General features: G+C 30.6%; 5 protein-coding genes, 1 non-coding gene and 1 pseudogene across 6 annotated transcripts; 2 read left to right on the forward strand and 5 right to left on the reverse strand.

Annotated features, from left to right (window-relative positions):
- Positions 1-15573: 15573 nt before the first annotated feature.
- Positions 15574-16433, reverse strand: LOC114384452. The gene has a single exon (XM_028344126.1). The coding sequence runs from the start codon at positions 16406-16408 to the stop codon at positions 15827-15829; it is 582 nt and encodes a 193-aa protein (XP_028199927.1). The 5' UTR covers positions 16409-16433; the 3' UTR covers positions 15574-15826.
- Positions 16434-23788: 7355 nt separating this feature from the next.
- On the reverse strand, positions 23789-25574 carry LOC114384330 (probable polyamine transporter At3g13620). The gene has a single exon (XM_028343992.1). It carries the CDS (start codon positions 25326-25328, stop codon positions 23883-23885), a length of 1446 nt encoding a protein of 481 aa, XP_028199793.1. The 5' UTR covers positions 25329-25574; the 3' UTR covers positions 23789-23882.
- A 4875-nt stretch (positions 25575-30449) lies between these two features.
- Positions 30450-31939, reverse strand: LOC114383477 (blue copper protein-like). The gene is made up of 2 exons (XM_028343159.1): positions 31700-31939; positions 30450-31069 (listed from the first exon to the last, which is right to left on the reverse strand). The coding sequence occupies exons 1-2, from the start codon at positions 31863-31865 to the stop codon at positions 30618-30620; spliced, it is 618 nt and encodes a 205-aa protein (XP_028198960.1). The 5' UTR covers positions 31866-31939; the 3' UTR covers positions 30450-30617.
- A 3649-nt stretch (positions 31940-35588) lies between these two features.
- Positions 35589-35660, forward strand: TRNAK-UUU. Its single transcript has one exon. It is a non-coding gene; the product is annotated as a tRNA-Lys (tRNA).
- A 1941-nt stretch (positions 35661-37601) lies between these two features.
- On the reverse strand, positions 37602-40574 carry LOC114383749 (annotated as a pseudogene).
- An 8540-nt stretch (positions 40575-49114) lies between these two features.
- On the reverse strand, positions 49115-50462 carry LOC114384140. Its single transcript, XM_028343803.1, has 2 exons — positions 50238-50462; positions 49115-49361 (listed from the first exon to the last, which is right to left on the reverse strand). Exons 1-2 carry the CDS (start codon positions 50460-50462, stop codon positions 49260-49262), a joined length of 327 nt encoding a protein of 108 aa, XP_028199604.1. The 3' UTR covers positions 49115-49259.
- A 5175-nt stretch (positions 50463-55637) lies between these two features.
- Positions 55638-57507, forward strand: LOC114383528 (RING-H2 finger protein ATL54-like). The gene is made up of 2 exons (XM_028343214.1): positions 55638-56811; positions 56924-57507. Exons 1-2 carry the CDS (start codon positions 55731-55733, stop codon positions 56929-56931), a joined length of 1089 nt encoding a protein of 362 aa, XP_028199015.1. The 5' UTR covers positions 55638-55730; the 3' UTR covers positions 56932-57507.
- Positions 57508-62467: the final 4960 nt, after the last annotated feature.

The raw sequence follows: 62467 nt of genomic DNA on the forward strand, positions 1-62467 counted from the left end.
AATAATAAAAAAGATTTGCCTATCTTGAAGTATGAAATTCTCGTCATAAAATTAAGTGATTATTTTTCAAAACTGGCATGGTCAAATAACCATTTATATAAATGATTATTTATCCATATCATATAATATTAAGTGGCCTACCGTAATTTTGAATAATAAACTTATTATATCATGTAATGATTTACAATTAGATATATAGCAGAACCTAACTCTGATACCATGTTAAAGTGCAACAAAGACATTCGAAAGGTCCCCTTAAAAACCGGTTCATAAGGGGGTGATCTACCCAGCTATATATAAGCACTTATCATGTTCGTTAACCACCTGATGTGGGACTCTTAACATCTAATGACCTACCAATGAAATTGACAATTGATTAACTTATCATATCATCAAGGATTCTAATGATCATATGTATGATTTTCTTTGGTAAAATATTTTTAAATCCTTCTAACAATTAACCTGACGCCATCAATTATTTTGAATAGGTGAAAATTTAAAAATATAGTTTATCAAAGAAAATACACATAATTGTCCTCTAAACTCTTATACAAATTAATGAGTTGTTGTAACATCATCATTCTTGAAAGTGTGAACTAAAACAAAAAAAAAAAGTAAAAGACTAAAATCAAAACAAAAATTAAAGTATTTAAGTAAAAAAATCTCACATAATAAATTCTTCAAGATTTTCCCCAGCGGGCCAGCAGAGAGTCCTCACTTGTAATAAGCCTCCAGCATTGCTTCTCTAATGTTTAAAGCTCAAGCAATCACACTAAATCCACCAAAACCCATTCAATCAAACTCATTTTTCATTGACCAAATTAGGCGTTCCTAGCACATCCAATGATTTCTGTAGTTATTGTCCTTCGATTCCCCGCCAGAATATGCCTTACACATACAGTTTCTATTTCACCTTAAGAGCCTTCTTGAGATTTTATAACAACTAACTATGTAGTTTGAAATGGCCTGTGCGAGAACCTCCTTTCTAGTACGTCAGAGGTACAATAATATGATTTTTTTATCATATATATATATATATATATAAAATACATTTTTCGATTATCGAAAAATGATCTTCGATGAAGTATTGAGAAATAGTCTTTGTAATGTGATAGAAGAAATGAAGATTTAAAAAGTATCAAGATACTAAAAGATATCAACAGTGAAGATTGAAGATACAAGTTATCAAGGGTGAAGGTCGAAGACCAAAGTCATTAACGATGAAAATTGAAGATAAAATCATCAATGATAGAGATCAAAGACCAAAGTCATCGATGATGAAGATTTAGTGGAAGTTTATAATGGTTACATGTAGTTATAATTTGTACTCTATACATATAGAACTTGTATGTTATTATAAATACACTACTAAAAAAAAGGTCTTCTACATCGGTTCTAATGATCTTTCTACATCGGTTATGACGCGTGGTGATAGATCCCTTGTCGTTGAATAACAACATCAGTTGAAGAACCGTCTTTGAAGAGCATTAGTATGAAGACATGCATGGTGTCATACCCGTCTTAGAATGGGGATTGTTCTACATCGGTTGTGATGGTACAATCGATGTAGAATGTGAGTGTTCTACATTGGTTCTAAGGGTGAAACCGATGTAGAATGGGGAGTGTTTCTATATCGGTTATCAATCAACCGATGTAGAATTGAGAGGGTTTCTACATCAGCTATCAGTCAACCGATGTAGAATGTGGCTTTTTTTATTATTATTTTTGCAAAATTTATAAACCCAGGTCAAATTTCAACTATCAAATTAGTTAATGAATAAGTGCAAGAAGCTACATTGCTATACTAATTACAATCTATACATTTTTCTATATTCCTACCATGCTATACTAATTACAATCTATACAATACAAATATAATGAATAAATACAAGAAGCTACGTGTGCAAAGTATAATGAACAAGAATATTTTCAACTGAATCTAATGACTTATTATTGGATGGTGCAAGCGTATAGTCAAATCAACTTGCTTGCAACATAAAAGTAGAAAAAAAGCTAAATTTACCCACTATCAATGATATACAGAAAAGAGTGCAGCCTTCATAGAAAACAAACCTCAATTTTCTATAGGCCAAAACAAACAAGGTGAAGAAGCTATCTAGTTCCAGTCCCTAAGATAGCTGATATTGGAAGTGGTTCAAATGTGATATAGTAACCATAACAAAAATTTGTTGTTTACAACATATGACTCTTAGAAAACATCAATATACAATATGATGCAACTATGCAAAAAATGCCACTATGCATGCTTAGCCACTAAAAAATTCATATTTCCTAGGTTGTCAGAGAAATTTTTGTCAATCTCTTATAATTTTAATTCTATATTAAAGATGTATCATGGTGTGATCCTGAACATCAATATATGGTACACATGGAACCGGCCTTGCCCACAAGAGCCCACCATAAGTTGTTTGACTTCAATGGGCACCCTTCAGAAGTTGCACAGGCCACCTAATTGAACAAAACCCAAAACTTTTTCAACCATACATTTCATAAGTGAGTCTCCAAATCCTAGTGAAGCCTGGAAACCATTTTCCAAAGGGATAAGCTATTTTCTCTGCTGAAACCAAGACAAGGTACAAGTGATAAGAGTTGAGGCTTGAAAACAAATCAAGCCCACAATTAGTATTGTTTCCTTCTGAATTTTCTACTATAAATGGTTAAAGTACAGCTTTGCCAAAAATGGGTATTCTTGTTCTTTTTATCAAAACTAGTAAATTATATCCTAAACACCTTGATTACTATGCTATTCTCCTAAGTGTAACCAAAGTGAACCTCACATGACCTAAATTACACTACCACACTGTACATCAACCTATCAATTATACCTAACTTATGTTGTCTTGCAACATAATTGAGAAAATTCCAAACAATCAGAAATTGTAAAAAAAAAAAATCAAAGTCTGCCACTAGGTATTCAGATATGAATAGAACAACAAATTTTAAGCTGGGACAAAAGAAATACTTTTAATTTCCACTCCTAAATAATAGATCCTCCAAAATTCCTTAATTTGCATTATCCTATACTCTTTATCAATTAAACAAAATTATATTAAGGATGACTAATTCTTGACATAAAATTTATTTCAATACAATAAAACGATACAGTTTCATTTAAATTAATACTATACATATACAGAAATTCATACATACCTCATGACCCACTAATTGCCATGCAGGATGAGCAACATCACCAAAATAACACAATCGTAATTTATCAACAGGTACAAGCCGCAACTCATTATCTTCCTACAATATGGGACAAGGTTGTTAACAAAAAAATAAAAATAAAAATAAAAGATTGAATACAAACTATGAAGAACATAAGACAACATTGTTTATCTTGCATCCATAGGGTCCAAAGTTCGTTTGTGAGCTATAAAGTTGAAACCATTAAAAGTTAGATAAAAATTTAAAAAAAATTAAAAAGAAATTAGAGAATAAAAAAGAATTACGGCTATTCTTTAATTCTGTGATAATTATATTACTCAAAAATTGAAAGAGGATGAATAAATTAAAATTAAATAGATTTAAATTAAGAAATTATAGAATTAAATGGTACCAGAATTTCTCTAACTACTATTTCCTGCATTAAATGCTCTCCCATTAAATTACATGCCACCAACTCTAATTATTACTTATGATAAAAAAAGATACATGCAGGAAAAAAAAACTTATGACATGTCAACACATAAAGTAATTTGTAATTAGATACTAAAAGATCTAATTTAATTAATTAAATAGTAAATTGTTCTAAACTTTTAGTATGGGATTAAAAATAATGGTGAAGGCGGGGTACCAAAAAAAGACCCCTGCTAATTATTAATAGTTGCCATATACACCCAATGCAAATATATATATATATATATATATATATATATATATATATATATATATATATATATATATATAAAATTTAGTCCCACAATTAGAAAAGATGTGCACAATGGTGCCGTTTAACAAAGTTGGGAGTATATATTAATCAGAAAACCACAAACTTAGTGTGTTTTCTACTCAATACTCATCATTGGTTCAGTTTAACAAAGCATGAAGTTTCTAACAGTTGACCAATATGAAGATATGCACCATATCTATAGCCATATATATGTCCCCAAATGTAATAGTTTCATAAACATTGATTATCAATAAACAAGAAGTATTAAACCGTAGTCATATTGGTCCATAAAAAATGTACTGCATTAACCATTAATAATTAATAAAAAAAATTTAAAATACAGTTTTAAAAAAATCATGTGATTATTTGTTAGACTTTTTGATAATTTCGTTATTAGTCACCAATTAAATGTTGTTATTTAAATATTTGAATACGTAAAAGTAATGTCATTTCTAATTAGTTTCAGTCAAAATTTAGATTAAAAAATTAAAAGCATGAATAAATAAAAAATAAGAACCAAAAAAAAGATAGTAACTTCTTTAAATTAAATAACTTTCTTAATAAAAAATATGAAACATGAACGTCTAAAAAGCTAATAACAAAAAATAAGCATTTAATACGATTAAGAAACACAAAGTTCTTGAGAGTACAAACTACAGAAATAAAAAAGATTAAAATAAATGAGATTAAAGGTAACAAGAGACCTATCCAACACTCCATTCTGGCACAAGGGGATATCTTTATTACATCTGGAGGATCGACACTAATGTTTAAACATAATACTAGAGCTACACATCCAGTCTTCATCTGCACCACAAAGTTAAGAGTTAAAAGAGAGCATACTTCTTACCAAAGATATAACATATAAGCATCTTAAAGAAACAATCATTAGAACATTTTAGAGGAAAAAACATACACTTATGAAAGAAAAAAAAGTGAAATGCCAGTATAAGCTCATGTTTGGAACTTTCATGCTACCAATAATTTTAGAACATTAATTGCCAATCAGCTGCTTATGTTGAAGAAGCCAAAACTACAAACACAAAATTTCCAGTTGATATAATCAGACTAGGTGGGAGTGGCTTGCTTATTTCACAATTTTAATGATGGTTAGAATTTAAACCAATGCTTCTAACACAAAGCATATATACTTATTTTTACGAGACCAAATCTACCTCTGTCAGGTGTCACAACCAATTTCCACCATGCTGCCAATGTGACAAGCTAGCAACCTCCAATTAATGTAAACAAGCCACTTCTTAATGCAAGCTACCAGGATTTACACAAGTCAAATTATCCTAAAGAAGCAAATGTAAGCAATCTTTTCCCCACCTCCATTCAGAAATCACTTATTCAATCAAGCCAATTCCAGGATAATTTATCCATTTATACATAAGGTTCTTTAGCCAAGTAAGAATTCCACAAACACGAAGGTTAAAATTAATGGAAGGAATTTCCCCAATGTTCGCTGCCATCTTATCATTATTTGAATTGGTCAAGACCCACTAAAACATAAAATTCACTCTAAATAAATAATAAATAGTAAAGTGAGAAGTTGCGTTAAAACACACGGATATAGGAATCTAGTGCTCCAACAAGAAAATACCAAACTTATTATTTAGATGGAAAACAAACTAGTAACTAAAAAATATGGTCCTACCAAAAAAAAGCTAGTAAATACAAATGATGTAGAATAATTAACACCTTGCACTGGTGAACTATGGATTCCAGTATATCCATGATATACAAGGAGTTATTATCCCTCAGTGCAAACAATGATGAGCATACCCTGAGGGCAATCTACATTTAACATTTATGATATATATCGTTACAATATTAATCTTCAAAATTTTCACTCTCTTTTAATCCTATTTATTTAGTTATTATCACTGAAAATATTTAGCATTGCATTTACAATAATCAAAATTAAGTTCCATTCTGCATAAATACCATTGCAGCACTTCATGAGCAAGTCGTTGTAGCCTATAAAAAAACTTTGTCATTTATATCGATAGCAATACAAACCATATGCAGCAAAGATCTTACCTCTGCTAGAATTATGTTGTACATCAATTCACAACAAATACAGGGGGGGAAATCCAGAACTAAGGTAAGAGATAAATAATGCTTTGAATATCAAAGCATGAGTGGCCTACCAACAAGTTTAACAAGATCAAATTCCTTATGCTTTATGTGGTGGGCATTGTAAATTAAACAGGTACTGATTTAAACATGCAAATCAATTTAAATGGCATATTCATATCAAACAGCGGAAATTAAATATTACTAGCGTACCTTCAGCCATATAGATGATGTATTTTCTGAATAGAGAAGTGGATTTGGTGATACAAAACTGAGAGCACCCCATCCTATTTATAGAGTTTGTCCATCACAGAGCTCACCCAACTTGTTATCAAAACGTGAGATAGAAGTTATCAGTACATGAGATAAATGATAGGTACGCGATTTGTTACTGCAGGTGGTTGCAAATATGTTGCAAAGATATGGGTTGAATGTGGATGGAAAATGGACCAGATTCAGAAATAACAAAATTTTCCAAAATAATGTAATGGGAATAAAAAATTGGAACGTGAAACGTGGGCTTCCAACATTCTACCACTTGGTCCATTTAACTCAACATCAACCGTAACAAGAAACATAATATATGAGTCATGGCGATAGGTCCTCTGATGATGAGTAGTATCTTCCATGTACCACAATATATCAAGTTTCTCAACACTAGCTCTCAACTTAATGAATAAACCATATCTTTATTCTATATCTAAACCGAATGATTTTTCTCGAAATAAATAAATATGTGCACAAAACCATATGAGAAAATATTTAACTGAATAAGAGTTTCATTGAAAATAACAAATGTACATACAATGAAATTACATAATGGAACCAAGTCCCATTCATACTACATGATCCTTAAAATTCTTTGGTGGCATACTTTTGGTTAAAGGATCAACAATCATCAACTCAGTGTTGACGTGTTCAATGACCACTTTCTTTTCTTTAACACGTTCTCTTATGGCTAAGTACTTGATGTCGATGTGCTTACTTCGACTTCCACTTTTGTTGTTTTTAGCTATAAACACCACAGCAAAGTTGTCACAATACAACTTTAATGGCCTAGAAATAGAGTCCACAACTCTAAGGCCAGACATGAAACTCTTCAACCATACACCATGCGAGGTAGCCTCAAAACATGAAACGAACTCAGCCTCCATAGTGGAAGTAGCAGTTAAGGTTTGCTTGACACTTCTCCAAGATACAACTCCATTGGCTAACATAAAAATATAACCAAATGTTGATCTTCGTGAATCAACGCAACCAGCAAAGTCTGAGTCAGAGTAGCCAATCACTTCCAGACAATCAATTTGTCTGTACATGAACATGTAATCCTTTGTTCCTTGAAGATATCTCATTACTTTCTTTGTAGCTTTCCAGTGGTCAATACCTGGATTACTTTGATATCTTTCCAAGACTCCAACAGCAAACGCAATATCAGGTCTAGTGCAAACCTGAGCATACATAAGGCTTTCAAATACTGAAGCATATGGAAAAATTTTCATGTGTTCCTGCTCAAAATCATTTTTGGGGCACTGACTCAAAGCAAGTTTGTCACCCTTCACAATGGGAGCTACACTTGGTGAACAATCTTTCATGTTAAATCTCTCTAAAACTTTGTTGATATAGGTTTCTTGAGACAAGCCTAAAATGCCTCGAGATCTTTCTCTACGGATCTTTATGCCTATGACATAAGATGCCTCTCCCATATCCTTTATATCAAAGTTCTTTAAGAGAAATTGTTTCACCTCATATAGCATACCCTTATCATTATTCGCAAGCAGAATATCTTCTACGTATAATACAAGGAAACAAATCTTACTCCCACTGACCTTCTGGTATACACAGTGATCCATGACATTCTCTTCAAAGCTGAATGAAGAAATGACCTCATGAAATTTTAAATACCACTGGCGGGAGGCTTGTTTCAATCCATAGATGGACTTATTAAGCTTGCAGACTAAGTGCTCACCAACACTAGATAAGAATCCCTCAGGTTGTTTCATGTAAACCTCTTCTTCTAGATCACCATTCAGGAACGTTGTTTTCACATCCATTTGATGCAGCTCAAGATCAAAATGAACTACTAATGCCAAAATTACTCGAAGAGAGTCTTTCTTAGATACAGGGGAAAATGTCTCTTTGTAATCAATTCCTTCTCTTTGAGTGAATCCTTTAGCAACAAGTCTTGCCTTATGTCTCTCAATGTTTCCTTCCGAGTCTTTCTTTGTTTTGAAGACCCATCTACATCCGATGGCTTTTACACCAACAGGCAACTCAACGAGATCCCAAACTTGGTTAGATGCCATAGAATCCATCTCATCCCTCATAGCATTATACCACAAATTTGATTCCTTAGAACTCATGGCTTGTGAAAACGTCTCAGGATCATTTTCGACTCCAATGTTGTAGTCTGATTCTTGTAGGTACACTACATAATCACTAGGAATTGCTGTCTTTTTTACTCTAGTAGATCTTCTTAATGTTGCTTGGTCATCCTGCTGAGGAACTTGTTCAACCGGTTCTTCACCAATTTGTTCAATATCATCATGTTGTTCCTCACAAACAACTTGATCTACATGATCACTTTCAATAGCTTGTGGAACTTCAATCACTGGTTGTCTAACACCCATTTTAACTTGAGGGGTGGGAATGACTACCAACCTATTACTTGTCCTAGAAGGTTCAACCTCATAGTGATCCCTTTCAGAAGAAATGTTCTAAAATTGACTACTCCCACTAATCAAGTCATTTTCAAGAAATTTTGCATTCCCTGATTCCACAATCCTAGTGTTGTGGGATGGACAATAGAACCTATACCCTTTATACCTTTCAACATATCCAATGAAATACCCAGTAATAGTCCTAGGGTCTAGTTTTTTCTCTTGTGGATTATAAATTCTTACTTCAGACGGGCATCCCCAAACGCATATATGTCGCAAACTTGGTTTCCAACCCTTGAATAACTCAAAAGGTGTCTTTAAGATAGCCTTGGTTGGAACTCAGTTTAATATATACGCAGCCGTCTTAAGAGCATCAATCCACAAAAATTGAGGAAGCTTTACATTACTCCTCATGCTTCTCACCATGTCTAATAAGGTTTGATTTCTTCGTTCTGTCACACCATTCTGATCCGGAGAACCAGACATAGTGTATTGGGCAACAATCCCATGTTCTTGAAGAAATTTCGCAAATGAACCTAGTGCTTGTCCATCCTCTGTGTATCTACCATAGTACTCCCCACCTCTATTTGATCTCACGATCTTAATTTGTTTTCCACATTTTTTCTCAACTTCAGCCTTAAAAACTTTAAAGGCATCTAAAACTTCATTCTTAGATTGAAGTATAGATACATATATCATGAATAATCATCTATAAAGATTATGAAGTATTTCAGACTATTTGCATCCATGTCTGGACAACATATGCCTGTATGTATGATTTCTAATAAATTAGAACTCCTTTTTGCACCCTTTTTAGACTTGTTAGTTTGCTTATCCTTAATGCAATCTACACAAGTCTCAAAATCAGCAAAATCCAAAGTACTAAGTACTCCTTCATTTACTAATCGCTTGATTCTCTTAAAAGAGATATGTCCTAATCTCCGGTGCCACAACATAGAGGATTCTTCATTCACAATACATCATTTTAACCCAACAGAAACGTGTATAGAATTATAAGTAACGTTGCTTTTCAATTCAATCGAATAAAGACCATCAACCAATTGACCACAACCAATAATTTCATATTTATTCAATAAATTAAAACCAAAGTCTGTAAAATTAAAATAGAATCCCAAAGGTGCAAATTTAGAAACAGAAATTAAGTTTTTATAAAAACTAGGAACAGAAAAAACTTTCTTCAAATGTAATTTAAAGCCACTACTTAAAACTAAGACGTACGTTCCAATGGCCTTTACATGCGAGCTCATCCTACTCCCTGAGTAGATGCACTGCTCACTTCCCACTGGCTTCCTTAGGTTTTTCATACCCTGCAAGGTATTAGAAACATGGATTGTAGAACCAGAGTCAATCCACCATGTATTATGATTCACACTATTCATATTAGATTCATAACAAACGAAAGTAAATGGTGTACCTTTCTTCTCAAACCAACTTTTAAATTTGGGGTAGTCCTTCTTTATGTGTCCTTTCTTTTTACAGGAGAAACACTTTGACTCCTTTTTAATTGTTGGTTAAGTCGAAATCCTTCCTTTATTGGTGCCTACAGACTTCTTCCTATCCTTTCCAAAAGTAGAAGTAGTCAAATTTACTTTCTCACCCTCTTCCATTATCAATCTCTCCTCTTCTTGAACACACATGGTCATCAGTTATTAATAGATCATTTATCCTTATGTGTGTTGTAGGAGATTTTAAAGGGTGTATACTGTTGAGATAGGGTGCACAAAATGAAATGTACCAGGAAGGATTCAAACATGATAACTTCCTGGGTTTTCAACTGAGCCACTATGTCCCTTAAGTGCATGATATGTTCACGCACACCTCTTGTTCCAATAAGCTTAATAGAAGAGAATTGCATAATGAGTGTGCTAGCAAGCGACTTCTCAGAGGTTGTAAACTGTTCATCAATGGCTTTCAACAGATCTCTGACCTTATCATGCTGGCCAACTGAACCCCGGAGAACATAATGGAGAGACGATTAGATCTCTCCCACTTTTCATAAAGGTCAACAACATCAGGTTCGCTAGTTTCAGTAATAGCCGGTGGCTCATCCTTCCTTATAGCATAGTCAATATCCATCTAGCCCAAATGAAGGAGAACTCTTTCCTTCCAAACCTTATAATTATCACCTTTCAATATGGGATGGTCACAAGAAATATTGATAGATTGTGAAATTGCAAACAAACACACATGCTCATTAAGAAAATTTGAGACTAAACAAAAGTCATGTTTTGCCAATGCAAATCATGTCTCAATATATGAATCTAGTGACACAAAACTTGCTTGTGAGCTAAAGTCTTACTCAATTAGATTCATCATGCAACTTTACGATAAAACTATTAAATCATGTTCTTTTCCTTAGTTCCTGTGGGTAAATTAATCATACAAATACAACAAAATCCCTGTGGGTAGATTTCATCACATTGCATATGATTAATCATAATAATATTTCTAATGTGATTATAAATTTAGCATATAATTTTATTCAATTAAAGATGTTGTGGCTACTCTCTAATTTAATAAAATTATATTAATCACTTAGCATTTAAAAATAATCTTTGCATAACATACTTAATAATGCAAACGTGCTCAATATTAAATCATAAAAATTATATGTATACAAATTCAAAATAACATTATACGTATATCCATTCAACATGTAATAAACTTTAAAGGATCAAATCCAATGCATACCAGTATTTAACATAATATTGCATGTTCAGCATAACTTAGAGCACACAATTTTAAACAGTTTGCGCATAAATGATTTATCCTTCAGAAGTTATAAATATACATGAACTGCACCTAATAAACAAATAAATCACAATAGCTTAGTGGCAAAGTGAGTTATTTGTGAAATACAAATGGACGCCAAATTTTTGAAATATGAACGGACGCGAAGTTTTTTAATAAATTATTCAAAGACAGTCATTAATACACACCCGTCGTTATTCCAGCCTGTGTGCTCATTAAAGGCGGTTATTTCAATAACCGTCGTTGTCAACTTTATAAAAATTACAACCATGCCACCACAACTATCGACGTGTTGTATTTAATCGTTGTAATTACGGTGTCGTAAAATGGCATTATTGTAGTAGTGATATGACAGATACACAATTACTTAATTCCTCAGAAATACCAACACATTTACCATCGAAATTGGTAAAGACTCAACCAATCATCGTGTATGTATTCAATCCCTCACTTTTATGAATTCATGTTTGTTTATTTTACTATATATTTTTAAACCTTTTACTCTTTTGAATCTTCATTTCTTAAAACTTGACTTTTACCATCTCTATTTCTTATTATTATCAAAATTACTTACAAACTAATTACTGAATTGAAAACACTTTTATCAAAAGTTATTCTATTATCTTATAAATTATAATCTTATTATAACTAAAATGAATATGTTTATTGAAATTATTACCATAATTTGCATTAAATATTAAATAATTCTTTATTAAGTTGAAAACTGTAAACTTACTTATTTGACTAAAAAGAACTTATAATCGAAAATGGATTCTATATCTCACTTTTAAACATTTATTTGATAATAAAATCATTTAGTGAAAATTCTTTTATTGTCTTAAAAATATTTTCCTTTCGAGGAATAAATACAATTTTCACGATTATCACATATACACACATATATTTTTAATTTTGTGTGTGTTGATTTTTATACTATAAAAAGATCGTATATTAAAAAAAATTATCATTAAACTTATATTTCATTAATATATTTTTATCTGATTAAACATTATTATTTTTTATATAAATATTAAGTTGTTGGATTTGTAAGTAAATTTTTTTAAGTGTAGAGATTTTATATCATATTCAAAAATCAGCTAATTCAATTTGCCATGAAAACATTATTTTCGATTGATGATTCAAAGATAAGTATATTATGATTGAATTGAAAATGACTTTTTGTAACTTGATGTTATGATTAAATATTGACTTTATAATCAAGTGTATATATGTTGTTTAGTAAGTTTTGGAAGTCATTCAATTGCACGAACGAATGAAGATTTAATTACCAATTCAAAAGAAAGCTTACTGGAGGTGTAATGTTCATCTTGATTTAACAATTGAAAAAAATTTTACTCAAGATGTAATAGAATGCTCATTTTGATAAATAATTTAAATGTAAAAGTTGATAACGAGATTTGTCTAATCAAACTTTTAAAAAGTTTTTAAGTGTTTGGAGATTTCAAATTATGAAAAGAATTTTTGAAAACAAATCATTCGAAGGCACAAATGAAAATTTATTGAAGTCATGTGATTTTCGATCATACATTCAAAGATAGTTATTAGCGGTTTTCCAACCGAAGAAACAAAGACATACATCAACGAATTTTTAACAGAAGAAACGAAGAAGGCAGTTATCAATGGTTTTTTCGACTCACAGAACAAAGACAATTGTCAACATCTTAGATAGTTTATTGAATAAGTTGTATGTGTGTATAAATTTTGTAATTCAACTCTTGAGTCGAAAAACTATAAATAGGCATCATGGTAGTCATTTCTCCCTGGGGAGAACATTTGCATAAGTTTTGTTTACATCATCATGTGGCACGGAAAAAGACTATTAATTTTAGGAACAACGTGTATGTTTGAACCCATATTTTAATGGAGTTTATCTTTTCTTTAATTTATTTTTTTTACCAATTTACTTTATTACAATCGCTTTTACATTTCTCTTCCAAACTTTAAACTCTTTCTAACTTCCATTTCTTCTTCAAACTCTTACTCTTTTTTTTTCATTTCATACTACATTTCAATTACATGAACAATTATACTTTTGCACAATTTTTTTATTGTGAACATAATAAAACAAATTTTGTTTCGATTTCATCAATGATATATCTTTATTATTTCTCAAGATATTTGTTTCACGTAGTTTTCTAGTTATGAGCATAATCGAAAAAAATTTATTTCGATATATCTTTATCTCTAAAGATATTTGTTTTACATAGTCTTCTAATTGTAAACATAATGAAAGATTTTCTTTTGGATTTCATAAATGACTATATATTTACTTCCATATATATTTTAACTTTGCATAGCATTTTGAATGCATTGTTATTTATTCAAATAATTTTTTAAATTAGTCTCATTGTTCTTCTAGTTGAAAGTTAAAAAACATTGTTAGTTTAACAAAAAAAGAATTTACAATTACAATTTAATTCCACTAAATAAAATAAGTTGTTTATGATTGGAAAATCAATATATTTATTTTCGATTACTCAAACGAATTTCTACCATTAACACATGTATATCTACATTTATAATATAATATAAATTAATTTTTATATTAATCGATTGTTTGTTGAATAAAAACAACACTAATGAAGATAAATATAATAGTTAATGTGTTTATTCAGCATATAAAAGTTTTTAATAATTGTTTGTACTCTGTACTCGTTAAATTGATCCAACGTATTTGATCTAGATATGCAACTGGAACTAGGCTGAATATTTAGAAGAAAAACTTTTTCATGCATATTCCATAGTAGTTGAACAATGTCAAATAATATTATTGTCTCCAATAAAAAATATTGGTGGTGTCTAAGAAAAAAAAATATTTGGGTTTTCTTGTCGCTTTCTCTTCTCCTATGTACTTTCAATTTAATTTTGTATTTTAAGGAGTTATAAAATTGACTTGACAAAAGAAGAAGAAAATTAGAAATCTTTGAATTTAAATCTTTCTGATAATAAAAATTAATAAATTAAATTATGAAAAGAGAAAAAAAGTCTTGCGCTTCTTATATACGGGGAAGACAAATTAATTTGAATCTTTGGTGCCAACTCAACAACAACTTGAACTTTACAACGCATGCAGTTGCAAACAAAGAAATTTGCAATTTGCCACGGTATTAAGGATTTAGGGTTGCGTTTTCCGATCCCTCCAAACATGGTCGAAAACTCGAAATCCCTAACCACCCTCTTAAAACAAGATTAAGTTTTTAGTCTTTTTAAATTTTATTTAAAATATTTCTTATCATCGATAGTTTTTTATTTATTTAGTCTTTCTAGATATCACTTCTTTTATTTAATCTCTCTTTTTTTGAAGAATTTATTTAATCTCTCTAGACATCACAAATTTTTTTTATTTATTTAATCCCATGTTTTAAAAGGATAAAAACTCATAATTAAGAGTACCAAGTAATGAAGTTATGATATTTAAATAAAAATCATAAAATTTTAATTAACTAAATAAAAATAGAAATTAATTTCCAAACTAAACTATTTGATAAAAATATTTTATGAAAAGCTTATTTAGAAAAAAATTAAAAAAGAGAGTGCTCAGATTAAAATATCAGGGAATTTTTGTGGAATAAAAACTTAATTAAGCTATATAATACACTTCAAAGTCTCATGATCCTCTAGAAATATTTATAAACTATGACCAAATACATAAATAAAGATTTCAACACTACAACCAAGTCACCGTGAAATATGGAACCTTGAGGAAAAATTATTTATTGCCGTCGCAGATTAGATTCGAAATTTATTTATGAAAACATTCATATATCCCATCCAGCTAAGTCATTCGCCACTCGCCACTAGCCTATAATGAGCAAGAAAACTAAATTAAATAATATTATTTACTATGATTTTGCTTCGAGTACATTAAATATGGACTGAGAAATAAATATCGATAAGAAATACTAATAAATAAAAATATTCAAGGGGTGTATATGAAATTTTTTTAACTTATAATCATTTTATACTTTAATTTCTTAGGACTATATTCTCCCTTTAGATCCGTTAACTAAATTTATATACGTATTCGTCACACCAAAATAATAATAATATACGTACGTACAGTACGTATCACTATATATATATATAATAATTTCACCAAAAATAATAATATTGTTCTTTTAATTCTCCTTTTCACGTACGATCCAAAAAATGTACATCAATTTATATACAGAATAGTACATTAGTACACATGCATGTAATCCAAATCAAGATCTCAATTTTTCTTCATGTTCGTAGAAAAGAAAATGGAAATAAATAACAAAACCTAGGAGTCAAACACTATGATCCACCAATGAACTTTAAAGGTGGGAAATAAAACTAAAAGAAATAAACGTAATACTTGATTACTTTTCTCAAGACCAATTAATCTCTTTCAAAAAAATTAAGCCATTGTTTCTCTTATTTCTATAGACATAGCACGAACAAGCTGCTTATTGTCCTCCCTATAACATTCCTTCATTCTCTTGCTTTTAGGATGAAGCAACTTGAACCAAAATCCACTTTTGTTGGCACTCTTATCATGACCATGATGATCAACACCACCACCTTCACAATCTCTTCTTCTTGGAACAATATCCAATGGCCTACACCTACCCTTTATGATTCCATTGTTACCACTCAGCAGGAAAATCGAGACCGCAGAAGAACTACTCTTCCCCTCGGTAGTAGTGAAACAGAAACATTGCATTGGAGAAGCACATGAAGAAGAGGCTGAAGCTGAGGAGTAACAAGATGATGATGACAAAGAAGAAGAACTAGAAGAACAAATAGATGAGATTCTTCTATGTGAGTCAGAAGAAGAAGAAGATAGTTGAGAAAGCTTTTCCCTTAAACAAAGAGAACACACACCGGGTGATTGGTGGTGTTTGGGGTGCTTCTTGCAATAGCCATTGTGCTTGACCCGGCCAATAACACAATATGTGTACTTTTTTTTCTTTGAGAAATGTCTTCGTAGGGTTTCCATTTTGCATTATTTTGCAAATGTTGGTGTAATTGGCTGGTTCAATATATAGAGGAGGCAAAGAGAAAAACGAAGTTGGCATGGGGTGTGTCATGTATGTGTGTGTTCCCACTAATTTTTCCGTGATGGTTCATGGGTGTTTCCTTGTGTTCTTCTCAAAATGATCTTTTTGACGTTTTATTATTTTTAATTAATTGAGAATTTTTTGGGGGGTTACGTGGACGGTTGTGATGGAGGCAAGTGGGGCCCACTGGTGGAGTCGGTGGTTGATCATGCTTGGGAGGGTCGCAATCTCAAAGTACTGTGTGAAAAAAAAAAGGCCAATGCTTTCTGTGGGGCGGCGTGGAAAAATATTTTGGAAATTTAAAAAAGTATTGGCTAAGACAAATCAGACCAACCAAGGTTTGAAGCGGTGCCGTTTTGTACACGTATTGAATAACTACTAAGGAAAACTAGGTACTTGGGTTATATGTACGTTAACTTCTATACCAAGTCATTCGGGTGGAGTACTATATATAAAACTAAAAATAATAAGTGAGGTTTAATAAAAATAGTGTGTTATAGTAGTATGTTATTATTATTCTTCAAATAATAATAGAATAAATAATAGTATGTAAAGATTTTTTTATGTTAACATATAGTTACAAATAGTCATAAATAATAAATTTATTGATTTTTATAATAATTATTTTAAAATTGATCAAGGATATACTTTAGTTACTTAATAGGATAAATTTTTTGTGAGGATAATACAAGAATGCTAAACTCGATAATGTTGACATTCTTTCATTTTTTTTATTACTCCTTTTTTATTACGTACACAGATAATTTATGCAAGCAACATAATTTCTTTTATAAAAAGAAAATATGCGCTCAAGTCTCAACATATATATACACCTAATCAATCTAACGTCAACACGAAAAGATGTTAATATAATTTCTTAGTAAGACTCAACTTTACACGAGATATGATTTAGTCTAGAAATCAGTTTTATTTGAGATTTATGCATGTAAAAAAAGTATAAAAGTAAAAAAATAACGCGAGAGAATTAATTTCTTCATGTAATTCTCTAACATAAACTAGGGATCGATGTAGACTTGTGAGTATTCTTTGGTACTTCAATTTATAGAAGGGACACAAAAGAACCAGGGAAGGAAGTATATATATTGTTTTGGTGGGATAAAAAAAAAAAACAAGAATAGATCGAAGAGTTTATAGTGTCACATATTTATATTAAATTACACGTAGATCAATATAATGGGTACCTTTGATAGATAGTCTTACTATTATAAGATAAGAACCATCTTTCATTTATATGTTTTATTTTGATTTTTTGACACAATCCAACTCGTATTAGACCTAGGTTTTTGATCGATCACAGAAACCACAAAATTTCTTAATATTTGTGTAAAAAATTCTTATTGAAGATGCCCTTAATATCTCTTAACTAATTCCTTAATCATGATGTTAAGCTATTTTTGCCGCGTGAGTGTGAGCTCGATCTAGGCAGCAAATGCAAAATGTCAGAAAAAAGGAAAAACGCGAAGTGCGTTGGTGGAGACAACTGTATGTGGCATACGAATCTGGGACAATGGCATTAAAGAGTACCGATTTTCCGTATACGAGGGCCATGCCAAAATCCCATTCCCCACTCCTCATTGTCTTTTGCCACTGCCGCAAAGTCAGTTTATTTTTTTTGAAAAAAAAAAGTAAATTATATTAAACCCAAAATGATACAATAATAAACAGGGCATATCCCGTAGTTAAAGAAAATCAAAAGTCCCCCTAATACAAGAAGACTTATATCAAGATGCTAAAATAAATATGCGCTTGTCTATACATAAAAAAGGAAGTCAGTTTATTACTTGTTAGTTTATGCGTCTAAGATTGGCTGTGCACTGTTTGATCTTTCTTTAAGTATTTTTTTTTCTTTTATAGAAAAAAAGAACTTAAAGAAAGTTGCAATCTTTACAGAGACGTACTAAGTTAAGCTGGAAGGGTAAGAGTTTATACTTTTTTTTAAATTTTGTTATTATAATATGTAGTCACAGACAGGACTAGGTCCAGGCCCACCTGCGTGATTTACGTACAATGTGATCAACATATATTTATCTTTATGTCTTTTGTGCGAAGATGAAAAGTAACAAATGATATATTAATTAGTAGTGTGACTAGTATATCAAATTTGTATGCATAAGATGGAAAAGGAGAAAGAAATGTATATACATAAAATTAAAGTTTATATAAACATGCCTATATTTATCGTTTTACATTTATCAATCACTTCAATAAATAATTTTATTAAATATTTATATAATTCATTATTCATTAAGTTAGTTTAATACTCAAGATCTGTATTTTAATTTGAATTTCAAGATAATATTAATTACTCTTTTACTAATTATATCCTTTTACTTTTACTTAATCTTCAATTAATTTATGTTTGTATTTAATTATTGTGAAGTAGAAATAAAAAAAATGGTAAAATAAACCTTGTTCATAATTGTTTGACAGCTCTACTTTTTAGTTTTTACATATATGGTAAAATAGGAAACCTCGCTCATAAACATGATTGCTTTGTATATTGTATAACAACAAAACTATATTTCTATTGTTGGCTCAACATCCTTGATCACTAGAACAACAATCACCATGGTACCACAAACCTCGATCACCATGCCAAACAGGACATACCCATTGATAATCACAAATCCAACCCAAATTCAAAACATCTATCCCCCAAACCCACAAACCCCTTAACAAAATCCAAAAACGATAAATAGACAAGGGGTAAGGAGTGCATGGTTTTGATCCAATCTTGACGACTTGAGGTTGGGTGAACGAATCTTGGCAATGCATGGTGGGGTGCATGGATCTTGACAACGTGGGGTTAAGGTGTACGAATCTTGATGGCGCGGGGTGGGTGTGCAAATCTCGACAACGTAGGGTGCCATGGCGCGACATAAAACTTGTTGGTGTCCTTCATTGCCACAATCTTGGATCTAGATGTTGGCATTGATGGATGCTTAGATTTGGACGAGGGAGGGTGGCATGATGTCATGTTGCTCGAACGACATGAAAGTGGTGCAATAGTGGAGTTGTTTGGGTGAGAAAATGAAATGGAAAGTTAGGGCGAGGAGAAAGTCTCTAAACCAAGAGAGGGGAAGATGAGGGGTTATGGAGATAAACAGACAAGGACAAGGATGTCTCTTCAACAATACTTCTAGTCAAAATAGAAAAGGTGGTCATGAGAATAGTAGCTCCCGATTTTCACTTCCTTTCAATATTGTTTCTATGGGCTATGACAAAGAATGAGTAGGGGAGTTATTATTGGTCCCATTAAAATTACTCTTGGCCCTTACCAAGGGACTGAAACTTTTTATATTCCAAAAATACCCTATTCATGGAATTGTGATTCCATTGAACAAGATGCACAATAGATTCATGATTTCGTTGTGCACCAGTTTTTGCCCTTCCTTAGCACAACAAAATTGTTATTCCATTGTATAATTTTTCTCACCCCATACATAATAACAAAAACATGATTTCGTTGTTATCTTTTGCGGCACCCCCCTTAACACAAAGGAATCACGATTTCGTTAAGGATATTTATTTTTATCACAACGAAATCATGATTCATTTGTGATAAAAAAAAATATCCTCAACAAAATTGTAATTCTATTGGATTAAGTGGGGGTGAAAAAAATATATACAACGGAAACACAATTTCGTTCTTCCGTTGTATATATTTTTTTCACCCCCATTTAATCCAATAGAATCACAAATTTTGTGCAGCCAAATATGCATGCGAAAATGTGATTCCATTATGGCAGAGGAGTGCACAATGGTGGATGTGCATAACGACATTGTGATGGTGGAAAGGAGTTGCCCCCATGGAGCCTCGAAGGTGGAGATTATGCATGGGTGGAGGTCGCGCACAAGTAGGAGATTTGTGCAATAGTGATGGTGGGGGCTGGCAACTGTGTGTGGCATGGAGGAAATGGCATATGATGGAGGTTGCTCATGAGTAGAGGGACTCTACGTGACAATGTCGTGGGAATGGGTGGCGGCACAACGTGGAGGAGATGAGATAGGGTGGTGGTGCTGTGTGGAGGTGGTCGATAGTGATAATGATAATTGTGTGACTATGGCGAAGGGAGGGTGGAGTCGCGGGGGTTTGGTGAGAAGAAGGTTGGGGTGTGGGGAGTGGGTGAGATGATGGAGGAAGGAGGGGCAAAATAGACTTTTTCATGAGAGGTTGTTGCTAATAGTAGCTCCGAATGAGTAGTTAAAGAAAGCCCAAATTCATGTCCCAAACCTAACACGGTAATACCACAAGTCCAAATCTGAACTTACTAGTTGGATTTTATTGGAAAAGAACACCATTTTGGAATAAGTTTGTTTTGTGGAATGAAGTTGTTTTATAGACAACAATAAACAATGGTCAATTTAATTATAAATTGGTAATAGATTTAGATTGTGATACAAATAGCAATGTTAATATTAACTGTAATTTAAAGTTTACTTAACCAAACACTTTTTAACATACAAGTTAAAAAAACTCCTAATTAAAATGCTTATAAATTCATATATTTTGAAAATATGTAAATAAACTCCTATGTTTAAGAAGTTCAGATTTTAATGCCAACGATGCTTTATTTTGAATCTTAGTAGGATCATTGTAAAAAAAAGTTATATTTATTCTAAATTTAGATAGTTTAAAGTTTTTTTATTTTTTGGGTGTTGGGGTTTTGTGCTCTCACACTGAAGCACGTATATGCTATTTTGTGCAACATTTATACATATCCGTATACGTATTCCAATTTCAGGCCATTTTTTTTTTTAAATGTCCTGATACGGTACGATGCTCAGATTTGAAATAAACCAATTTATCACTAGTATATGAAAAGCAATTGAGCTTCTCAATTCTTATCTGTCAATGAAAATCCACAACTTTTAAACAAGAAATAGCGTTATAAATTCATTTTTTTATCCTTTAATTTATTATTTATATTTAATTTAATTCTCCAATTATTTTGAAATTCAATTTAATTCTCTAATTTAAAATTAATTTAATTTGATCCTTTAATTTTTTTTTAATTTGATGCTCTAAAATTTAAAATTGATTTATTTTTTTGAAAAACATATATTTTGTGGTTGTTTTGAACAATTTATGATTTCTTACCGTTTAGATTAAAAGATTAAATTAAATTAATTTAAAAAATTAGATGATTAAATTAAAAAAATTAAATATTCAAATTGAATCTAAAAATAAATAAGATTACTAAAAAATTAATTTTTTTATTTGATAAACAACGAAGACAATAAGAACAATCTGAGATATATTTCTTCCATTGACACTAAACTTTTTCAAGCACTGACAAGGCACGGTTCTTGCTGTCTTAACCTTTCAGTAACTTTCTTATTCTTTCAACTTTACTCGAAACTAAACCTGCAACACATATCTACTGTAATATTTCTTTTTTCGCCTTTACCTTTTTATTTTATTTTTTGAAAGTTATAATTTTTGTTTCAAACTTGAAGCAAAACAACCATAATTTTGAGTATAGTGTTTTAGTTTCTTGCTTTTTGCATATGTTTTTGTACTCAAAATTTAAAAGCTATTTAGTATAGTGTTTTTAAACCAATGACTTTTAAATTTTTAATTTAGTTTTTTTATTGCAACTTTTTAAGTCCATTTTTTTTCTTCTTAAATTTTTCTACTGACATTTCTATTTTATTTTTCGTTCTTAAATTTATAACATGCATTTTAAATCAATCATTCATTTTTACGAATATTTATAATTCAAGTCCATTTCATGTGTTATTATCAATAAAGATATTATTTGTAAAACCTTCAATCAATTTTTATTTTTAATCATCATTTTTTTGGTCATTTCTTTGATGCGGAAGGAGTTGATGACGTTGGATAGCCGTAATTTTTCTCCTAACTTACTTTTCATTGAAAAATAGTACTAAAAATAAAAATTTGTTATTAAAACTAAAATTTTAATGAAAAATAGTTTATAGATAATAACATAAAATAAATTAAAGTTAGTCAAAAAAAATTTATATTTAAGACCAAGAGTATTTTTTTTCTTATATTTGAGATTTTTATAATATTATATATATATATATATATATATATATATGTATATATATATATATTAAGTTTCATTTATATGTAAAAAAAATATTATTATTAAATGCGTTAAATATTTACAAAAATATTTAATAAAAACTTATCTTATTACTATATGTTGTACTATGAATGAATGATATGACATCCAGAAAAAAGTAAGAAACGAGTTTTTTTTATATTTATTTTTTGTATTAGATATACCTTATTAAATGTTTGTGACAATTTTTTTAATTTGAATAAATATGTATATCTATATATAAATTAATGTATTCTTTTTCATGAATAAAAATATTTTAAACGCTATTTAAAACAATTTAAATATAAATTCATTTTGATATTTGAAAGTGTGAGATAATAAAAAATTGATTTATAAAAATTAAAAATTCAAATTTAATCTCTAAATGTATAAATAATGTGACATATTGGTCTTAACATTAAATTTATAAAATAATTTTATCATTAAGTTATAATGTTTAAAGATGAATTTAACAATAATTTTTTTAGGATCAATTTGACATTAAGTTATAAAATTTTGAAATTAATTTATCATTAAATTATCTATAATACTATTTAATCATGCTTTTTACACATTCAAAAAACTAAATTTTAATTATTAATCTTTTAAAGATAAATTTATCAAACCCTAACGTTTTCAAAAAGCAATATAGATATTTATATTTAAATGTTATATTATGATTATACTACTTCCACTAATTTGATTATAGATTTAACTATATTTAAACAAGTTCATATTAAATAAAGTATAAATTTATATATATTTAATATATAAATATAAGATGATAAGGATTACTTTACATGTTGGTCGTTTATAACCTGTTTTTTCACATATACAGCTATATATGTTAGCTCATTTGAAGATACTAATAGAAAATGAGAAGGAATAAGTATGTAATGTGACTTCAAATATTATTTACAGGAAAGTTTTTCATAATTTGAGATAGTTAAGGTATATTTAATCTATTATATATTTTTGAGTTGGTATAATATCATATTGTTATTAAAAATATTTCAATTGTTTTCAAATTTTCATTCTTATATTATTGTAATTTTCTTTTTCGAGTATGGCATGGGTCTATTATCTAGTGATTAAAAAAAGAAAAAGAAAAAGAGCTCAAATAAAATGAATTTCAATTACTTCAAGAACTTTGACACTAAGTTCCTAAACGAAACGCTTACCTTAATGGTAAAGTACAGCTCTATATAATTTGTGACAAAGACCTCCACTAAAATTGACCAAGCACATGTCTTTTTTCTCTAAAAATAATTACACAGGAAACTTTAATTTCTTAAAATAGTCTAGAGTGAGAGTGGACTCAATCTAAGACTACTACACTTATACACAGCGAAGACACATTATCCCTTTCAAAGCCATCATCTTCCTCTTGTTCAAACCCTACCCACTTCTTCCTCTTGCAGAGTTTTATGAACAAGAAAAACCCAATCCCAGCCACGCTCATCACCCCACTCACCAAATATACAGTTTTCGTAGCAATAACCATAATCAAAACCAGAAACCCAGAGGGCACCAAACACATCACCACCAAAAGTGGAAGCTTCAATGGAACTCGGTAAGGCCTCTTAATGGAAGGAGATTTCCATCTCAACCAAAGAAACGAGGCGAACTCCAACAACATTCCCAAACTGTACAAGAAATTCGCCGAGGAAATGATGTCGGTGAAGTCCATGTACGACACACCAATCGTTATTATGGTAGAAACCAAAATCCCCAACCACGGCGTGTGGAACCACTTAGACCGAACACCGAAAAGCTTCGGTAATATCCCGATCTCCGCCATGCCGAGGATCTGATACGCGCTGCTGCTCAATTGGGCCTCGAAAAGCCCAATTGCAGATAAAACCGCGCCAAAATCAATCCATATTTTCAACCATTTTCCCGCGATGATCTCCGCAGCCTGCGCGTGAAACCCGTTTTCCCATTGAGTTTGATCAACCAAAACAGCTCCGGTGACAGCGAAAAGTGGTATCAGGTAAGACACGCAAGTGAAAATCACTGCCACAAAGAGAGCCAAGGGGAAAGTTTTCTGCGGTTCATCAACTTCCCCTGCTAAGGTACTCACGTTGTCCCAGAAGTTCAAGTTCCAGAAAAGAGTGTTGAAGAACAAGTTCCAATCTTTCTTCACACCCTTCTGCCCCAGACTGATCCACCTGTGTGGTTTAATCTTGGGGATTGCGATGAGGGACATTACGATAAAGGGGGTGAGAGAAATCACAGCAAGTAAAACGGCGACGTAGCCCACGATGGTGAGGCCGGTGTAGTTCAGGAAGGAGAGGGTGAGGGTTGAGGAGAGAACCGCCACGTGGCGGGGCCAGCCGGAGTGGAAGACGGGGAAGATTTTCTGGACGTAGTCGATGCAGAGGACCGGGAAGGCGGCGATGTTGATGACGCCGCTGAGGAACTTCCACGTGCCCATCAAGGAGCCCCAGAATGGGCCGAAGGCCCGTGAGGCCCATAGGACGAAGCCGCCGTTGCCGGGGTAGGCGGTGGTTAATTCGGCGGTTATTAGGGCTTCCGGGACGCTCCAGATGAAGGGGAAGACGAGGAAGCCCAGGAGGGCTAGGAGGGGGCCCGCGGCTTGCACCGCGGGCTCCTCGCCATAGGGCCCGCCCGCGACCTCGAAGTAGATGAGGAATATCAGAGGGATTAGGGTTAGTTTCTTGGGTTTTTTTGTGGTTCTGGAAACGGCGGGAACGGTTGTGGTTGGTGCAGATTCTGCAGAAGGATTTTCTTTTTCGCCCATGACGACGGGTTAAGGCGTTGTTGAATTTGGTTTAGGAAAGGAGAATCTGATCTGATTCAAGACTCAAGAGTGGACTTCCTAAATTTATATTGCAATTAATTATTTTTGTTTTGAAAATTGTGTTGCATAATGCACAATTTTTTAAAATTATTTTATAGTTTAAGAGATGATATGTGCAAACAAAAGAGTGAAAAAATATACAAAATTTTAAAAGTTGAATAACAAAATGTATAAAATTTAATAGTTTGGTAGCAAAATTTGTTCAAACATAAAAGATGAATGAGAAAAGTTGCAATTAAGTTTTTACTTTTTCTATTTCTTCAAATACATATATGTGGAGAGTTCTACGGTGGACCCTAAGATAGGTGGTTCACTCGTGAACGTGTGATTTTGGAAAAGGAAATGTCAATTTTACCCTCAATAGTAAGCGTTGGATTTACAAATAATTAATTGGATGTTTGAGATTTGGGAGGGAGAATCAGATATTAATTTGATGTATAAAAAAATGGTTATAAATTATATTGTGAGTAGACTATTTTAACCCTTTGGGTGGAAATTGTCCTTCTAACTCCTACCGCCGGATTCACACTCTTATTGCCAACGAGTACTTATCACTCTTCACGGGTCGTTATGCTCTAAACTCACCTTTTTGTATGCTATGATAAAGGAAACAAAAATTCATAGTGATTAATACGTGCACAAATATGGTAGAGATTCAAATTGAATTTTTATTTCTTTTGAAATGAATTTCTTAGCACTTTAAAAATGATTATTTATTTTAAAATAAAAAAATTAAATATCATGAGATGAGAAGATTGGAGGTGGGATGACTGAAAACATAAGATAAATATTAAGATTTTGAATTAACCACTCAACAATGTGTCATTTTGGGAGTTGGAGGTGGGATGGCTGAGAACACAAGATAAATTTTGAAATAATTTTTTTCTTAAGATAAAATGAACTTTTAACATATTAAAAAAATTATAGAAAACAATAATTCAGTAGTGGACCACCTATTTGATAGTCCACCGTAGAATTTGCCAAATGGGCGTTGAAAAGGGTGGAGATGGACAAAAGGTAATACGTGTATTTGGGCTTTTAGCTAAAAGTGGGGTGGGGTGTGTGGTCCTTGTGTAGATAGAGCTTATGTGTTATAATAGGAGTGAAAATAGAAAATAGATAGAAAGGAAAAAAAAAAGATATTAAAATGAAAAACTAAATGTATATTAAATATTCTCTTATTTCTTCTAGATTATCTACACCTAGCAATCTTCTATGCCTGTATTCAATCACAGAATTGCAATCAATATAAATATGAATTTGACTTCTTTATTATCTTTTTTCAGTATTATTCTTGTCTTGTGCTGTCTTTTAAAATTATATAATTTTTTAAATATTATTTATATTATTATTTAATTATAAGTAAAGACTTATTTTGATAATCTGTATAATACAAGTTTATGTTGAATAGTTATGAAAATTAATGAGATAAAACTATAACTTTAATTAGATAACAATCCAAACAAGACCTAATAAATTATATGTTACGTTTTTTTTCCTATATATTTTCCTCACACGTGTAACAGGAGACACACTATTAGAAAACAAATTCAACAACAAAGGGGATCAATGTTTTATTACAATAGTATTAGAATATTAAAATATTTAAAGGTAACTTATATCGTGAATCTATATAATTTATATGGTGAATTAAATATAAGAAGCGTGAACATATTTAAAAGACAAAAAAAGTTTCTTCATGGCACCTAGAAATGCACTGATGCACATTTGATGTCATGCCAATAGTGTCTTTTTAAAAAAATCTTAAAATAAATACCATTTATTTATCTTAAAATGAATGTTAAGGATTAAAAATAATGGTTTTAAATTTTGGAAAGATAAAAATAAAACAAATTAGAAAGACCAAAATCTAAAAGTAAAAAAAATATTTTAAAGACAAACTAAATCTTATTCATTTTTTAAGAAACCATAGCATCTTTATCTTTAACCCAAGAAAATAAAATAAAAAATGTTCACGGGTTTTTGACTGGCAATTTTCTACTTTAGGTGTAGCGTTCAAAACTAAAACTAAATAAATGAACGTTGAAAAGGGCAGAGACGGACAAGAGGTAATACGTATTTGGGCCTTAGCTAGTCGTGTGGTCACTGGTGTGGAGATAAAGCTATATTCTATAATTTTTTTACTGATGCATATTTTATAATTTATTGGATATCAAGTACGGTAATGTTGTTGTTTAATTTAAAAACTTGTTGAATTAGTGCTGACACCTAAACTTAGTTAGGGTTGCCCTCTATCAAATCAATTATTATTCTTTTTGGATATTGGCCCACATTTATTTGGTTCTACTCTATTGATTTAGAAATATAGTATATAAAAAATAACTAACTTGGACGAATGAAAATAAGAATGATGAAAAAAAATTAAAAATGATGTTCATATTGGTTAAAATATTGTATCTTTTACTGTTAATTTTATATTGTATCTTAAATATTTTGAATCAAATTTAAAATAAAAAAGCATACTTTAAGTAGCTAGATATCACACTCTCATTAAGTTAATTAGGATAATGGTTAAAATATCTTAAAGTATAGTATTAAAAATAATAGAAAAATAATATGAATATAGTAATGGTTAAAATAAATAATTTAATATTAAAATAAAAAAATAAACCTACCATCTATTGAATATTTAAGGATAAAAATGATAAATATAAAAAAGTTAGAAATTTGAAGTGAATGCTTTGAAAAAAAGCTATTTGAAGTATTATGTCAAAAAAATACTAAAAATTATTGAGAAAACTTGTTTATCAGTCAAATAAGTTTTTAAATTAATAAAAAAACTATAAAAAATTAACTATGATGCTTCCTAATTGTTAAATATGGTTTTAGAAATTGAAGAAGAAAATTGACAAAAAATATGATGAAATGTCTAATTGATATTTCTTTTCTGTGTTTAATATTGTGATAATAAGATTTGAAACTAAGATTTCATTTATATTATCTAAAACCGTTTACACTATGCCATTCTATTGGTATTATTTAATGCATGCTAAACATGATGATATGAATCTACCAATGTCAAATAAGAGCAAGAGTTAAAAGAAGCAAAAAGGGTTTTGAGAGTTCAATCATAAAAGTGAAAGCTAAAGACAATCTTGCTAAATTATGTTGAATTCAAGAATTGTCTCATTTTTACAACTTAAAAATAAATTTAATACATTCAAAGACAATAATTTGAAGAGTAAAATAAATCTAATAATTTTAGTGTCAACATACTTCTTTATAAGAAAGTTATAAAAGAAACAAAAAATTAATACCGAATTTTTCAAGGTAATCCATTTCGGTTTCGTGTTACTTGACATCAAAGCTTCAACTTCTTGAAATTCAGATTTGAGTTTTTCTTTGTTTCAATCCTATTAAAAAAATATTCTAATTTTGTTTCTTTAATTTGTGTTCATCTTGTTTATTTCTTGTGCCATTCTATTTTGTTTCTGTCATCCTTGTTTTATTTCTTTTTGTAATTTCTTGTTCTTCATTTGTGTCTTTTCATTACCTTTCATCTTTTTTGTGTCAACAACATATGGCTAGTTGAATTTTGAGTTCTATTCGAAAATACAGAAAGAAAATTGAAAAAAATATAAAAAAGAAAAAAATTGTAAAAAAAATAATCTAAGAGCAAGAGTGCATCAACAGCAAATTCACTAGTTGTTTGTGAATTGGAAGAATTCTATGTTTTCTTTGTTAAATATGATCTTGTGGTGTCTTTATTCATTATCTTTGGTGTGTTTATCATCCATCTTGTTTTTGTTATATTTCTTGTTGATTTTTTGCTCTCTAAATTCAAGTCACTTGATTGTTTGCTTGTTGTCTTAAAAAGAATCATTGATAAAGTTTTCTCTTAAGAACTTAAAGAGGAAATTAAGTACTAAAAGAAAAGAGTGGTAAGATCATCATTGAGAAAAGCCAAACTGTGTGACAAACACGGGTGAATTGTGAGGTCCTCTATTCTCTCATTTTATTCATTATTATGACAAGCGATCCGGATAATTAAAAGATGCATGGAAATAAAGATTTGTTGGTAGTAAGAAAAGTATTGAATATGCAAGTTAAAAGAAGAAGATGAAGCTCAAAAAGAAAATATCTTTCATACTAAGTGTCTTGTTCAAGGAAAAGTGTGTAACATGATATAGATGGAGGAATTGCACCAATGTAGTAAGTACTACCTTCCTAGTGGAGAAACTGAATTTGCGCACCACCAAGTTCCTAGGCCTTATACACAGTGAACATAAAATTGCACTTGCTTCTTTGTCTCCAAAGCAAGTATTTGAATAATAAATAAAAATGATAAAAGGTGAGAAGTATAATAAATAAAATGAGAGAGAACTAGACAAAGAAAAGGAAAAAGTTGAAATAAAAATGTGATTCTATTGTTTAACTATTTTATAATGGAACATAATAAAGATTTCATTCTATTGTAATAAAATGAGTTATAACTTTTTAATTCACATATTATCTTCAAGAGACTTATGATTTGGAAAATTTTGCAAAGATAAAATAATTATATGTTCCATTCCTATTTTTAAAAACCAAATAATAGAACAAGTATAATAGAACAAGTTACTCCTTCCACTCCATTCTATGTCCTATGCCACTAATCCAAACCTAGTACGGTTAAAAAAATTTGAAATTAGAGAATATTTGAAAGCCTAAATACAATTAAGCCAAATTTAATTGAAAGACTAGAATTGATGAGATCCACGGTGGTTATTTTTTTTTTATAATCATGTCATTAATTAGAAGTATTTATTGACTTTGTAGTGACTAATTTCCAAAAGATAACTTGACTAATTACATTAGTGGATAGTTAATTTTTTCTTCTAAACATATTTTTTTTATTCAGAAAACTCAGAGACTTTTGCTTAAAAAATTAATTTCAAAATCTGAATTGGTTGACACAGTTTGGATTTATAATCATTTCAGAATTTTCTTCATTTCCCCAAATTTAATTACTTAGGAAGGAACCACAAGTCCCTGGGATTGCAATGCAAGTTATTCAGCAGTAGGTACTCACTCCTCGCCGTACGTATACATTAAAAAATGTAAAGAACATACAATAAACATATATTAGAATAAATATCACTCATAGTCATAGCAAAATCTGAATTGGTCAATTGGATCAAAAGAAGAAAACAGAGTAAACAGATTGAAAGGCAAGGAAACCCCGAAAGCACTGCCTCTGTCCTGACTCCATAACATCTCCCCTCAAATTCACATCAAACGCAACACAAAGTATGGGATCAAAGAAGCAAAAAACATAGCAACAATTGGTGAGCCAGCAGCAGTTGCAGATGATGTATAAGAAGATGTGGTAGTGGTGGAGGTTTCAGTTGAAGGGGTGGTGGAGGTTGAAGTTTTAGGGTTAGTGGAGGTGGAAGTGGGTGTGTCTTTGGTGTCATCAGAATCAGAAGGTGAGTCCTTTGCAGCTGGTGAAGGTGCTGTAGCAGGAGCAGATGCTTTTTTAGCCTTTACTTTAACAGCAAGCTTCATACCACCATCACAATGGCCAGGAGAAGCACATATGAAGTAGTGAGTGCCGGCAGTCTTGAGGGTGATTGTGGTGGTGCCACTGCTGTCTGTGCTTAGTGAATTGCCTGTGGTGCAGCTCTTGTAATCACTTTCTTTCACTTCGTCCACTGTGTGACCAGCCCCATAATTGAAAACTGTCACACATGAATATAAATGAGGTGCCTCTTTGGAATCATCTGAGTGCTTTAAAGTGTGCTGAAATTATGTATATACACGAATACTAAAGTATGAAATTATTAATTTTTGGTTAAGATGTGTTTCAAGTTGCTTAATTTTTCATTTTTTTTTCTTTTTTAACACAAGATTGACATTTTCCAACAAATTATTTAATACAACAGACTTGAAGATTTATCTTATAAGTTAATGTTTAAAGATCAAAATTATCTATTCATCATACTATACCATATTAGTAAAACCAATGATTTTAGTCTTATAGTTCCTACATTTTAAAACTAATGATTTATTCATATATATATATATATTTTTATAATTGGTGAATTTCATCCTTACCTAAATATCATAAGTTCCATTAAGAGAGATGAAATTCACCTATTTTTCAAAATGCAGAGAACAAGATATCAGATATCATTTTAAAAAAAAAATATAAAACCCAGATTAATTTTAACCGAAAGTTAAAAGACCTAAGATATATTTTATCTTTAATTTTTTATTGATCTTATAATCAATGACACTTTAGAGGAAATAAATCTCTTCAAGGGAGCATTGTGCATTGTGCATTTGTGCATGAAACCAAAGAATCTTACCAAGACTATCTCCGACTTTCAATTTCAAGCCACTGGCCCATGTACTGTAATCAGCACCGAGTGCCCAACCTGAGGTGTCTCCCACTGTGTGGGTAGCTGCACGTGTCGGCAGAACCATGTTGAGTGCTAGACATAGACCCAAAACTAAAGCAACAGAGGAAGCCATTTAGTGAGAGTGAGTGTGAAAAAAGGGAAGCAAATTAACTACAGAAGCTGCTCTGAGAGGGTGCTCTTAATTGTAGAATGGGGTTGCTTTATATAATTGTTTTTGTGTAGGGAACATATAGTTGGTGGAGTTAAGTAAGCCCAGTTGGTCTCGGTTTGCATGAGGATGACTTGAGTTGCACTTCATACCCAATTAGTGTACCAGAAAAGTGGGTCTGCTGTTCTTTCCAATTCTCATGAGTAGTGATTGAATCATATTATTTTGTTGAAATTCTATTTTATTATCGTAAGCAACACCACCTGAAGGCAAAAGTTTCACTTGTAACAGTAATAAACTGATAATGATGGATTAACGATTATGGGGGATGGATTGAGAATGAAGATAATGAAAGGGAGATTGTATTGATAGGGAAATCTTTCTTGTGTACTTCATTTTGTATTGTAAGAGGTGGAAAGAAAAAAGGAAATAGAAAAAAGGTATAGATAGAAAAATTAAAAATATAATAAATAATGGAGGTGCACTATATTCTACGTAGAAGTATATGAATATCATTTAATATTACATCGAGTGCACTATATTCTATTAATAACTAGGTCATCTTATTGTTTAATGGAGGTGCAAAGTTCTACTAATTAATTTTTGTATTCATGGTTGAGAAGGTCGTGTGTTAGTCTCTAGAAGATTTTTTGTCAACATCCTTCCATAGTTGATATCATACACAAACACAACATGAGTAAGACCATCACTTGAAAATTGATTGTTTTGCTTAATGCCTACTCATTGTGGAGCACAAAACTGATCATTAGACTACTAGAAAATAAACATAACCAGCTTGTTTTCAAAGTCAAAAAGGGTTTTTTTTTTTTATAAAAAAAATTCGGATGAAGAACTCGAGCTTTATTCCAACAAAGAATCAGAACTGATATGTCATTTGTCATGTTCACTTAGACTTAGGGCTTAAGGAAATGTGTTCTGAACAAATCGTTGTTGAATGTGTACCTATGTTCATTGCTTTCAAAACCAGATTTCTATTTTCTCTTGGTGTCGGAGTTCCACGAGTTGTATTTTGTACTATCGAATGTCGGTGCCTACCTACATAGCCATTTTTTAGGGTTTAAAAAAGGGTAAATATATTTGGACACCCTTAATATTTAGTGTGAGAGAGGAAAACAAGAAAAAAATGATAAATGATATGTAATAAAAAGAAAGAGATAGCTAGAGAGAAGTGATAAATATTAATGAAGTATTTAAAATTAAAGAATGTCTAAATATTATGAAAAAATTGCCTTGAAAGTAACAACACTCAATGTGTGTATATATATTTCAAATCTCACTTATTCATATTATAAGTTACTGACGAAAACACAGGTATGATCTAAATTTAATATATTTTAAATTTATTATATTAATTTACTATTTTGTCTAAATACTTGTATATCTATATGTATTTTTTTAATTCTCATGTCTCAAATATTTACGGTAATATGATAATAAATGAGAAAAAAAATTATACACTTACAACTTATTATATATGATAAATTTATTAATTTTTAAAATTATTTTAAATTTATTGATTTTTAAAATTGTTTTACATTATACATAGACATCAAACTCTAATATAATACATGAAGTTCAAATGGCAGAAACGAAAACTTGGCACACACTATTAACAAAGGCATGGATAATAAGTTTATAATAATATATCTTTATGTGATGTGTTTATGGATTTCACTTTAAAGTAATTAATTAACGGTCTATATTTCAGTTACTAAAATATAAAATTGACAATTAAAAATCTACTAATTTTTTAATTAAAATTGGATTTTTTTAAAAAAATATATTAAAAATTGACCAATTTTTATTTTAAAATATCTATAAGTTTGTATACTACAACTATCCATTTTTAAAAAAATACGTGGATTCCCTCACAATTTAATATCCTGGTATACTTAACAATATTTAGGTGTCTCCGGGTATGTAGAACTATATTTGTTTAATATTAGCGAAATTTTAAAAAATGATTTATTATTTGTGGCTTTTTTTAAAATCTACTAATTTTTTAATTAAAATTGGATTTTTTTAAAAGTATTAAAAATTGACCAATTTTTATTTTAAAAAAACTATAAGTTTGTATACTACAACTACCCATTTTTTTAAATACGTGGATCCCGTCCCAATTTAAGATATGATGTAATATTTAAAAAGTAAAGAGATGGCTTGACGGATTAAAAAGTAGAGAGGACTTGAATGTATTGTTATCATTTGCACCTTATAATTTTTATTCTTCCAAATTTCTATAAAAAAGATAATTATACAGAGAAAGATGAAGAAGGAGAAGAAAAAAGTAGAGAAAGTAAAAGAAAGAAATTTTAGATTGAAATTTGAATCCAAAAATTAAGAATAAAAATCGGAACCTTCCTTTGAGGCATTGTTATTAATTTGAGGGAAGGTGCAGTGACATTCAAATTAGCTAATCCAAAACAGTTTGTATATTAATATTGTTATTGGTTGATTGGGTAATCAACTCAAAAAACTGATGAGCAGAATGCAGGATAGTAGGATAATACATGAAAGTGTCAGTTACTGAATAGAAATTTCAAAACTTTGTATTTATATTGTTTTTCCATTTTATTCTTTAATCAAGTACATGGGTTTATTTATGAAAATAATTTAAATAAAAGTGGACAATCACTTAGAAAAATATTTCTTTTATTTATTTATTTATTTATTTATTTTTTGCTGATTGGGATGGGCAAAAAGTCCCAACCCGAATCAATTAAATCACTAAGGCAAGTCTTTAAAAATACACCAATCACACTCCAAATTAACTCCATGCTTAACAAAGGAATTAGCTAGATTATTTGGTTCTCTCATTATATGTCTAAACTCACCACGCTGCAGCTGCGTGCTTAAATTCTTAATCTCCTCCACTAGCCCACAGTACTTGTCTATCATAGAACATCCATTATTTATCATCATGTAATTTTTAATATAATTTTGTATATTTTTCATTTGATTCATTTTTTAAATTTTTCTTAAATTAGAATATCATCATGTAATATCTGAGAGTCGTATATATAATTTCAATTGCAATTTTACTTAAATTAGAATAACATCATGTATATGAATTAACTTTTTTAACTAATTTTTATTAACCATGTTTACCTTTTTTTTTAAAATGCAACTGCATATATTTTGGTTGAATATACAACAGTCTTTTTTTTTTTTGTTTATTTCTTTGATTTCATTATGATTATATTATTAAATCTAATGCACAGGTAAAGTTTTTACAGTAATTGTTTTTCAACTTTGATTTTATGTTAAGTTAACATTTTTTAGACGACATGTATTTTTTATTAAAAATAATTATATTTAAGTAGGATTAAATTATTATATACAACAAAGTTTTTCTTTCAAATAACTAAAATTGGAGATCATTATTTAAATTGGAATAATTCATGCTAATTGATGCACCGCTTGTAGGTTATGTCAACATTTTTTCACTATTATAAGTTCTGCATTTTTTAAATTTTCATTACTTGAGCACATGTTTCACCGATGTTTACTTTTTCACTTTATAATAATTTATTATTATTTTCCGTGCATTTCTCTTATGTTGCCTCTATTAAGGAATAGGTATGAATATGATATAATAATAGTCACTGATACACCTGTCACATAATAAATTATCTAATATATATTTATTCAAATGAATTTTTAAAAGCCGTCTTAGCTCAGTGGTAGAGCGCGTGGCTTTTAACCACGTGGTCGTGGGTTCGATCCCCACAGACGGCGTTTTTATTTGTTTGTTTTTATCCATTTACATAATATTCACCGTGTTAATATATATATACTTGCGGAAGCGGACGCAAATACTTGAGTTAAAGACGCTGTAGCATATAAAACTTCAATTTTATCACTAATTACGTAAGGAACTGGGGCATTTTATTGGTTTCAATATCTAATAATTCATTAAAAAATATATATTATGTGCAATCAATTTTGCCAATGGGGAAATGTATCTTCAATTTGATTGTTGTCAACATGTAAAGCCTGCAACCTATGAAGCACGGGCACCCCAGCCCCTTGCTGTGTCCGGTCCGACACGCGTCCATGTCAGTGTTCGACACCGATACAATACCCGTACTACGTCCTATATTTTGGATATTACAGGTGTCCACGTGTCCGTGTCTGTGTCGTATCCGGTGTTCGTGCAGCCTACGATCTAAAACTGGAAGGTATAATAACTTCACAAGGCATTGTGGAATAGTGCCTGTTGTGAGGAAAGTTGAGAATCTCAATTGAACTTGCATTGCATATTGAGGCAGAGATGCCACAACTGAGTAAGTTGAAACCAAGATCAAGGTTAACCGAGCTTGTCATTCCTGGAGAAATGGTCCATTAATGATGTGGATAGATTTTGGAATAGGTTCAAAAATTGTAACGAATCCCTTTCTTGTAACAAAATGGGGGGACTTTTGCATTAAGTTTGTTATTGGACAGATTGAGATACCTCAAACTTGGGATTTTTCCTAATGATTTTGGAATTTCAGTCGAATTGAAAGAAGCCAAGTCCAAATATTTTTAAAGGGTAGAAATTAAGATTGACACTGTAATTGAAATTTAGTAATAATTCATTATTCTGCAAAAGGAAAAGAAGTTTAAGACTTTTAAGTTGACAACCACTCAAGTTGTTTGATGATAGACACAAGTCAGTAAGGTTGGCAAGGCTGAAAATTTATTATCAGGAACAATCCAAGTCATAAAGTTAAGTCAAACAATGAAGATGGAAAAATTGACACTGTTATTGAAATTTAGTAATAATTGATTATTCTGCAAAAGGAAAAGAAGTTTAAGACTTTTAAGTTGACAACCACTCTAGTTGTTTGATGATAGACACAAGTCAGTAAGGTTTGCAATGCTGAAAATTTATTATCAAACAATGAAGATGGAATTTGACCGCTAAATTCATTCTCGGAAAGATTCAAGAGAATGAGATGTAACTCTTGAAGGTTTGAAAGCGATGAAGGAAGCCCAGCTCCTACATTGTTAATTTGAAAGCGATGAAGGCAAATTGTATTGAAACAGATTTGGCACACAAGATGTGTTCCAAACACAAACTCAAATGTAACTCTTGAAATCTATTTGGATGATGAAAGACATTTGGGATTTGACTGCTAAGAATATTATAATTAAGAAGAAATCTGTGCCATTTTCCCAGGTTGCTATCTTCGGGTAAACATGATGATATTCATAATCAGGATTGTCCTAATAAGTAGTATTAATGGTGAAGGGGGTTGATCTTCGAATTTGACTTTCAGGTGGGTATGATAAGGAATGGGAAGGAGAAGAATAAGAAAAGGATGGAAAATCAATCAGACCTATTGAGTTCCCTTGAAACTATTCTTTGTGAAGTTCAGATTTTTCGATATCCAATCTAATTAATGTAAAACCTCCATGTCCTTCTTTTACCCGACCATAATGTCCTTTCATGTTATTCATTATATTTTTTTCCAGCATAATGCTCTTTCATGTTATTGTTATCGTTTTTATAATCCTTTTCCATGATTCATTCTATACAGCCCCTAATCCACGTTTATGTTACTTTAATCTCATCAACCATACATTTGGTTGTACATGCTGCTGTAAACCAAATGGAGAAATAAATTTGGTTGTATATACTTCTATTTATTACTATATTTATTTTCCCAGCATAGGGTGTTCAGCAAGTTCTCATAAAATGACAATAAAAAAAATTGAATAGCAAAGAGTTGCCTCGCATAAGCCATGAATTGAGAAAATTACATGTTATGAGTTCAACAAAAAAAAAAAAATGGCTTTCATTCCCAAGTAAGAATGTGATCCCATAGCATGCAATTCTTACTAGTGATAGACTACTAATCAGAAACCCCATCATAACAACTTTGTATTAAAAGAAATTATCAGCCCTGTCTAATGACATTAGTTCCTTTTATTTCTTATACATGCGGCAGTCGGGAGAGTTCATTTTCCAAAGGCGACAAGGGTGTTCTTGCTGAATCTACATCTTCAAAATCAATCTTCCTTGCCATTGGGCTACATATCTTGGGACTAGATTTTCTCTTGTTTGACTGCAAAAACCAAAATATTTCAATAAATAAACAAGGGTCCATTTGTTACATATTCAAAAAAGTGTCTCTGATATAACATAATCTATGGTAAACATGATAAGACAATATATTATGTCACCACCTTCACAGATGCACTGCCAGTAGGTTTCCCACCAGAACTGCTGTGGTTCCTTCCCTTGCATCGCTTCGCTAATCTTTTGTTCTCCTCATCCAAGACGCTATTTTCATCAAACAATAATTTGACCTATTACCAAGTCAGGGTTATTAGTATTCATTAATAATCCAAAAAATGGAAAGGTCCTCAAAAGAAGTCCTAACCTCCTCTTCAGCTCTGTGAAGGTTAACCCTTAGGTTTTCTTTATCATTCTCTAGAGATTTGACTTCAGCAACAAGACACAGAACTCTCCGTGTTGATGGCTTCAAGCTACCAAATCCATAATGAAAAATCATGTTTCTAATTATGAACTGATAATGAGAATACATATTGATCCTAATGGTTTAAGAGACGGATATGTTAATTATCTGGGATATGAAAATCACAATTAAAGAGGTAGAAGGCTCACCAGTTCCACATTGTCAGCATCTTCTCACAGTGCTCATTTTCACTGTTTGCACTCAAGAATGCATATGTAGAAGACTCATCTGTAGTAGTAGTAACTGTAGCCAAAAGGGAGTCAAGCAAATTCTCTTCATCAAGTGTACTTCCAGAAGAAGAATCAACCTTCAACGCAAAGTAAATATCAGTAGTTAGCTTTCATGGCCAAAGGACTGCAACTTGTGAAAGACTGAAAGCTATTACCATTTGACAATTAAGAAAATGAGGGGAAAAAAGAACTATAAACAAGGAAATTTCTGTATTAGTAGAGATTAAAGTTCAATAATATGGTTTTCAACTTAGCAATTAGCAGCACCAGTGTATTCACAGTAAATTGTAGCCATACAAAGTGAATGTGCCGAATTATTTCAATAGGGTATACTGTGACTACACGCAACAGCCAAGCCAAATTATTTCAATTTTCATGATACCAATTGAAATATAAGTTAGATAATAGAGAAGTAGATAGTAGATGCAATTCCAGGCCTCTTTCCTATAGTTTAATAACCAAGAGACAATAGAACACTAGCAAATTCAAATTTCAAACCTGGGTAAGCATATCTAAATATAAGAATTTAAAGAAATTGACAATTGCATAACAATGAGAATGAAATAAGTTCCAGAGTCCATCCTATCATATATGACACATCCAATTCCAAGTTTCAATGCCCTTCACATCAGAAATCATTCAATCATGCTCTCTAACAAAATCTAAGGAAGAAACCAGGGATGGTTTTCAACTTAAAAATGATATATTTACATCAGAAAATGAAATTCCAACTAATCAACTCAAATACACACAGAGGGACAGGCTTTTCAGCACTGAACACATCAATGCTTAATCAAACCCCTCCACACTACCAAGTTGGATAAGCCTAAGGTCAGTTGTTTCATAAATCATATATATCAGAAATTGTCTTAGATAATTAAACAACACTCCAGTAATTATTTCAATCAAACCAGAAAGTTGAAATAAGCCAATAAAACAAGAAAGATGAAAACATAACGATACCAATTCGTTCTGCTGCTTGTATTTGATCAATTCCTGCTCCAACAAGCACAAATCGCGTTCCAACTCGAGTGCACGCTCCTGAGCCTCCTGCGCGCGTTCATCGGCCTCGTTCCCAAACTCCATTAACGCTTCCCTGTCGTGGTCATAGAGCGCGCATTCCCGCTCCAATTTCACACGCTGCTCCACCAGACTCTCACACTCCGCTGCCAACTTCTGATTCTCCTCAACGAACCTCTTCACTGCTTGCGCGTTCATGTTCGCCTCACACTACTCAAAAACCAAACCCCATAATAAACATAACATAAAAAGAAATACAACAATTAATCACGGTTTAATTAATCATTTGATCCTTGTACATATACAATTCTTACTAATAGTTCACACACTTGGAAACTAGCGCGTTGGTGTAAGAACTAAAACGAGTTAAAAATTCTATGTCTAGGGACTAAAACATGAGTAGTTTCAACGTAATTGTAGAGGTATAAGGACCAAATGAATAATTGTCATGGAAGCAAAAGAAAAGGAATACAAACTCTAGCGCGTTCGATGAGATCGTCTTTCTCCTTCAATTTCGAGAGGAGGAAGAGGTGCTGGTCGCGGAGTTGGCGCTGGGATTCTTGGGAAGCGTGAAGCTTGGAGAGGAGGGTTTGCGAGGATACGGGAAGGCCCACGCTGTGGTCGATGGATTCCTTGATGTAACCGTCGATTTCTGGAGGAAGATCCATTGTTGATGCTCGACGAAAGTCAAAGGTACGGGTTCGGAATCGGTGGTGGTTGCGATAAAGGGAGAAAGCGATGGCGGTATAAACCCTAATCGGTGGGAACGGTGGATTGTGAAAACGAAAGGGACGTTGCGATCGGAGAAAAAGGGTTTAATTGAAATATATTGATAGCCGTTGGGAGATTCAAATTGGAATTTTGATAGCCGTGGGGACTGGGGAGTTAATACCAGACGTTAACGTTTCCTTTTGCTTGCTCCACCACTATAACAATTTGTGATGGGATTATATATGTATTTATGAGTGTGATTTACTCCTATCCACTACTAAGAGGATGATTCTCTTTACTCTCCATAATTAAATATTTTTATGAATTGCTCCCTTTGTATTATTATAATTGCTGTACAATGAAATAAAATTATCTCAAAATCATTATTATTTTAGTTTTTCAAATCAAATACTAATTTTTATTTAAAGAAATTAATAATAAAATAAAATTAATTTTATAAATTATTATTCTCTTTTATCTATTTATTATTTTTATCCGTGTAAAACAACCTAAAACAACTATTATGTTAGAATGGAAGGAATAGTAGTTTAGTGTGTGTCGACCTAAGCTAAATACTTATTTTATATAACTAAAATTAAAATGTATGAATATTTGATTTGATTACTTATTTAGGTTATATACATGCACAAGTTTTGCATTTTAGTGTCTGCATTTAAAAATTATTCATTTTTGTCTTTTGTCTATATATTTTTAATTTGTTTTAGTCTCCATCATTTTAAATGGTAAGAATTAAAACAAGTTAAAAAAAATATATGTGTAAAGCAGTTTCTACCTATAAGAACTAAAATATAAAGATTTTGTAAGTATGGTGATCAAGTGAATAATTAAACTGAATATTTTTTATATATAAATTATATTATAATTAAAATTTATAACAAATAAATATTTTTAAACATATAAATAATGTTTACCACAAATAATTTATAGTATAATATAAGGTTATTTTTAACTATTTGATGATTTTCTCTTAAAAATATTGAAATCTGGAAATAAGCGTTTCTAGTCTCAATTCTTTTTATTTATTTATTTATCAAACTTAATTTTAGTCCTTATACTTTAAAATAAATTCTCCAACTTATGAAAATATGTGATATTCGTCAATCCACATATGTGATTTTGTCACCAATAAAGTGAGTGGAGAGGAATGAAAATTATATATTTTCAAAATTTGGAGGACTCATTTTGTCCATTTGAAAATATAAGAACTAAAATCAACTTTGATTAAAAATATAGAGATCACAAATATATTTTTCCTTTAAAATTCAATTTAGAAGTAAAGGTTATCTTTTTGAATAATTTTTTTTTTCAAATGCAGCATTTATTTTGGAAAGGAGGAAGTAGATAGGAAGAGATCAATGGTTAAGAAAATTAAATACACAAAGATAAAAGGAGAGTAATTTGAGATAGTTGAAAAAGCAATTTTTGAACATTATAAAAAATTTAATTGTTCAATCAAATTAAAATTAAGAAATATATTTGAAAGAAATAAAAAATTAAATGAAATACTCAAAATATAAAATTAGGATAAAATATGTGTCTCAATGGGACAACGAATCATAAATGCATAGACAAAACTAGAATTGGATGATAAGAGACAAATTGTAAAAATAAAAAATAAAAATTCATCTAATAAATATGTATGCATAAGTTTCTAGACAAAATATTCATAATTTGATGTTCTATGGACACAATATATATAAATAAACATTGAGCGGTTCACACATTTAAATTAATTAAAGACAAATATCTATCTATCTACATATATATAATAACATTTAATTGGATGATTATGTCTCAAATCAATCAGGATTGAAAGTTTCTTTTCCATTGATTATATCTACAAAATTCTATACTAATCCAAATTCATTTGAAGTTTCATTTATATACACTAAAATTGATGTAATATATACTTTTAAAATATAAATAATTTGATTACTTTTATATTATTATTCTTTTTATAGAAAATTTGACAAATAATTCGACTAATGATGTAATAGTTGGTGTATGTTACACTAATGAAACTTTACCCTTTTTATAGCGTCACCTAATGACACATCTTCTCTCTATAAATTAAAGTGTCTATCTTAAATAAGAGCACTTTTAGGAGTTATTCTTTATTAAAAGCATTTTAGAATTTTTTTTCAACGAGTATTTTTAGGGATTTTTTTTTATCAACAGCCTTTAAGGGTTGGAATTGAACTTAACTTGTTTGAGGTTTTGTTCAAAGGTATAAAGGAAAATATGGGAAAAAATTTCACAATTAGGAAAAAAAAGGTTTTGAATTATGTTATCAGAATAAAGGAAATGCTTTTATTTTGTAGGCAAATAGATGGGGGGTGTCAAATGCATTTGATTTCTTGATAAGCATAACAAAAATGTAAACATTGATATGAAACATGTCAAGTACTTGATAAACAATTTATATTAATTGAGTATGTAATTTATGGCTAAGCTAGAAGAAGGTCATAACATATACAACATATGTACACAGTCCTGAGGTACTTGATTGACAGTTTCTAACAAATATAATGTATATAAAAAGGAGAAAAGGTAAGAGAATTCAAATACATAACATTGTACTTCTCATAAGTGCAATAGATTCTAAACATAAAAAGTTGAAGATGGTGTACCAACCATAGACAAGAATATATTCAAGGTAAGTTCACAGGAGCAAGTCTAAGTCGTTTCTTAGCTCCTGATAACAAAACACAAACAAATATACATACAAAAAACAACACATAAAAACTTAAACCACAAACAACCCTTAGTGGTTGTGTCTAGCATCCACCTGTTTGGCCTTCCTACAATCTTTTTCTCTCGTTTACTGCTTAAGGTGACATTAATAAAAGTGACAAAGAAAGAGGAGTGAGGTTTGAAGTATGAAAAGGCACGAGAGAATAAACATACATATAAACACAAATAAAGTACATATACATATAGCTAGCCATAAAATGTATTAATTCATAGACAAATGCATTTATGCTGGATCGCAAGTGGATGCATTTATATTGGATCACAGGCAAATGCACTTGTATATAGTAGTAGACAATTCAAAACATTTAGTCGCCGATATACATATCCACAACCTTACACTTATCTGTTGACATCATAAACATGCGAAAGTACAATATCATGGTGAGCTATTCACATAATTCATAAACAAAAAGGTCAAGCAATAGGCATTAATCTCATAATAACACGTACATAATGTTATATATATGCAAAACATGATGTTTAAGATTAGTCAAAATCTACTCTCTCAATTAATACATAAAATCCTCACTTTTGTATTGAAGACATGCATTACTTGAACACTTGTACACACCTGATACTATCTTACACCTATGGTGCTTATCTTATATGTAAGATACTCCTCATGCACATTAAGTTTTCCTTATTCACATAAAGTGTTGATCATGCATGCATACAAAGCTCTCCTTTTGCAATAAAATGTTCCCCTATGCATATCAAATGTTCATCATGAACCTATGGTGGTTCCTCGTGCATATTGAATGCTTATAGTGCACATAGAGTGCTTCCTTATGCATCACTAATACTCATCATGCACATAAGTACTACCTAAGGGAGTGCTTGGTTTAGAAGATCAAAATAGAGAAGATATAAATAGAAGATAAATTTTTGAATTAAAATAGAGTGATAAACCCCATTATGGTTTTAATTTCCATGGGGTTTCTTGCAACTTATTTTATGATTATGGGTGTTTTAATAGATTATTTCAATCTAATTTATGCTAAATTCGTGCAAGCCTTGTGAACTTCCAATGGAATGGAAAAAGAACACAAAAGGGTGAAATTGACTCTAGGCTCGTAAGCACTACCCTGTGCTTAATTGAGCAGGGGTTGTGTTTACCCATGCACAGCCCCACGAGGGATATGCATAATGGCCATTGCTTCGAACTTTAAGCACGATCCCATGCTTATCTAAGCATGGACTTTGCTTATCCTCACATGACATAATAGGCCCATTAACACATAAATAGTTTAGGCTTTAGTTGTAAATGAGTTTTTTTTTTTAATTTTCGAATTCAGTCTTTTATTTTGAGTATTGAGTTAACTAAGTTTTTAGTCTTTAAATTTTTTCAAAATTTGGTTTAGTCCTTAAACAAAAGTTTGATCTGTCAATATCCCTAAAAAGTCTGAATTTTGAAAAAGTTTAGAGATTAAAAACTTAGTTAACCCTTGAGTATTTAGAAATCTGAACATCACATGGATAATTTCTTGAAAAGGATTCTTTCCCTAATATCCCTATTGTCTTCTTATTTCTATTTATGCTTTCCAATGCATATGACTAGCTAAACACTTATGTTAGGGTTGTGATGTAGGATTTATCTATGAACCCTTTTTTCCTTCTATTGAAATTATACTCTCAATTGTTTATCAATTATATTATTGCATTGCTCCTCATTGTTATTTTGGACTGATCATCTGATGCATGAATGGATTAATTGCCATGAACAAAAGTCATTAATTGATTGACTTATACAATAATAGGATTCATTGGATTTGTATGAACCATTTTATCCTAGGATTTCTAATCCAATTGACATTGTTAATTAACCTCTTTGTGTTTAATCTTCCTACTAATCAAAACCTCATGAACAATAAAGGAATGAATTAGATAGAAAAGAATTTTCAAAACACGAACCAATTTTGATTATCATTTAAAAGAGGGAGAAATACTAATTGATTAGATAATTGGGGTTTTATTTGATTGAAATAAAAGACTAGGGGGAATGTAAAGATAAGTCTGAAATCATAATCCTAGGCCTTTTAATCTGTTAGAATCTTCTTGAATTGGTATTGTTTGTTTTCTTAATTATCTTTAGGGTTTGACATCCGGACTTAAGTCCACGATATTATTGTGTAGGATACCCTTATCCTTGTGTGAGTACTATTTTCATGCATCATAGAGTGTAAGAGGTGTGAGACCCATAAAACTTTTTCTCTATTTCTCTCATTTCTCCCTCAATCACACCCTAAGTTATTAATTACTATCCTCCCATTTAATGCATAAAATGCTTGCAAGTAGTCAAAAGTCATGTAAGTAGCATTAAGCCTGATAAGTGGCATTAAGTCCTAGAAGGAACTAAGCCTGCGATGTCATAATGCATAAGTCATTTCCTTATATTTTATCTTTGGTATCATAAAAATGAGATGGATAGAGTAGAGCTCTAAATAAAACACTTTCCCATTAATTAAAAACTTCTATTTTATTTTAAGGACCCTTCTCACCCTTGGGATGTATTTATAAGCAAAAGACATCTTGAGGACAAATTCTAGGGTGAAGCTTGTTTTTTAAGGGTACACTGTTGTCCCGATATTATGACATGCTATAGTAGATTTTATGATAGTTTGGTCAAAATTGCTAAGTAGTCATTGGGAATAATTATTTACATTTAACAATATCCATGTTTTTTTAATTGCTAATATGCCTTTTTAATTTTTAATTAACATGTATTTTAGTTTATTGTGCCCTATCTCCATGTGAAATGAGTTTGTTGTTATCGAAAGTGTCTTTGTCTTACCGCAACTCCCTTTCCCTGTGTCTTCCACCATCGAAGCAACCATTTTTGCCTGAGCGACGTCGTGTTCTTGTTCGTGACCTGCAATTAAGTCGAGCTGATGAAGTCTATGTTTGGCCGAGATTTTGAAGATCTTAATGATGTCGTGTTTGCTTAAGAACTCCAAACCAATTGCTTTCTAATGAATTAGTGAATGATAAAGACTTTAGCATCACCTCTATACCAAGAACATTGGCAACCATGAGGTCCACCATCGACAATGCGAGATGATGGTTAAAGTCAAATTGTGTTGTAAGATAAGGCTAAAGGGCGAACTTGCGGCCAACGGAGCGGTGTCAAAATCAACATTCAAACTAAATCAGAGGCCAACCCTCAAAAGGGGTCATTCACCCACACAAACACTTAAATGTTGTCATTGAAGGACAACCCCGATCACGGCTCCAATGAGGCTGAATTGCAATGACCATAGGCATGCTTCTAGTTGGGTTCATCATGGTCACTATGCTTTTTTTTTCTTCCGCAAATTATCCACTATAATTGGTTATAGAAGGACTGTCTTGCAAAATTTCAAAAACAGACAACACCGGTTGTAGGTCGATGATCTGAATCATTCAATATTCAATTATTATATTTGACAGTGGTTAAAATTTGACAAGGTTTAAAAATAGGAGTACACTGTTGTTCCCCTAAAAAATAAAATTTATCCTAGAATTTGTCCATCTTGAGAACTGGGTTAATAATGACAATTAATAGTTTAAAGATATGCAAGTATGTTTTATTTTCTTTCTTTCCCCCCTTTTCCCCTTACCTTCAAGGCTTATCTAAACTTGGGTAAAAACGAGTAGTTAATCTTCACTTTAGAAGGAAAACAAGAAAATACTTTAAAGTAGAAGTATGAAGTTTAAATTACAGTCATCAATATGAAAGTATCTCTATATAAATGAATACATATGGATATTTATAATGTAAAACTATATAGAACTTAGTTTACAACCTACTAAAGACTAGGATTCCACAAAATTAAAACACCAAACCTTAACTTATAGGCATATGAAATCCACTAATGAATAATTTGGGTGAGAAAATTCTAAAAAAATGGAAAATTCATTGTTTGGTGATAAATTTTTATAGAGACCTTCTTAGAGGCTTAATAAAACACTGGAATTTTTTTCCTATATTTTTACTGTTCCTATAGTTGCCTCAAAATCTATTCCAACTCAAGCAAACAAAACTACTTTCCATAGTTTAAGTCCATCTTCATACTCATCTTGGTAAATTCATATTTTATTATCTAAAAATGAAAATTAAGTGGTTCAAAATCCTATAGAACCCTTAGAACATCTATTTCTAACAAAAAATATAGGGAAAATGTCAATATATTCAAAACATGACAGTTGATTAAATCAATATACAACAACTACATAAGGTTACACTTAATAAGATGGGTTGCAAAGGTGTGGTCGAAGTTTTGGGGTTGTTTTCTGCACTACAATGGACTTCTAATATGCAACTTGGCAATGACCTCGCGTCTCCTCTTCTCCCTTTTCCTCTTTTCCTTTCTCCAACTGTTCCGAATTCTCTCATGTGCGCTCCATGAACGTCCTTTGCCGTTGTCCCATCTCGGGGTGGGACAGGTTAGCCCGCCAGCCTGCAAAATTAACTGTTTTTATAAATAATAATTATATTAATATACAAGACTACTAAAAATAAAAATAAAAAGGATAGAAAAGATCTTTTAAATTGGTTTATATTTAATTACTTTGTATTTTTAAGATTTTAAGACTACTTTTAGAGTTTATGACTTTGTGTTGTGACTTAACTACTTCGTAGACTTATTATAAGTTAATATTAATGACTATTAATACTTTGTGTGATTTAAGATTTTAAGACTAGTTTGTTATTTTAAATATTTTGTATTGTCAATTATTTTTTAAGAGTTTTTATTTTTTTAAAGGACAGGCCAATTTTCTAGCCCACCAGTCCACCTTTAGGTAGGACAGACCAACATGTCCAACCCGTCAAGTCTTAGCAGGCCAGTTGGCCTGTTAATCATGAAAATCATATCTATTTTTCGAAAGGAAGGTATTTTCAAAATAGTAAATGAATTTTCACTACATGGTTTAATTAACAAATAAATGTTTAAAGATGAAACATAAAATCCATTTTCGATTATGAGTTCTTTTTAGTTAAACAAACAAGTTCATAATTGTCAAATTAATAGAGAATTATCTAACATTTAATGCAAATTACGGTTATAATTTCGATAGACATATCCATTTTTATTATAATAGTATAATAGTTGATAGGATTAATAATAAGGAATTTTTATACAAGTGTTTTCGATTCAGTAATTAGTTTGTAAATGATTTTGATAATAATAAGAAATGGGAAATGAAAAAGTAAAGTTTGGAGAAGAAATATAGATTGGAAAGAGTAAAGAGTTTAAAAATGTGTAGTAAAATAAACAATCATAAATTCATAAAAGTTGAAAATTGAATACATATACAATGACCTATCGAACATTTACCAATTTTGATGGTAGAGGTGTTGGTGTTTTAAGGAATTAAGTAATTATATTTCAATCCCCCAAAATTGAATACATAGTAATGGTTGAATTATATGATTTTGGCATGTGTATAAAAATGTTTCTAAATACGTTGATTTGATACTAATAACTGTTATCACATAATTTCTCCGCAATTGCACTAACTAGTACTTTGATTTGTTGAAAAATACTTGCTCTCCAATGCTTTCCAATCACATGTGCATGAATGAAGTTAACGAAATCAAATCAGTTGTCTCAATTGAAATCACTCCTTATGATTAAGTAGTCTTGTTTCTTGAACTTTTGCTCATATTCCACTCGATTTTGGAGAGATTCTCTTACACCTCTTGAACCAAATATATCCAAATTTGATTTTAATAACTTGGTCAAATTTTACGTAATAAAGGTAACACTATCCCATCCCGATTTTGATGGGCTAGTGACCGGCTGGACCAAAAAGAGTTGAGTCAGTTTGTTTTGTTATCTCTAGTTTTACTTAACACCTATAATTTAATAAGCTGAATTTTCAGCTTTTAATGACCAGTATTCAACTTTTAACTATTTTTTGAAAATTATATATATATATATATATATATATATATATATATATATATATATATACACGAATTTATATTATTCGATTATATTGTGTTCTATTCTATGTATATACTTCCACATGGTGATGTATTTATATATATAACAAATAAGTATACAAGTATGTTGTAAAAGAAAATATTGAAATGTCCTGTTGAATTTTTTAGTTTATGAATTGTCGCCATGGTCTGCAACCGTGTTTTTTTTCTACTTCTGTTCTTTTGCTTCTGCGGTCGTTGTGACTGAATTTTCCTGATGATGAGTGGTTGATTCAATGAAGGACTCAAACTCGTTTTCCATGTTCTCCACCTACACGTTAATCCAAATAGGTCATCATGTCTTGCTCAAATCTAAGACCAAAACTTATCAAACAAAGTATAAACTTGCACATGCAATTGGCCTTCAAAAGATAACTAAAGTGATATATATAATTCTGCAATAAGCAATAATAGCGATTAACAAGTTATATATTTATTGTTATTGGCTCGAGCTAGGGAGGAAATTCTGAACAAGGCAATTGAATCGAAAACTGAATCAGCCAACTTTCGTGTTGAAGATTAAACAAGTAATTTCGTTATTTATTAAAGTCTAATTTATTGTCTAAGGGATGTTATTCAATGTTAATAGAAAACTTCTAACATTGAGACTAAGATACTAAGTCAAATCATAAAAACCAATCACATAATTCAATTCATATCTAACCATCCAGCCACAATTTTAAGATAATTGAGAAAAATTAGCGTTTGCGTTTTTCTTTCAATTTCCTTTTTCTTGTTCACTACCTAAGCCGTATGATCCACGTAATTTTTTTTTAACGGATGCCTCCATAGTAAATATGTTTATAAAGTTGAAATATTTATTACTTGTCATTAAAGAGTTTTCGTTTTTCTTGTCAACTAATATGCTTTTAAAAGTTGACATATTTATTATTTGTTATTAAATAATTTATTGATCATCCAATCGCAAATCATTATTGATGTTACTTCTAGAATAATTGTTATAAAATTAATAAATTTTAATGGATGATGGTGTGTAATTGAAAGACAATGTCTGAACATATTTTTTTTTCTCTTCATTAAATAAATCATTCAAATTGCTTTATAAAAAAGAAATAAATATTTTTAGATTATGAGAATATTAAACGTTAGTTTGATGTCATCCAAATAATAGAGATTAATTTAAAACCTTTTCTAATTCATCTTCTGCGCGTTCGGCATGCTTATCTATATCTTCAGCTACTTTTTCAACAAATTCAACAGCATCACGAAGTTTTCCATCAGGAAGATGCTTCACAGCTTCTTCTGCCACCTTGTCCACCCCCTCAGCCACGTCTTCTACAATGTCTACTACTCGTTGTGCTTCGTCTATTGTTGTTTCAACTTTCTCTACGAACAAAGCAAAAAAGCTCATCATCACACAAGAGAAAATTTCAGGCCTAATTAATATTAATTGCCAATAATAATTCATTTTTGCTAATAGTTAACATGGGTGATCTCTTACCTTTCAATTGTAGCAACAAAACAAATAATGTAATGAAAAAACTAATTAATTAAGATGTTACGTACATCTTTCTTGTGGAACCATTTTGAAATCTCAAGGCTAGGTTCTTTTCTGGAACCGAAAAGCGATTATTATGTTTGAGTTTGGAGTTGAATCGAAGGGGATGAATGGGATGATCAACATTTGAAGCTGGATATTTTCCTACGGCTAAGCAAGTAATCGTTTGAGTAAAGATTGTATTTGCCATCATTATATATATGAATCTAATATTCGGATTGTAACTATATATAATATATCGGAACAATTTTTCCAATGGGGACGCTGAGGAAATGTATGAGGATTGAATTGTATAGGTATAGGACTTGTTCAAGTGGACAAGTAGACACGTAGAAAGGAATAGTATGTATATGAACTTGTTTTAAAATAAGCCAGAATTTGCGAGTAAGGAGAAGGGTAACGAAAAGTCAACATACATTAAAATAATTTTTTAGCAAAATATTTCATTAATAAAATAATTGTTTAAATTGAGCATCTGTTTTATCCAATTCAAGACTCTATTATATTGGTAACACATGAAAAGTATTGAACCAGATAGCAAATTAATCCCACTGTTTAGGTAAAATTTAGGAGTATTCATCAGTTGAATTGGTGCATATTTAAGATGAAATTAAATTCAACTTAATCATATTTAATTAAACTAGTTTGGTTTGGATTTAAAAATAAAAAATCAATTAATTTAAACTAAGTCAATCGGATTAAGATTGAATTGATTTACTTTGAGTCTCTGGCGTGCTGGGAGACATTTATTATTGCAACGATTTTTGTTGAGCATGCTATGGCGTGGAATATTTGGGCCTTAATTCTCCACCATCTTTATGCTTAAATAGTTTTGGTGCTCACTATTTACACGGTCATTTTTTGCTAAGTACACCCCAATCCCCTCATTATCCATTATACCCTTTTACTTAAAGGAGTACACCCCTTGATATCCATTTTCCTTTCCAAAAGTATCTTTTCGGAATATCATATATCTATTTTGGAAATATATTTTAAAAACTGTATATCATAGTTCTAGAAATACATTTCAAGAAAAGGTATATGTTATCCTGAAAAGATATTTTTGGTTGTAATAAATTTAAGATCGTTAAAATTGTAAATGCTTCTCATATACCCCCCATATTTTTTAGTCTTATTTTCATTCCATCATGAGTGTTTTTTAAAGTTTAAACCCTATTTAAAATCTTATTTTTATTCTACATTTATTGTTTTTTAAACCCTAATTATGAACCCCATCTTCACCTCATGGTATAAAAAAAAAAAATGATTTTGGCAATGTTATGCCAAAAGTTATACCAAACTTCATCAAGAGTTATAAAATCTTTGGAGACGAAGTGTCAGGATTCATTAAGAAGTTTGTTCTTGTTAATGGTAAATTAAGTTTAACTTTGAAATTTAATTTATAGTATGTTTGTTATAATTAGAATATATATTGACAACATGTATATTTTTTATACTACAATCCAACAGTAAATTGTTACATAATTGAAAGTGATATATATATATATATATATATATATATATATATATATATATATATATATATATTGATTTATAGTGTCAATTTTTTTATAGCTAGTATATTAGAATTAAATTTTATGAAGCATTTATATAACATCTGGCGCCTTTTTTATATAAAAAAATAGAATTTGCTCTTGGTATCTTTTTTATAATTCGTTTTATATATCTACCTTTTACGAATCTTGAGTTGGAATAGGATATGTGAACCGTCAAACAAAAGGTAGATAGGGGGACCAAGAAAATTACATGTACTAATACAAAGTAGGTGAAGGCAATGTATTGTTGGACACATTGAAGAAGGTGTGTTATGAGTACAAATTGATGAAAAACCTTGATGGAGGATGCATAATCAAGTGCACAATCAAATACTACACCAGAGGTGATGCACACACAATTCACACAAGAGTTTTTGAAGGATAATTAAAATTCATATAATGAAGATGAGACTCAAAATTAGGGTTTAAAGAACAATATAAGGTAGAGTAAAAATAAGATTTTAGATATGATTTAAAGAAAACTAATGATAGGATGAACATAATACTAACAAAAATAGAAGTGTAAGATAAGTATTTACAACATCAACGATCTTAACTTTATTATTACCAAAAATGTGTTTTCAGAATAACATATACTTGTTCCAGAAATGTATTTCTAGAACTATGATATATAATTCTAAAAATATATTTCCAGAATAGATATCTAGAAAGACATTTTTGAAAAGAAAAATGGATACCTAGGGGTGTACACTCCTTTAAGTAAAAAGAGTATAATGAGTAATTATGATTTAAAAAGGGAAGGATTGGGGTGTACTTAGCAAAAACTGGGAATGTATATAGTAAGTACCTTAGTTTCTTGTACAATTGTGAGGGGTGTTAAAATGCTATACTTTCGGTAATTGCTTCGTGCAATTCTGGATTTGCTTCCTGCATCCGATTCTGAAATGTAATTTACATTCTGAAAAGCTAACCCAAATCGTAAAATTAATAGGATTTTCAGAAGGCTAAAAAGGTGTAGGAAGCAATTGCATTAGTTTTCAAGTATATACCAAATTGTAAGTCCTTTTTTGTGAACTGCTTTTCATTACGGGCATTGTTAAACACATTCTTTTTTTCCCTAAGTGCACCCCAGCATTTTAAAATTACCCTACTATCCTAACCTCTTACCCTCCTCCCAATCCTTCTTTTTCTAACTTCACTAACCCCTGGATCAATGCTTAGTGTTGGATCAAAGACTTAGTGCCACTTATAGGGTTCAGTGCTTCCTCTTGGACTCAATAACGACTCTTTGTGCCATATAAATTGGGTATCTACATGCATCATGCATTATGATTGAGGTTATCATCACATCCCTTGTTCTCTGTTTTGGCAGCTCGCAACTCTGGTTATCGTAGTATTCTTCAAGATGTATACTTCCCTGTCATCATCGTAACTTTGATGGATTTGATCCCTTTATATTATGTTGTGTTTGGTTGGGAGGATGCAAATAAAGAAGACAAAAATAAAAGAGATATATTTAAATTAAAGTAGAATGTAGAAGGTGTGAGACACATTAATTTTTTTTTATTCTTCTCCTCATTTGCTGAACCAAACACATCATTAAAGAAAGAAAAATAAGCTTTAGAAGATAAATAAAATAATAATAATAATAATTTTAAAAATTAACCATTGATATTAGCATTAATTTTAGATTTTGTTAAATATTTATTTGATTTTATCTCAATTTTTAACTTTTTTTTTTTCTAATTAACGGTTATAATTGCACTTTATCGTTTAAAGTGCATTTTCTCACTTTAGACAAGTCTAATCTAACTTGAACACTCACACACAGAGGTTACAACTCTCTTGTTATTTCTATATTTTTTTATAACTTAAAATTGTAATTTAATTCAATACACAATCTTATAAGAATATAAATTTAAAATTTAGTACATTTTATTGAAATTATATACGTATAGAGTTCAATAATTTATAATATTTTTATTTTTGTATTTTTAATAATTTAAAATACTATATGTAAATATCAAAATATATGTTAAATTTATTTCTTAAAAAAAGATATAGTAATTCTATCAAAAGAGTAATTTTGTTTTTTAAAATATGATTTATATTATTTGGTGTCATTATTTTTTCCATTTCAAACACAAAATAGGATAAAAGTTTACTAGGTCGTATTTTATCCAATTTATATATTTTCATCCTTTCTTATCTTCTTGTGTCCACCAAAGATCTTAATATCACTACCAAAAAGAAAAACGAGATCTTTGTACAAAATTAAACTCATAAGAAAACATGTGAGTTACATATGATGTTGAGAAATTAAACACACAACAGAGAAAGAGAGGACAAGTTGTGTGTGCTTAAGGATGCAAATGGCTATCTCAAGCTGTTCAACATCACTTTGTTGAATTTAATTTGATTAGAGCTTTGAAGACGATTTCTGAATTCACAAAACTTTAAGATGGGATATGGTCACATCTTGATAAAGACTTTACACCAATAAATTTCCAAGTAATTGTAAATTATTAAGACTTTTAAAAATGCATGTAATGATGATTTTATTTAATCTCAAGTGATGTGACTACACTTAAATTAATTAATTAATTAATTATTATAAAGCCAATTAAGGTCAGGAACAAAGTCACACAACAGTTGGTGTATACTTTTCCTAGGTAACATTATTCTTACATTGATAGCGATCCTTCATCATTTTATTTTAAAGCTAACTAATCGACGAGGTACTTCTTAAAAATACCATTGATCTTTTTATCAGAATGTTCTAAACAAAGTATATTTTTGGTACATAATTTTAATTATCAAAAACTAATTTTGTAACAAATTATAGCACAGTAACTCTGACATAGAAATGTATTTGTGCAACATACAGGAACTACTTTTTTTTTTTTTTACTGCATAAGAACTACTTTTCTATTGCTTAAATATAAATGAACGGGATTTAGCTTGGAGAAGTACACAATGAGGTAGATTATGTAAATTGAAAATAGCTTGTTAACTTAACATTCTTCAAAATAAGGATAAATATTAAATATACTTACTTTTTTTATTTTACAATTTTCCTAATTTTAGAAGAAAATTCAGGTTCATATTTTGCCATTTGTAGAACCCCTGTGGAGAGGAAGAAAGCGTCATTCTTTAGAAATTGCCACAGGGGTTGCACGAGCTGCATGAAATGAATAAAACCCTTTTTCTTCACCATTTTACTAGAAGAAATTGCCAAGGAATTTAAACAAAGTTGGATAGGGACAAATTATGATACCTGAACTATTTGAAAATTCATTTTTGGTGAGACTGAACCACTCTAATTTGTTACTTGTTTAATAAACCTGAGCTACTCTAATTTTGTTACTTGACTAATAAACAAACCAAACAAGATAAGGAGGTTCTTTCAACCCTATTACAGATTACCAAACCCAACAAACACATCAATAGTCTCCTAAGCCTTGGAAAGAGACATCAAAACAAAGAAAAATATTCCTTCTCTTTTAATCCAAACAAAATCCACCTCACGCTTAACCCCATTCTTCATTTCCTCTCTCTGTCCACTTGTGTCCGTAAAAGTTTCTTCATAAAACACACACTCCAAATGGCTAGCAAACACAGAAAACTCTTCCCTGATGAAACAGCAACCACAAACCAAACCCAAGATTGCTACGGCTTTTGTGACCCAGCATGCCCTTACAATTGTTACAATAACCCTGATTACTTTTTCTCTCCTCCACCACCGCCACCACCTTCTATTTCACATTCAAGCCAAGTTAACCATATATCTTCCTACTTTATCATTCTTGTTACACTATTCACGGTCATTTTTGTTGTGGTTGGTTTCTACGTGATCAAGGTGAAGTGCTATGCTACATGGTGCGGCTGGCGATTCAGCGGTTCCGTTCCCTCTTCAGACACCACCACTGAGGAGTTTCTCAATGAGAACCAAGTTGACCACCCCGTGTGGCTCATTGCCACTGTGGGGTTGCAACAATCGATCATCAACTCCATCACGGTTTGCAAGTACAAGAAGAATGAAGGGTTGGTTGAAGGAACCGAGTGTTCGGTGTGTTTGAACGAGTTTCAAGAAGAGGAGACATTACGACTCTTGCCAAAGTGCAACCATGCTTTTCACGTTCCTTGTATTGACACTTGGTTGAGATCACACACAAATTGCCCTCTTTGTCGTGCCGGTATTGTTTCTAATAGTGTCAATTCTGAAGCACCAACACCCGTGTCGAATTCGGAGCAAGAAAATGCAAATTTGGGGAGGAATCAAGATACCCTTTTGGACAATTCACGGATTAATGAAGGTGGGTTAAGCAGCAACATGGTTGCTGGGGAATCAAGTGAAGCAATAGATGAATCAAATTCTAAGGATCGGGTAAATGATGAAACTCAGAACAATGGGGTTCTGATGAATATTGAGATTCAAACAGAGATGGGGTCTGTTTCAACTACAGAATGTGAAAGTCATCGTGTTGTTGATGATCATAAACATGATGATGACACAATGTTGCACACGGATAATCTAGGGAAGCAAGATCAAGATGGTGATTACTACTACTCAAAAACGTGTAGAACAGTGCGTCGTTCCTCTATTGAAGAGTGTTTGCATTTAAGCCCAGTATCTATGAAAAGGTCATTCTCCTCTTGCAATGGAAGGACTCTGACTTCGAGAGGTTACATGAGTCTAAACTCTAAACTCAATTCATCCCTACTAGAGTTCTCATTTTATGAAAGATGAACATATTGATGAGTAACATGATGATTTGATGTCCATTTTACTCTCAGAATTTTGAGGGCACCCTAGGTTGGAGTTTGAACATTGACAATGGTATAAACAGCAAATTGTGAAAGAGAAAAGAGGTCAATTTTAATGAAGAATAAAATGTAAAATTGTAATTGAAGTTTTACCAAGTGCTCGGGCATTGAAAATAACTCTGGTGTATCATGTATGCAATTGTATCACACATCACAATGCCCAGTGTTGCACTGCAGAACAGGTTTGCTCCCACAAAAGGGAATAAGGTACATTAAATGCTCTATTTTTTGCTTCTACATTGGTGTATTCTTAAAATATATATATATATATATATATATATATTTATATTGGAGGTTCATAACTTGAATGCGAGATTTTCGATTCTATACTTTCAATTATTCTTCCCCCACAATGATATTGTGGTCTGATAAACTATCATGGTCCTCCATAAGAAGCTGAATATGCTACAACACAACCAGCTCAAGCTGTAACTGAAGTGGGTCAAAACAAATTTGTATTGATAATGTTGTCCTTGATCTGTGATTTCTGTATATGTGCAGATCATATGAACCAATCAAAGTTTTAAATAGTAACTGTGGTAGTGAGAAATTAATTATTAGGTAGTTTTGAATTATGTCTATGATTCTGACGAATTTTTACATGAAGTCGAATTTTTTAATTTACAAAAAAAAAAATAGTAGCACTTAATTTATAAGTTGTGTAGTCGGTGTAGAGATTAATTAATATTATAGTTGTCCTACGCCACGTAATACTTTCTCTAGTTGTTGCTTACTTGCATTAGTCCCCTTGAGAGTTGAAGCCAGCTAATTGCATCCAACGTGTTCTGAATTGTAGTTGTAAATTGTAATATTCTATATTTTAAGTTACTGTGTTACTGCAATTTGTTAGGACCATAGTTTTTTTCATTTTTAATCTAAAAGAGAAATGCTATGAGTTTGTTTCCGTAAAAAAAAAAAAACTAATCTCACATCTTACAAAATCTTTCAAAATTTTATCAAAATTATACTGAATTTGTGACTTTTAAACTTTTAAAATTATTTCATATCACAAATCCATGAATTGGGATAGAAAATGAGAATTTCAGAGTTTAAGGAATAAGAAAATTCATGGAGGGTACAAATTTGCTTGATTTAAAAATAAAAAAAGACCTAAAAGAAAAAAAAAATTGGAAACCAAAATTGCACTTAGTCTAAACTAAAGCCACCCAAATTTGCATAGTCCAAACTAAAGAAACAAAAAATATAGTTAGACCAAAATTTGCATAGTCCAAACTAAAGAAACAAAAAATATAGTTAGACCAAAATTAATCATTAATGCACCATATGAGTTAACCGCTTTAGTATAGTTTTATATCTATATCTATACCTACTTAATCAAATGTTATCATGCTCTACAACATGAAAAATCAATTAAGTTTAAAAAGAAACTTTAAAATAGTTTAAAAGCATGTTAGGTATTAATTGGATTTTAATTCATATTTGACACATACATGGGACACCCTGTTAGGTATTATACTCTACACTTCATAAAATTAACTGAGACTAATTTTTACCACAAGTCCCACAAGTGATTGCCCCCAATTTAATATTTTTATTTTCTTGCTTGGATTAGTTGGTGGGCTGATAGTAACTTATACACAAGCACCATCGTGAAGCAGACCAGAAGGCCCATTCTTGTATTTAGAGTTCAGATGGAGGGTTCTAGGCTTTTACTTGGTACATTCCCTTTTTAGCTTACTGCACCTCCAAGAAAACTCAACCTGACAAAAATATCCCTCACCTCCAAAAAAGGCTGAATCGCAAACGAGAGGGAAGGGGTGTTAGGGTTAAGGAAATACATGTCCATTCACTTTTCCTATGGGGTGCAGGAAGCAATTCCTCGGGTTCTATCCTCATATGCGGACTTCAAAAGTTGACTGAATTATTTTGAACGTCTCTTTTGGTGCAAGACTGTTTCGAACTATGTTCTAAAAATATTTGACATATAATTTAACTGATTTTTTTAGGGGCTTTATTTTATAATTATGAGACTTAGGTAACATATATAGATTTTCTCTCAAAAAAATGTAATATATAGATTATTGTCGTTCATGTATTAAATGTTATGATTTAATGATATTGTTAAAGAAAAATTAAAAAATATATATATATTAATGTTTCCATATGTTAGTCAACTTTTGTGTTCTCAATTTTGTAAGCCTTTTTGACGACCTTTTCCTTTGTCTAAATTTATTTAAATTTGTTGTTTCTAAAAAGATTAAAAACTGAATAAATTTATTTAACATTTGTTGTTTCTAAATTTATTATATTATATTCAAATCAATTCAAGTGGAATTATGTTTTATTTTTACGATTGAATTGGATGATATCTAAAAAATTGATTCCACTTGACAAGTTAATTATCTTTCAAGACTTTATGTAATTGCTGTCTGTTATTTATTTTTTGTCTGTGCATTGCATCTTGAATGCAGAGTAAAATCTTCGCCAGTTTGCAACTTTAATTAAATTATTTATTTATTTCTGGAAGAAAGCTGAATTGCTTTATGTATTGGAAACAAAATCATTGTCATATTATATTACGAAAAGTGTGGGTAGAACATTCTGTTCCTAAAATTTTACTTTTAGGTCATATCATTTGCCACAGGAGCGCAATGAAGTGGGGAACCTTTTCGAATCCTCACGATTCGGAATTCCACTTTTGTTTGCCAATTGCATAATTACAATCGTTAAAGTAAATAATACTTACTGTGACTGTTTTATATTAACAAACAATAATCAACGTTTCTATGGATCAAGTAGCATCACAATTTAATTCCTTTCACTAAAATCTTTATTAATCTTATGAATAAAAAATGCAATTGAAAGAATAAATTTTACTTAATAGTCAATAAGATTTCTTAACAAATATAAATAAATGACAAAACTAATAAATATTTCTCACTAATATCATCATATATTAACAAACAATAATCATCATCACCCTTACTTCACAATCCAACTTTAAATTAATCACACCACATATAGTGTGGTTTTTACTTGATAGTGTAAATTATAATTTTAAGAGAATAATTTTAAATCATCCTACTACATCCACTTATTAATCTTCTTATTTCCTTTTATACGATGAATATTGAAAGTATTTATATTCTCAAGATATTAAATATATTTTCTTCTATATTTGATTTTTTTTTATAAGAAGTCATTTGTAAAAAAAAAAAAAACATATAATATTACTCATTTTAAAATTAAGTGCGCATTTTATTACGCCCAAATTTCGAGGAACCAAAAGGGAAGGCAAGAAAACAACAAATTCAAGTTATGTATGGGACCCCAGAAGCATTGCGAAATGCACAGTAAACACTAATCAGCTGGCAAATATAGCTCCCATTGGACATGTTGAATGAATAACACATAAGAATGCCCCTTGGAAAACTTCTTCAGAGCATGATAGGTACGCCTTTATAGCTTTATCTTTTCCCCCCTAAAGTAGCAACAAAATCTAATGAATTTTATGCCATTGATTTGAAAGTTTATTTAATAGTCTTACAAACAATAACATGTTTGGTTTTTGGGGGATGAAACATGCATATAAACAGAACATATATTGGCTTTACTAAGGCTTGATAATTACAGTATTTTTAATTTGTACATACACATGGTCCTATTCGTTGTATATATATATATATATATGCAAGCTTCATTAACGTGAGTTGTCTATACATTCCTCAAATAGTCCAAAGCAGTAATCGAGATTATTCTCGACATGTATAATTACTTAACAATTTAACATATGACGTGCGTACATAAAGTATTATGCTTACCCAAAGGCCAAATCTATGGGCTTATACAGGTAGCACGTTGTATTGTACAGTATTCAGACTGAAGATAAAACAAAACAACCTGAATCTTTGCTGAAATGGACGTATAGCGAAATATATTCTACACGTAGCAAGACATACCAATAGACCAATTTTTAATTTAAAAGAAAGCATGGACCAATGGCACGTTCAAAAAGCAGTCACACCATTCTACTAAGTTAAAAAAAAAAAAAAATCTTGTTGAATATTGACGGCATGTTTTCATATGGTGAATGTAAATTCCTCGTCAATTATGGCATATAATATGGAATAATGGACACATGCATTGACGATATATTATTTATTCCCAATTGAAGGTAAAAAATACAAATTCAAAATTTTGTTGATCATCAAACTTATATTGCTCTCCATTTTTGAAACTACGAACCGGGTTTTGTGCTACCGCGAAGCAGACAAAGGAAAAGTGCCCAAAAGTATTCACACGTTAAAGAGAATTTGGATGAATCAATATTCGATGCTTTTGATGCATGAATCAATAAGAATTGTTCATGTTGTTGTCGAATATTTACAATGATCGATCCTGCGGGAACTAATTTAGATATTTAAAACTAAATATGGACCAAAAATCTTACTGTGCTCCATTTTATCGTTTCTAGTTTATTTTAAATTGAAGGCACGATAGAAACACCTTGAAGCTAGCGGAGAATACAAGTAAATAATTCCTGATCCGAGACACATCAAGCAAGTCTTATGGCGCAATTTTACCTACAGTAAACTCAATGATAAATCAACTCTCTATCCTCACTTCCTGAACTAATTTTCGAGATTGATTGAGTTACATTCAAATCTATATTTTTTTTAAAAAAAAATATTGTTGCTGAGTCATTAATGATGTTATGCATTATTAAATCATGGCTTAAAAATATTGAAGAATAAATTTATGTGTATTAAAGATCTTATTGCAAAAATATATGTTTAAATAGATTGACATGAAACCTTAAAAAGTACTTATATCATATAAAAAGTTATACTAAACTCTTATAAAGTGTAGTCTCGCTTATTTTGCAATTATCTTGTGCTGTGAGTTGCAGGGATTTTAATTTTTGTAGTTTATAATTTGTTTTATATAGAGTTTTTTCTTATTGGTATATTAGTTGATTAGCCTATTTAAAATAGATCAGACCTATACACAAGTTTTAATATAAAATAGTCATTTAAATAGATATACAAATGAGTTAGGCCATCGAAAAGATGATATTAGATTAAAAAAATAAAGCTTATCACATGTAACAGATCAAATTTTGTGTATGATTTTTTGATACATTCGACTTAGGCCACGATTTATTTAAATAGGTCAGATATATTTAATCAAAATCTTATTTTGTCTATCCTATTTCCTAATAATAAGGTATGCATATGGTACCCTAAATTTAAAATTACATAAATGCCCTTATTATATACAAAGAATGTTAGTCTATGTTTTTGTATAAATATATTTTAAAATTATTTATTTTTAATATAAATATATATTTTAAAATTATTTATTTTATTTTTTACTTCTTTAAAATTTATATTTTAAAAGATATTTACATATACACACGTGTATAAATGTAAAATTAACTTAAATAAGTTTTTGTCCTATAAAATAGGATTTTTTTAAATCTTTTCAAGTTTTTTTTAGCCCTTTAAAGATTTTTATTTTTTTTAGTTTTATAGTCTTTATTATCAAGTAATA

The sequence above is a fragment of the Glycine soja genome, chromosome 14 (genome assembly GCF_004193775.1).
Source record: "Glycine soja cultivar W05 chromosome 14, ASM419377v2, whole genome shotgun sequence".
Lineage (NCBI taxonomy): Eukaryota > Viridiplantae > Streptophyta > Magnoliopsida > Fabales > Fabaceae > Glycine > Glycine soja.

What these genes read in the sequence shown, in the direction of transcription:
- LOC114384452 (XM_028344126.1), bottom strand. Translation starts at nt 16,408, where the DNA reads ATGGAAACCCTACGAAGACATTTCTCAAAGAAAAAAAAGTACACATAT.
- LOC114384330 (XM_028343992.1), bottom strand. Translation starts at nt 25,328, where the DNA reads ATGGGCGAAAAAGAAAATCCTTCTGCAGAATCTGCACCAACCACAACC.
- LOC114383477 (XM_028343159.1), bottom strand. Translation starts at nt 31,865, where the DNA reads ATGGCTTCCTCTGTTGCTTTAGTTTTGGGTCTATGTCTAGCACTCAAC. An exon ending in GAAAGTCGGAGATAGTCTTG is followed by an intron (nt 31,070 to 31,699) that starts GTAAGATTCTTT and finishes CATGTGTGACAG; the next exon opens with TTTTCAATTATGGGGCTGGT.
- LOC114384140 (XM_028343803.1), bottom strand. Translation starts at nt 50,462, where the DNA reads ATGAGCTTTTTTGCTTTGTTCGTAGAGAAAGTTGAAACAACAATAGAC. An exon ending in CAGAAGATGAATTAGAAAAG is followed by an intron (nt 49,362 to 50,237) that starts GTTTTAAATTAA and finishes ATTAACGTGTAG; the next exon opens with GTGGAGAACATGGAAAACGA.
- LOC114383528 (XM_028343214.1), top strand. Translation starts at nt 55,731, where the DNA reads ATGGCTAGCAAACACAGAAAACTCTTCCCTGATGAAACAGCAACCACA.